Source organism: Pelobates fuscus, chromosome 10 (genome assembly GCF_036172605.1).
Source record: "Pelobates fuscus isolate aPelFus1 chromosome 10, aPelFus1.pri, whole genome shotgun sequence".
NCBI lineage: Eukaryota > Metazoa > Chordata > Amphibia > Anura > Pelobatidae > Pelobates > Pelobates fuscus.
In genome coordinates this window covers 40,419,331-40,491,419 of record NC_086326.1, presented here as the reverse complement: position 1 = coordinate 40,491,419, position 72,089 = coordinate 40,419,331, and the positions used below count along the sequence as shown (strand labels likewise).

Here is a 72,089-nt window from a genome sequence, read left to right as displayed (position 1 = left end):
AAATTCTCAAGAGGAACGAATAGATCCTCAGTCAGGTAGTCGAGAACAAGCGGAAGGTCCCAAGGAGGGGTAGTGGATCTCGAAGGTGGTCTCAACTTGAAAGCTGCCTTGTAGAACCTGGAGATCAATGGGTCTGATGACCAAGAGGTGTTGCACAAAGCTGACAGGGCCGAAGACTGAACTTTAAGAGTGCTGATGCTAAGACCCTTATCCAGACCTTCTTGCAGGAACTCCAAGATTTCAGTGTTGCGAGGGCGTATGAAGTCAACTCGCTTGGCCGAAGCCCATTCCTGAAACACATCCCAGATTCTATGGTAGCATGAAGACGTAGAAGCCTTCCTTGAGTGTAAGAGAGTATTGACCACTGCTTCTGAAAGGCCTAATTGTTGAAGTCTTTCTTTTTCAAGACCCACACCCCCAATTTGAGGCGTTCCGGATGAGGATGGGATATTGGACCCTGCGTTAACAGATCCTTCAATATAGGCAGGGGCCGAGGCTGTTCCTGGCTCAGCGTTGACAGTAGGGGAAACCACGGCCTTCGAGGCCAAATCGGGATTACGGCAATAACCGTTTTCCCTTCTGCCCAAACTTTTCTCAGGAACCTGGGTATCATGGGTAGGGGAGGGAACGCATACCCCAGATCGAACGACCAAGGAAGAGATAGAGCATCCTGGCCCAGTGCCTGACTCTCTGGGTGGAGGGAGTAGTAATTCTCCACCTGGCGATTCCTGAACGAGGCCATCAGGTCGATCTGGGGCATGCCCCACCGACGGGTGATCCAAGCAAAAACTGACTGGTGAAGTTTCCATTCTCCCGGGAGAATTTCTGATCTGCTGAGAAAATCCGCCGCTACGTTCTCCGAGCCTGGGAGATAGATAGCCTTCAGTCCCTGGAGATAGGTCATGGCCATCACCATTAGAGGAGCTAGCTCTTTTAAGAGCCGCTTGCTCCTTGTGCCTCCCTGGTTGTTTACATAAGAGGCCACCGCTCGGTTGTCCGTCTTGATCAACACCCAGGAATTCCTGATCTTTGGAAGGAACACCTGAATGGCCTTGGAAACAGCTCGCAGTTCTCTTAGGTTCGAGTGAAGCCGACTTTCTTCTCGAGTCCACCACCCCTGAGTCCATGAGGAATCGAGGTGGGCACCCCAACCAGAAGAACTGGCATCCGTCGTAATAACGGTCCACGGAGGTTCTTCCAAGGGAAAACCCTTTGCTAGGTTCTTCCCGTTCCTCCACCAGTCCAACTCTCTTCTTACTGACAGGGGCAGAGAAATTTCCTGATCCCAATCCGTTTTTTTTTCTGTCGAACTGGAGAAGAAAACAACTCTGTACAGGGCGAAACTTCCATTGGGCCCACTTCACCAAACCTATCGTAGACGTCAAAGAACCCAGGAGACTCATGACTTCCCGTGCCGAGGCCTTTTCGAGAACCTGGAGCTTCTTGACTTTGTCTTGTAACTTCATGACCCTCTCTGGAGACAAAAACACATGAGCAGAAATTGTATTTATCACCGCTCCGAGGAACACGATGGTCTGAGATGGAATCAGGGAGCTTTTTTCTATGTTGAGAAGCCACCCGTGATCTTGCAAGATGTTCATTGCCATTAATGTATGAAGCTCCACTATTCCTTGTGAAGGCCCTACGATGAGTATGTCGTCCAGGTAATGGAATATCTCGATACCTCTCATCCTTATGACGGCAATCAGAGAGACAAGGACCTTCGAGAAAGTCCTTGGCGCTAGGCTGAGACCAAACGGAAGCCCTCGGAACTGGAAATGTCTTCCTAAAGCCCAGAACCGAAGGAACTGCATGTGATTGCTATTTACAGGGATTTGGTAGTAGGCGTCTTTTAAGTCTATGGAGGTCATCCAATCTCCTGCTTTTACGCACTTTAGGATAGTCTGTAAGGATTCCATTTTGAATGTCCTTACGTCTAGAAAGGCGTTCACTCCTTTTAGGTTCAGGATGAGACGCCACTTTCCCTGGGGCTTTGGGGCCAAAAACACAGTGGAATACATCCCCTGGAATCTTTCGTGAGAAGGGACTTCCTCCAACACCTTCTGTCCCAACAGAGTGGAAATGCAAGTCCTCATGGCCCTTCGTTTGACACCTTCTGACACTTTTGATTTTCTGAAATGGGCAGCACGTGGACGAGAGGAAAATTCTATCCTGTAGCCTTCTTTTATGATTGAGGTGACCCACTCGTCTGTGACATTTGCGGCCCACACCGGGTAAAAGAACTGCAGTCTTCCACCCACCGTACCCGGATGGGCCCGAGGACCTTCAGAAGGTCTTCCCGGAGGTCCTGGCACCTCTACCTCTGGAAGCCTTATTGGAAGAGGAGTGAGAGAAGGACTTCCACGAAGAGTTCCTGGAATACTCCCTTCCGGGCTTGTAGCTTCTACTGTCCCGAAAGGACCGATCCTTAAATCGCCTGGTTTTCCAGGAGGAGGAAAAACCCTTTCTGCTGACTTGTGGAAGAAACGCTTTTTTCCCATCAGCCGCTTTCTGAATGGCATCCTCCAGGATCTTACCAAACAGGAGGTCCCCTTGGAACGGTAGACCACACAAGGACGCTTTGGAGGCATAGTCCGCCCCCCAGGAATGAAGCCATAAAGCCCTTCTGGAGGCCACCGAAAGGGCCATACCTTTGGCAATCATGCGAGTGATGTCCAGGGAGGCTTCAGAGCAAAATTCAGTAGCAAGGCTCATATCCTTGAGACTTTCCAGGAGATGTTCTCTACGGACACCCTGACCAATATCTTCCTCCAAATTAGCGAGCCAAACTCTTAAGGCCCTGGAGAGAGTGGTCAGCGCCACTGCCGGATGAAGGGCGGAGCCTAGCGCCAGATAGGCTTTAATTAGGTCACCATCCATACGCTTTTCCATAGGTTCTCTTAAGTATGCCATGGAGTCTATAGGAAGCGTGGTCTTTTTAGCCATATGGATCACTGCGGCATCAACCTTGGGAACCGAATTCCAAAGGCAGCAGTCCATGGTAGAATAAGGATAAGTCCTTGCGAACTTGTTTTTCAAGGTGGACTTCCTCTCCGGCTTATTCCACTCCTGAAGGATCATGTCCTTTATAGAGGAATGCACTGGGAACGTTGGTCTATTAGGTTTCAAATCCTCAAAGAACCTGTCAGCCTCTCCCAATTCAGACTTCTCTTCCGTGAGGCTAAGAGTGTCTCTGAGGAGGGTAATAAGCCGATCCACAGATTTAGAGTCCAGAGACCTGGAGGCATAGTCAGCCTCCTCCTCCCCCTCATCAGAGACCTCCCACAGGTCCGGATCCTCCTCAGAGCTGGAAGACTGAGGTTCCGCTCTGCGTCTCTTAGGAGGGCCGCCACATCCCGTGGTAGACTTAAAGCCCTCAGCAATTGCACGGGAAATCCAAAGCTTAAGGTCGTCCTGCGGTGAAGTCTTACTGGGGACATTAGCCGCTTCCGACAAGCATTCCCTGCAGAGGTTCCTTCCAGGTGGAGCAGGTGATGAACAATTGATGCATCTGTTGGTCTTTTCTCTGGATTTTCTCGCTGGAGAATCCAACTGTTTGCTGGGGCTGAAATAAAGCCATATATAACATATATTACAGGCTCAGCATGGCACTCTTTTAACAACCCCCCCTTGAACAAAATAAATGGCTCACCTATGTTTTCTAGAGAGGGATCTAGCAGAGGCAGAGGGAGAATCCATACTATAAAAGGAACAAAGGCAAAATCAGAAACACATTCCTAATAAGTCCAAAAGTGCAAACTGGAAAGCAAACCCAAAGCCCCCAGCAAAAACCATGGAAACAGGCAATCCTACCTCATAACGGCAGAAAACACACTCCAGGCAGCCAGGAGACAGCAAGAAGGAGAACTGGCGAAATACAGACCGAAAATCAGAAGTTCCGAACAGCTGACAGGCAAGTGTCAGTATTCCCCTGTTTAAACACCTCTGCGCCCGGTCCGCGCATGCGCAGAGCGCTGGAACGCACGCCATGCGTTCCAAGCCTCGCGGCCAGCGCGAGGCACTTCCGGGTTCGGCAATTCTGCGGCTGGAACGCACACCTCGGCAAAACAGCAACGCTGGCCGAGGAAGAGCTGAACACAGCCCCCACAGGGACAGCAACTCCCAGAAAGCCCTCAGGGGCAACCCAGGGCGTGCAGGCAAGAAACACAACTCCCAATAGAACACAACAGCACCCTTCATTAGGCAGACAGCAGTATGGATCCCCAAAGCACTGCCAGCAAGGTAAGGGGGGGATTTCAACCCCAATTACTAGGGGCACTTCCAGAACAAGGGGAAATTTTTAAGGATAACCAACCCCAGGAAGCTTAGAACAGTGTCTCCCTCAAACACTAGATATACATCCCACGCAGCAGTTCAGTACTTACTCTGAACCTGACCCAGTTAGTCCTGCTCATGCAGGCTGTTTACTGGGTCCTTCAAATGAAGAGAGGCTGAACTTCATTTGGAACGAACCCACGACAAACGCAGGAAGGTGGCCATAAAATAAAAGTAAAAAGTCCTGTAGAACTTGCTAAGGACAGGAAAAAAGACTGTGGTGTAAGGGGAGGAGGGACTCTTTATACCTATCAGTCTAATTAATTAATCTAATTAATTCCTGTCCTGTGACTGCTAAGGGAGGAGCTACCCATAAGTGATGCTGCCATGATTAGCCAGGAATTAAATGTTTAAGAGTATAAGTCCCATATACAAACTGGCACTCGCCAAACACATAAATCTCTCCCAGAGACAGAGACCACTTAAATGGATATGCAACCAATAGAAGTTGATATTAAAGTCAAGATAAGGTCTAACTCATGGGTAAATTCCCTACACACTGCTGCTTCAAGGCAGCCTATCACTGGCTGTAACGAACAGACTGTCTAGCTGGCTAAACGGAGTAGCTACTTCAAAGCAGCCTAGCACTGAAAAGTCCACACATGCTATCAGGCTGGCTGAAAAGAATAGCTCGATCTATCTCCTAATGATAAAGGCGTGTGACCGCGCCGAAACGCGCGTCGAGCGTTTGCCGGTTTTTTGGTTTTAATACTGGGGGATGCAGACGGCTACTTTATATTGGGGGACTTAGCATCGTAAGAGACTATTGAATTTAATGCTCAGGCATGTGAAATACCGGACTGCCTGCATAATAGCGATCGCAGCAGCAGCACTTAATAGTGTTAGGAGATAGATCGAGCTATTCTTTTCAGCCAGCCTGATAGCATGTTAGTATAGGTTTCAGTTTCTCTCTCTAACTTTACTATCTTTTTTGTAAATCACTTAAGTGGTCATGGTGCTTAGGGGTAACCTTTTAAATTTTGGGGTATAGATCAATGCACAAAGTGACAGTGGGATAGAAGGCATTAGGGATTGCTTTGAATTGCCTATGCATTTTCTTGTTTTTAATATTTAGAAATACATGGTAAGGTGACCGATAATTGTTTGAAACAAAAATATTTTTTTGTTGACCAGAATGGCAGTAATAAACCAATAGTATAGTCACATAAATACATGTTTGTATTACTAACACTATAGTGTTGGACTAGCAATTTGGTTTCCAGCCCCCCTCGGATTGCAATAAAAATGTTTTCAAACTTACCTTTTCTCCATTGCAGCAGCTGGCCGTATCTCCATGGCTAAGATCATCAATCTTGATGACCTCAGCCAATCCCAAGCTTTTTCCATAGGAAAACATTAGGAGGTTATTGCACAGCAAAACACAGCACTGCGCCAATCAGCATCTCCTCCTAGAGATGCATTGAATCAATGCATCTCCATGCTGAATGTAGCTGCTGCACATTGTTTATCTCTAAAGTAAGAAGCACCTCTAGTGGCCATCTGACTGCCACCAGAGGGGTTATTAGGCAGCAATGTAAACACTGCCTTTTATCTTACTCAGACACCAGAAGTGCTACATTAAGCTGCAGTGGTTCTGACAACTAGTGTGTCCCTTTAAGTCTTATCTTTTTATGACCAGTAACAGTTTGTCGTCAAGATTTTCTTTGAGGAACCGGCTACAGACTGTAATAATCCACTCTGTTAATAATGCATGGCTGTCTAGATGTGCAGAACACTTTTCAGGTTGAGGCAACATGACCTTTTACTGTGCAAAAATAAATATAAGCACAGGAGACATTGTGAATTCTTTTAAAGGAAATACATGAACATTACTTTAAGTCAGCCTCCGGATCACCAAAGCTTATCACTTAAATAAAGACTTTAGTCCTGGGTGCCTCTCACATTTGTGGAGCGTTGTTGGCAGCTGGTGGACATGAGGAAACTAATGCTCTTTGTACAGCTAACGATGTGACATAAACAGGCAATTCCAATGTACGATAAGGTCTTTAGGGACTAGGAAACAGCACAACTACAGTTCCTGGAGCGTCCTGGTACTATCACCTGCTTTAAAGTTGAACCTCTTAGAAGCAGTTTGACAGGGACTAGAGTTTTTCTCATGCCCAGAGACCACTTCCTCCATAGATTAATTGATATTGTAGATTTCTCACTTCTGTATTATCAATGTCATTTTCATCCAACCTAGAGGACAATGATTGACTATGAGTGCTAAACTGGCCCCCAGCACACTGCGCCAATAACAGCCACACGTTTTGAATGGGTGTAATGGTCATTGATAATGGACGTGATACCAGTTCTGAGCGCTCGGGAGAATTCTAGTTTTTGTCAAATCACTGCCAAACTGTTTGACATTAAAGCAGGGTGCTAAGACACTAAGCAACACAATCACAACTACTCGCTGTAGTGCTTATGTTGCTTACAGTATCATTATGGGATTTTCACAGTCAAACAAAAACAGAATATCTTTGGATAATTTAAATTGTAAAGGCTCGGTCACTCAACTTTCTTTAAATTTTTAGTTCTGCAATGACTAAATACAAAAAAAATTAAATTAAAAAAAATTAAGATTTTAATTCTCTTGTCATCCAGTATATCGTGCCTTCCGAAGTTATAAGTTGCTCCATGTGTTTGGTCACTGGTCTCGAAAAACTTGAACCAGCAGATGTACACATGGAATTAGGACATATCAGACAAGTAGTGATTCTGGTTATTTGTACTGTATCAAAAATTGAATGCATGAGCAAACAAGATGAGCACCTTCTCCTTTTATTAATTTAATTTTACAATTATTAAACCTTGTGAAACAAAAACCTGTTATACTACAAATCCCTACAAGATAGAGCATAGCTTCATCCATATCTCTACCACCTGCAGTGTCTAATCCCAATGCCCACCTAAATAACAAGATATTTATCCCAAATTCAGAGCACTCGCCAGTCTGGAGAGAGCAACAGCACTGGTCCCTTCCTAATAAATATCTGTCCAGTAAGAAATTTCCGAAGAGCTTCTATCACAATTCCTCTGTACAGAACATCTCCCATCAACAGCTCCCCCACACATCATACTAGAATTTTCAAACTATGTCCACCTTGTGGGAAGAGCATTGCATAACCCCAACCTAACCTTAACTAACCCTGCCCCCCTCCCAACTAATTTCCATTCCACCCCACATATCGGCAGAAACTCATTCTTGAGTTCATGGTTGGCATAATAATAATAATAATAATAATAATAACAATAACAATAATAATAATACTAATAGGGAAAAATTTCAACATGAGAGAAATTTAGGGGGCTGGTGGGATGACAGAGGAGGTGACGTAGAGGAGGGTTTCAGGGAAATGACAGGACATTATAAGGGTGGTCAGGGAGATGATGGCGTGGTCCCACTGGGAATATTCAGAATGTTCAGAGTTTTCTTGTTCCATTTCCTGGATCCAAATGATGAGAAGCTTTAAAAAAAAAAAAAAATACAGAATAAAGTCAGAAGCACAAAATAAGTATGCAACAAAGTACCTGTGAAGGTTAAGAGAAAGACATCTGAGCTGAAGGAAAGAATGAACAACCAAAGAATGGTAAAGCCTATAGTTTTGTCAAGATGTGTAAATATTTCCCAGCACCCAAAAGCCAACTTCATTTAGCTCAGGTCTTGGCAATTACGACAGCTTTGCTAAGACACATACAGAGTTATTCACCAAGCTCTGATGGGTAATAAACTGAAGCCCAAATTGCAAAGTTTAAGCAAAATACCCGACATGGGTAAAGGGAAAAAAATATTAAAAAAAAAAAAAAAAAATCTACATCTTGGTTATAAACTGCGTACTGAAGACTGCATTTTGCTACTTGGATTTCAATTAGAAACACTGAATGTGACGGTAGGTAAGAACCATTCGGCCCATCTGCCCAATTTTCTAAATACTTTCATTAGTCCCTGGCCTTATCTTATTGTTAGGATAGCCTTATGCCTATCCCAGGCATGCTTAAACTCCTTTACTTTGTTAACCTCTACCACTTCAGCTGGGAGGCTATTGACTACTGTTGTAAGTTTATTTATTAACCTTGATGGACTGGCTATAAAACCCAAGCTGTAGACTGTTATATACTAGCGCGGTCTTTTTACAACTGACAAAACACTGGCAGAACTAAAGGCTGTGCCTTCCTTTGACAACGTAGTGATAATGTCAAGAAGGAGACCCTGATTAATTTATGTCAAAGAAGTGTCAGGTTTGTTTACAGCAAAAATAAAATAAAATCAACAACCTATAATCAATTTACTTGCAATATAGTAAAGATTGGGATTTTAGTCAAAGGGTCCAGGGAGACAATGCTGAATGAGACTATACAATATGTTTCACATGGCCTATCCCCAGCCAACTGCACTTTTGCCATCCTAATGTGGACTTCTGGAGATTATGGGTGTTTTTCAGTAGACTCTGAATTGTAGTGAAATTAAATTCAAATGGCACAATTAAAGTGGCAATGTCTCATCACAGTCATGGGGTCTTTGACAAATTCACAAAGTCCCCAGACGGTGACCGTGCCGCTTTAGGGAAGCAACAAGATTGCAGTGTCTCTTCCAGGTGTGTTTGATGGGGGTTGTCTGCCTATAGATGCATCTGCAGGAAACAGTGTAAATGTTTCTCATTATGGAAAATGGATATCACAACAGTATCTAAATAACTTGTGAAATTACTCTTGAGTAAGTATTGTATCCCATCAATGAGATGACCTTGTAATGTCCCCATTAAGTTGTAACAAGTTTTCTGTTTAATAAAAACTACCCCTTAATTTTATGCGTTGAGCCGGTGTTCACAAATAAACAGTAACATTTATAGATCAAGATTTAACAAAAGGTTACCAAATCCACAACTTTAAATCGTTATGTTGGAAGGGAAAATAGAAACATTAAAAGCAGACTGTGAGAGGAAATTAAACGGGCCTGTGCCTCCCGGTTCTTTTCACTCACCCATTCACCAGTCGTAGCGGCGAGATGGCCTGCCTGTGCTGTCTTCCGGTGCTTGAATGGCAAGGCGCTCTTCTTGTGCCCCTCGTCTCCTGTATGTGACTCCCCTTTGACCTCTGTAGCGGGAGGTCTCTCTTTGCCACTCTTCATCAAACCCAGCAGCTTCATCTAGAAAGAAATAGGCAGTGATATTGGTGGGTGACTTGGTGTTGGCTGCTGGCATCACTAGCACAGACAAAAGAGCCATATAAGGGAAACACATAGATGAAAACTGAAAGGCAAAGAAGCACACATGAGTCTGACAAGGAAGAGAGAAATAAAAGGCAGTTGGGACAAGAGAAGAAGTAGTGAAGAACTCATACTTTCGTCCATGTTGATATACTCCTGCATTTCTTCTCTGTCGCCTGTGCGGCGGTTGTGGGAGCGTTGCATAATGTGAGCTCTCTCACGTATATGGTGCCCGATGCTCATCTGCTCCACACCACTGTCCGAGTCTCTTACCGTGCGTCGCGTCTCACGAATCTACGAAAACAAGCAAAAACACAGAGGGTTCATCACAAGTGCAACAAAAAACACAATTTATGTTTCTTAAATAAATATGTGGTACAATAGTACAAGACGGGGTACCTTGTAGAATATATACTCCTACTACACAACATAGGAAGAATGTGTAGGTTTACTTTGTGGTTGGTGAAAATTCACATTTATTGGCATATTTGTTTGAAGCATAAGTAGTGAGTATTTACAAATTTAAAGTTATAATAAGCAACATTCTTTCAATACACTCACCCATTAATACAGTATTGTACTTTAGCACATTAAACTACAAGCAGAGACATTAAAGTCCCTACGTCACTTTTCAGTATTTCATAAATACTACAAAATTGATAAAGAGAATAGAGCATTTCAGGTACGAAGAAAGCTTTAAAAAAGTAAATCTCTTTAGTTTGGAAAAAAGAGCGCCTCAGAGGGGACATAACATTATACAAAATATATTTGGGGTCAGTACAAACCATTATCTGGAAATCTATTCATAAACAGGGCTATACATAGGACACGAGGTCATGCATTTAGGCTAGAAGAAAGGAGATTTAGTCTAAGGCAAAGAAAAAGGTATTTTTTTTCACAGGGAGAACTTTAAGAATGTTGAATTCTCTGCCTGAAGAGGTGGTTTTATCAGAGTCCATACAGATGTTTAAACAGCAATTGGATAAATACTTGCAAAAACATAACATACAAGGATATAATTTTTTTATTTTTTTTAGATTTAGTTTTGCTGTGCTAAAGATGTTACAAACCAGCCTGCAATGCCACAACAGCAAAGACAGGCAATTCAAAGCTTACAATGTCATGACATGTATGTGGACTATCCTCTCCTGCGAACACCGATGTGTTGAGGAGGCTGGGGTTTTCCTCCCTGACTCCATCTCCTGGGAGGGTTCGGGCGCTCATGCTGATGGTGTGTTGGGGATTCACTGGTCTCAGTGGCCTTATTAGCAGGTGCCTGCGTCAGAATAGGGGAACCGAAACAGCGCAGCATGTCGCAGAATGCATTGCAGATGCTGTCGAAAGCCGCTAGAAAGTCCTGTCGAGGTCTCTACCGCCATCTCGGAGGTGAAGACTAGGCCCCTAGGGTTAGCTGGGCATGCACAGCTCAGTAAGAGATGGTCAAGCGTGGTTTTAGATGCCGTGATATTCCTCACCGGCCAGGGTGAAAAAAGGGTTTCCTGTCGTAGATTTCACCCGAAATATATACAAACAAAATGTGTGAACACAACCCCAGTGAAAAATAGTGACAATTGAAAACGAACCAGAACTTCCCTGTGTGAGGTGAAGTATCCAGAAAAGGGTCCCCAAAGACTTCCTCTTGTCTTCAGCATAAATACAAAATAGAATAGGGGATAATCTGCTAAATACAGATAAAATGGAAAAACATAGTGTTTAACTGTGTGAGAGTAAATGAAGATGTATAATTTACAATTGGCCACTCACAAATTGTAAGAGCTTTGAATGAAATCCTTTTCTTCAATATTTTCTATATTCATCTTCATACTCCCATCAGTAGGTTGGAATATTAACTCAAAAGAGAAAATATATGGATAAATAAAGTGCAGTTCAAGAGTAAAGTAAAAAAGAAATGTAATAACTTACATATAAGTTAAAAACAATTAGCATACCACCACTCGACGTCCTACGCGTTTCGTCCTAAGATGGGACTTCCTCAGGGACTTGGTGCATAAGTAACAGCAAAAACAAATGTGGTGGTATGCCAATTGTTTTTAACTTATATGTAAGTTATTACATTTCTTTTTTACTTTACTCTGGAACTGCACTTTATTTCTCCATATTTTCTCTTTTGAGTTAATATTCCAACCTACTGATGGGAGTATGAAGATGAATATAGAAAATATTGAAGAAAAGGATTTCATTCAAAGCTGTTTTACATCTTACAATTTGTGAGTGGCCAATTGTAAATTATACATCTTCATTTACTCTCACACAGTTAAACGCTATGTTTTTCCATTTTATCTGTATTTAGCAGATTATCCCCTATTCTATTTTGTAGATTTCACCCGGTTGGAGCTATTCTCCGATCCAGGGTGGCGTTCAGAGAATTTGGCTGGTTGGTCCGGGTATCATAAAATAGAGATCTGAAGCTCTGGGGAGATCAGCGCCCTCAAGTCCTGGGTATCCTCTGATGCCTCTTCACCTCCCTGACATCCTCTCCAAATAGCGCTATGGTTGGTGGACAGGGAACCAAGTGACACCCAATCAGTGATTCACCATATTGTGGTACAGTTCCGAACTATTAGGTCTTGACTTCTGTCAATTTTCCGATTTTGTTTCCCTGGTTGGTACTGAATAGTAAAGTTATAAAGGTAGGAAAGCCAGGCTCCACTATAGTAGTCTGGCATGGCCTCCGGCTACGCAATTTAACCAGAACAACGGGTGATATATTAGTATGGTAAAATATGTCCATACAGATAAATCTGCAGTTGAGGCATTACTTTTTAATGGCTGCATAGCAGACTTCTCAGGGCAGAAGCTTTTGACTCATGTAAGCAACTGCATACTCCTGTCCATCACCAACCTGGCTCAGGCTGGCTCCCAGTCTAAAAATAGAAGCATCTGTCTTAACAGAAACATTTTAAAGGGGTCAGAGGCAACCACAGTGGAGCGTTGGTTAAAGAAGATTTAAGCTGTTGGAAAGCTGTCTCTCATTCTGGGGAGGACAGGTCCTTTAGGGGGAAGATTCATAGGTTAAGCAATGGCGCTATAGTCTAGTAAGAAAAATCTGTAATAACCTGCTGTTCCTAGGATGACCAGTACCTGGGTTTCTTTTTGGGCATGAGGCCAATTAATTACCACCTCAACTTTTGCTGGTTCATGTCATTTCTCCCCCCCCCCTCCCCCAGTCTTCCTAAAGGTGTCCTATACAGTCCCGTATGTGGGAAGTGCTCCTCCCATGTCGAGCTGCAGATGGCTACGTCATCTAAGTAGGCAGGAGCATAGTCCTGCAGCCCAGAGAAGTCAACAACCATCTGCTGAAAAGTATTGGTGGCATTCATTATCCTGATTAATTACTCAAAATTGCTACAGGGAAAACTGGATTATAAAGGCAAACTTTAAAATGGCTTCTGGGTCCAGGGGGATTTTCCAAAAGCACTTACACAAGTTGATTGTATTCAAGTAATTCCTTCTGGCAATGCTAACAGCTCATCCACCTAGGGTATAGGGTGGGTGTCAGTCATGTAATTTAAGAGATGGTAATCTACACAGAACCGTATGGACCAATCTAGCTTAGGAACGAATACTACTTGGGATGGATAAGGACTACTGGAGGGCTCGATCACCTTTAATTTCTTCTCGCACACTACCTTGGGGATACGGTAGGCGGGTTGCCTTAGGGGTGCCTGCCTGTGTACTGAACCCAGTTTATTCAATGCTTCAATTGCTTAAGGATTTGCCCCCTTTGTCTGGGACTTAACTCTTCCCCTAGCATCATGGTCTTTATCAATCTGGAGTATTTCCCCTAAGTAGGTCAGGTAGGGAGAGGTGGTCACTGTGCTCTCTCTCTACTGCGGGAACGCAAACCACCACCACCGCCTCTTCTCCATCTAGCTATTCCTTCATAATGTTCATGTGGAAAATCTTACAGATCCTCTCATCCATACACAATGCGACCACATAGGTGGTGTCATATTTGTCCCACCATCCAATATGGTCCTTGTCAGGCTGCCTGTAATTTGTCCTGTTTGGTTTCAATACAAATACCTTCTGGCCTATTTGGAAAGTGCACAGCCCCTAGCACCCAGATCATACCTTGACCTCTGGTGGTTTGGAGCAAAACAAAGATTTCCCTGTCAGTCAGGGACTCAAATCAGTCCTACAGCTACAAAAAGCATGGGGCAATTGAGGTCCTCTAACCCATGCTCTCTTCCTCCTAGTGTTCCTGTGTGAAATTTGTGGGTCCCCTCACTTTAATTCCATGTAGCAACTCAAATGGAGAGAATCCCGTTGTACATCTAAATATGTGAAGAGGAGATGCGGCAGGAATTGTTCCCAATACCTACTGGTAGAGGCAAACGTGCAAAGCACCTGAGGTGTGTCGTTGAAGCATTCGCATTAGCTGTTGGTCTGCAAGTAGTAGGGCGAACTCAGGTTTTGCCTCACAGCTTCCAGAGCTGTTGAGTAAGATCGACCATGATTTGGGTACCCTGGTCAGAAACCTACTTGTAAGAAAATCTTCACTAGGGCATCGACCATTGTTTGTCTGAATACTGGAATGTGCTACAGCCTCTGGATTTTGGGTAGCATAGTCTCCCACTGATCACTCAGTCACCCTATTTAGCAGTTCGCCTACCACTAGCCTTACACCTTTCAGCACTCTGATCAGTCGTGGCCTTAGTCCAAAATCTGTCTAGAGTTCGATCCTCCCAGATGTCTTTTTCAAACTTTGCTGGGGTGTCCCAGGTCAGTGAGGGAATGTCAGTTGGGGCAGGAGTATTTTGTATCACCTCGTATTCCACAGAGTGTGAGGGGGTGGCTGTTCTGGTCTGGAGCCTAGTGGTAACCTGTTTTGGCAGAGGTCGGTGTGAAGCTGAAGGTGATTTCCCAGCAAAACCTCTGCAGGTAAATCCTTGATGCCCACCTCCAGGTTGCAGGCATATGTTCCCCAGTCCTGGAGTATTTGGGCAAACATCAGATGGTCCTGCCACTCTCACTGCCATGAAGAACTTACTTTAACTGGGTTGGGGACCAAATTATGCTGGAACAGGGTGAGCATAGCTCTGGTGTTTCCCAGCCTGTTAACTGCTGTTAACTGCTTGACCATTGAGGATAGCAGTCTGTCTGTGGTGCTGGTTGTCCCTTGTTGTTGTTGTTTGAACTGAATCGGTTTCATGTATGGTGGTCCACTGTTCCTACTCAAAAGTTTATCTTCTCTTGGATGTGTCCTATTTGGTTGCACTTAAAACAGCATGCTCCGTTTCTCCGTGTAGGTGCTGGGGCTGTCAAGACGACAGTGGGATTTGGTCGGATGATGCCTTGGATGGGGAATATATTATGCCTGGGTCAGTGTACCGGTCTGGATGCGTTCTTTACAATCTTTGACCATCCTGATATTAATCTTCCACAATAGTGGGTCATCTGTCCTATACCCAGTTGTGCTCCTCGGATTTCGCAAAGTTGTAAAGTTATTCTAATGGAATGAGCTCCAAGGTTTGGTAGCTCTGTAGTCTTACAAAGTCCTCAGAATCATCACCGGTAAGTCTCAGGATAATCAACATACTGAGCCAGCATTGGTTCTTTTACCTTTTCGTAGTTAGCGCTGTATCCGCAGCCCTCCCTGTTAATTTGCGGATCAGAATTGAGACCCAGTCAGTGGGATCTATGCTTTACAGATCGCACGGTCTCAAAATCCTGAAGGCTATGTAAGGCAATGTTTTCCTTCATCCAGTCGCTGATTCTTGTGAAGTAACAGCGTCCCCAACATGGTGCTGTATTTCAGCCATGCAGATCCTGTACTCCCACTCAGGCTGTAGCACATTGGTTGCCTCGGCCATCATTTGGCACACCAATTCGGAGGAGGGATTGGGAGCCAACCACACTCTTACCTTTTTCTGAAGGTCAGACTCCTTGGATCCTCCAGACGATTAGGTGCTGGTTCGGTCACTCTCCACCAGCTCAGCCACAAGGGAGGTCTTAAAATTGTTGCGAGCATGCTTTCCTCTAGGCTCATTAAGTCTTTTGAGGTTCTCCTCTTTAGGCCGTGGAACTGCTGCTTCATCCACCGAGAAGGAAGAGCCAGCTTGAAACGCTTTGTATCCTGTTTTTAGGGAGTCTATCCCTCTGCTACCATTAATTTGACTGAGCTTGATACTCAGTCTGAGTATCTCCATCAATTCTTTTTCAGCAGTATACCTTCAGTAATTACAGCAGATCACCTAGACATCAGCCGAGACTTGATGAAGGGTGAAAACAGAGTGTGTTTTATTGAACCAACTGACACATTTATACATAGCCAATGCATATAGAACCAGCAAGGGATGGTTCATACAATAAAATACAGTTCCCTACCCAGCGCCACTCTGTCCGGGGTGCTAGGAGTTAATTTGCTTTACACCCTCCACCCCCTCCCCTCAACAGACAGGGGTGCCAGGAAATCCAAGCCCCTAAATTTACCTTTCCAACATAGTATACCCACAACACAGACATCCCTAGATAGGTCACCTCCTGAACGACCTTCTTTTCAAAAAAGCTCCCGGATGTGAGATACCAAGCCCAAGCAAGAGTACTTTAAAGTTTCACCAGGTCATGGACATCCTTCGAGCCAGCACAAATTTCCATAAAGTTTTGCTGTTGCTCCCGGTTAGAGTTAAAGTAGACCAACTCCTGTATATCCACAGATGCCTTATCACTGTCCTGAGTTTGTCCCCAAAGACTAAAAATCTGAAAATCCACTCAAGTGGCAGCGTGTTGAAATTTCACTGCTGTTTTCAGATACAGTAAGGTGGTCCTGGCCTCGTAAAACAAGTTCCTAGAGTTCTGGGGAGAAGAGCACCTGCAAGTCCTGGGTATCCTCTGATGCCTCCTCACCTCCCCGATATCCTCACCTAATAGCACTGTGGTTGGTGGTCAGGGGACAGAGCGACACAGAATCACAGATTCACTGGATTGCAGTACAGTTCCAATTCGATAAAAAAAGTTCCAAAGTGATTGAGGGTATCTCCCGGTCATGCACTCTGTGCGAGAAGGTGTTCAGGCGATCCCCTGAGTTCATCCAGCTGGAAGTCAGAACAAGCACCAGCCCCCTCCCCCCACAATGACAACAGCCCTTATTTGTGGAGTTTAATGTCAGGGAGAAGGAAACCTCCATGACAGATGTATTTGTACCAGTCCTTCCAACAGATTTTACTTACTCCACCCGGTGCTAAGCGTGTCTGTGAGGTCTCCTGATACACCTTTGGAGTGGTGCTCCCTCCCATATTGGAATAGGATATAACCGTGGATGAGGAGAATGTTTGACAGTTTGACCCTGAAGAGATCTGCTCCTGTGAGAAGCAAAGATAAGATAAAATTAAAAAAACAAAGAAAAGACACAAAAACAGGTTTACAAATGGCCAGATAGTGAAGATGCATGCAAGCTTTGAATATGTGAAAGGATTGCTTAAACTCCTGTATCACAACAGCACGTAGTGTTTATGTAACCAAGTGGCCACGGGCACCATTCCAGGAGGCGCGCAGATTCCCAGGAAAGTGTCAAACCTTTTAACGACTACTAATACTTCTACTTATTGTGGGGCAGCACCAGGGAACACTTTGCACTATTAAACATGAATATGGTGGAGTGGTTATGGTGCCTAGATTGAATGTTTAAGTAGTCAGATAACATGGGCTGTATAAAAAATAAATTAAAAAAATTACAAAAGTAAAATTCAGAGTGGAGTTTGAGGAGTCGACAACTTATTAATGAACCAATTTCAATGAAATTACATACAATAAATGCTTAAAGGACCACTCTAGTGCCAGGAAAACATACTTGTGTCAAGAGCTGCGCGCGCATTCAGCCGGTCACATAGGAAAGCATTCATAATGCTTTCCTATGGACGCTTGCGTGCTCTCACTGTGATTTTCACAGTGAGAATCACGCAAGCGCCTCTAGCGGCTGTCAATGAGACAGCCACTAGAGGAAATAGGGGAAGGCTTAACCCATTCACAAACATAGCAGTTTCTCTGAAACTGCTATGTTTATGAAAAAATGGGTTAACCCTAGAAGGACCTGGCACCCAGACCACTTCATTAAGCTGAAGTGGTCTGGGTGCCTAGAGTGGTCCTTTAACGTATGGAGATTTGTTTGACTGGTACAGAAGATGACATCTTTTAAATTCGCTCCATTTGCCACCTTGCAAGTTCGGGCTCTTTCAATTACATTGTTCATAACATTAGTTGATGTTTGAGGCTAGATATTCTCCTTGTGCTGCTCAAGTGTACGCTATTTGTTAATGTACACCTACTCATTCAGATATCCCCACAGGAAGTAATGAGGAGCTGAAAGGTCTGGTAATTTCAAATTCCCAAATTAACTGGCTGCCACGTCGCCTGATTTTTTTTAGCTCCCGATTACTTCCTGTGGTGATATCTGAAGGAGCAGGTGTACATGGGAAAAACAAAAATTTAAAATAAATATCACATACAATTGAGCAGCTCAAGGAGAATATCTGGGCATAAATGAGTGCTACAGCCTCAAACATTAACTAATGTTATTAAGAACGCAATTGAAAGAGCCCAACTTCGCAAAGCGGCAAATGGAGCTCATTTAAAATCGGTCATCCTCCGTACCTAGTCAAACAAAATCTCCATACATTAAGCATTTATTGTATGTAATTTCATTGAAATTGGTTCATTAATAAAAAGGTATTGGCTCCTCAAACTCTATTCTGAATATTTTTTTTTTTATTCACTACTGATAACTATCTGTCTGGTGTTCAGTGAGGTCTTTAGCAAGTTGACCACATCATGTCCAGGCATACATAGAATAAAACCGCTCTGGAATTGCCAGCCAACGTATAGAATGTGACGGCAGATAAGAACCATTCGGCCCATCTAGTCTGCCCAATTTTCTAAATACTTTCATTAGTCTCTGGCCTTATCTTATAGTTAGGATAGCCTTATGCCTATCCCATGCATGCTTAAAACTACCTAACTGTGTTAACCTCTTCCACTTCAGCTGGAAGACTATTCCATGCATCCACTATCCTTAAAGTAAAATACTTCCAGATATAATACATTTTTAAACCTTTGCCCCTCTAGTTTAAAGGACCACTATAGTATAGGGTCTCTAGGTCCCCCCCACCCTCAGGGCCCCGTTCCCGCCGGGCTCTAGGGGTTAAATCTTATCTGTTTTCCCCCCGCGGGGAACGTTCCTCCTCCTTTTCGCCGTCATCTGCTAAATGCGAATGCGTGGCAAGAGCCGCGCGCGCATTCAGCCAGTCCATAGGAAAGCATTCCCAATGCTGGAGTCTTCTCACTGTGAAAATCACAGCGCCTCTAGTGGTTGTCAATGAGTTTCTCTGAAACTGCTATGTTTACAGCAAAAAGTGTTTATCCTAGAGATGGACCTGGCACCCAGACCACTTCATTAAGCTGAAGTGGTCTGGGTGCCTATAGTGGTCCTTTAAGACTTTAATGTCCTCTTGTTGTGGTAGTTTTTCGTCTTTTAAACATATAGTCTCCTCCTTTACTGTGTTGATTCCCTTTATGTATTTAAAATGTTTCTATCATATCCCCCTGTCTCGTCTTTCCTCCAAGCTATACATGTTAAGTTCCTTTAACCTTTCCTGGTAAGTTTTATCCTGCAATCCATGAACCAGTTTAGCAGCCCTTCTCTGAACACACACACACACACACACACACACACACACACTCTCTCTCTCTCTCTAAAGTATCAATATCCTTCTGGAGATACAGTCTCCAGTACTGCGTACAATACTCCAAGTGAGGTCTCACCGGTGTTCTGTACAATGGCACGAGCACTTCCCTCTTTCTACTGCTAATATACATGTGGAATGCAATAATCTGAAGATATAGTGCTCTGAAATAGGTGTCCCATACAGGAACTACATTTTCCTTTAAGCCTGCCTCCTTCATTCACACAAACATTATTTGCCTTTCTTACAAAGCAGATAGATTACATTGACAATTCTCCCAATGTGCCTCAAACTGTGCTTTTCACTTTATATATAGCCTGCAAAACGATGAGCTTGCCCCCGGGCTCCTGGGTCATCTTATACGGCCTGCAAGTCATGTAGCACATGAGAAGAATGTATCATGAAAGAAGCTTCTCACATGTCCTTTTCTTCCCTGCGTTAAATATGACAAATATTCATCACAGTGAACTAACCTATACAATTGTAATAGCATATACAATATGAGACGATTAATTGTTGCAGCCCTACAGAAAAAATAGAGAGAGGAGTAGCCAGGCTAGAGAGAAGGGGACAGACCGTTATGGTTGAAAGAAATCAAGAAAAATAAATAAAATAAAAAAGTGGAAAATATTACATTAAAAAAATAAATAAAATTTTTTTAAAGTACACAAGAAGAAAAACAAAGATAAAAAAAAATAAAAAAGGCATACTCACCATTCCACCCATGAGATCATTCATCATTCCGAACATGTCCATAAATCCTCCTCCCTAAATAGATTCACATGAAACAATTACAAAACTAACACCATGAATTTGTACAATATGCACACTGCATCTCATTCATCCTTTCAGGGTTCGATAACAAATAGCTATACTGTGTGCACACCAATATCCCAGAGCTCTGAGCCAATACTTTCGCTGTATGTGCAATTTGTCCCAACCCTAAGCCAAGTCAAGACTCAAATCACAACATGTACTGTGTGTCTGATTCTAACCAAAATCTGAGCTTGGATTAAATTCTTGCACAGTGTGTAAACACAGCTCATATCCTAATCCAACTCCAGGACAGTAACAGTCTATACACAGTGTGCACACCCAGCTACAGTTCTGGCATGACACAGGGTTCAGACATAATCCTTCAACAGGATGCACACCTAGCCAACATTTCTAAACCCAGGGTTCTGCAATAATCCCTATACAGTCTGCTCAACCAAAGTACTGTCCCTAATACACAGGGCACAGCAGCAACCTCTCTATTGTGCCTACACCAAGTCCTGATCCTAACCCAACTAAGCCCTATACTGGGAGTACAACCAGACTATTTCAAACTAACTCAGAGCTAGGAAAGCAATCCCTATACCAGTGTGTGCGCACTCAGTCCTGATCCTAAACTAAATCGGTAAACACCACACACATTAAATCAACATCCAGTTACAATATTAGCCTAAATTCTGGCTGAGGACTCAACCTCTTCCCACTCACAAATGACAACATATATACATATACAAAGCCTACACAATGTACACTCACCATTCCCATCATTCCAAAAGGCGTCACGGCACCGGGCTAAAACGATCAGGATCACAAAAGGACATAGAAACAGAACAGATACATCATGACAAAGTAATCAAGATAGGATATTCACAGTGCACGTTATTAGAACAGATAATTGTGCTGTTTTAACGTCTAGTGTAGATGGGGATGGAGGAACATTATCAGGATAGGGTAGACTAATGTACGGACATTCGACTACATTTAATGAAGAAAGGGTTTTTTCCTCTGCAATAACATTGGCCGTTCACTAGTAAAGTTTTAACATATACACAACAGATGTATTTCAGCATCACCCAGAGTACAACTATTTATGATATCCAAGTGCAAATTGTCACTATGTGTACAGATGATGCTCGCTCTGGATCTTATGTGAGGAATCTGACAGCACATTTACAGGACATAGGTTTGTATTAAACATACAGGAATATTGCTGCCTACCTGTATGCTACGGGGATGTGCAGGTCGGGGAAGGCCTGAAACACTCCCATCTGTAATTCCTAGGAATGGGGACATCCCAAAATTTCCAGAAAACATGCGTCTCATGTGCTGGCGATGCAAAGCAAAGGGGTCCCTGTAGAAAGAATATGCCAGATTCTAAACATTAGCCATAATTCCATGGGAACAAGTTACAAGAGACCAAAATATGCACTCACATCATAAACATGGCTGGGTCTTGAGGCTCGGTGTCTCTCATAAAGCGAAACATGATGGTTTTCACAGTGTTTCCCTCTGCGTTAACGTTGCTTGTTCACTAGTAAAGTCTTAACAGATAAACAACAGATGTATTTATCAGCATCAGACCAAGTAAAACTATTATTTTACTTCCATAAAGCTTGACAAAGCGAATATTTCCAGACATTATACAGTTTTTGGATATAGGGCTGTCAAAGTCCTTGTCACACTGCATACCCAAAATTGCCCATCTTCTGCTATTCCTGCACACCCAGAACAGGTACTGTACACCTTCTGCTTTTCTTGCACAACCAGCACAAGCCATGCACACATTTTGTTACTCCTGCACACCCAAGTCTAGGGTATACACACATTCAGCTATTCCTGCACACCCGGTCTTGGTCACATTCTGCTGTATCGACAATTCTTCCAGCGCACGCAACCCACCTCTTACATTTTCTATGCTACTACAACACACACAGCCCTGTATATTCATCTTTACCTGCACACACAGCCAGGTACCTCCCCTGCTATTCCTGCACACGCAGCCATGCACCACCCTGCTATTCATGCACACGCAGCCCTGCACCACCCTGCTATTCATGCACACGCAGCCCTGCACCACCCTGCTATTCATGCACACGCAGCCCTGCACCACCCTGCTATTCATGCACACGCAGCCCTGCACCACCCTGCTATTCATGCACACGCAGCCCTGCACCACCCTGCTATTCATGCACACGCAGCCCTGCACCACCCTGCTATTCATGCACACGCAGCCCTGCACCACCCTGCTATTCATGCACACGCAGCCCTGCACCACCCTGCTATTCATGCACACGCAGCCCTGCACCACCCTGCTATTCATGCACACGCAGCCCTGCACCACCCTGCTATTCATGCACACGCAGCCCTGCACCACCCTGCTATTCATGCACACGCAGCCCTGCACCACCCTGCTATTCATGCACACGCAGCCCTGCACCACCCTGCTATTCATGCACACGCAGCCCTGCACCACCCTGCTATTCATGCACACGCAGCCCTGCACCACCCTGCTATACATGCACACGCAGCCCTGCACCACCCTGCTATACATGCACACGCAGCCCTGCACCACCCTGCTATACATGCACACGCAGCCCTGCACCACCCTGCTATACATGCACACGCAGCCCTGCACCACCCTGCTATACATGCACACGCAGCCCTGCACCACCCTGCTATACATGCACACGCAGCCCTGTACCACCCTGCTATACATGCACACGCAGCCCTGTACCACCCTGCTATACATGCACACGCAGCCCTGTACCACCCTGCTATACATGCACACGCAGCTCTGTACCACCCTGCTATACATGCACACACACAGACCTGTACCACCCTGCTTTTCCTGCACACACAGCCCTGTATCACCCTGCTGTTCCTGCACACATAGATATTCATCTTTTCCTGCACACATATCCAGGTACCACTCCTGCACATCCCCTGCACACACCGCCCCGTACCACTCCGCTAATCCTGCACACACCGCACCGTACCACTCCGCTAATCCTGCACACACCGCACCGTACCACTCCGCTAATCCTGCACACACCGCACCGTACCACTCCGCTAATCCTGCACACACGGACCCGTACCACTCCGCTAATCCTGCACACACGGACCCGTACCACTCCGCTAATCCTGCACACACGGACCCGTACCACTCCGCTAATCCTGCACACACGGACCCGTACCACTCCGCTAATCCTGCACACACGGACCCGTACCACTCCGCTAATCCTGCACACACGGACCCGTACCACTCCGCTAATCCTGCACACACGGACCCGTACCACTCCGCTAATCCTGCACACACGGACCCGTACCACTCCGCTAATCCTGCACACACGGACCCGTACCACTCCGCTAATCCTGCACACACGGACCCGTACCACTCCGCTAATCCTGCACACACGGACCCGTACCACTCCGCTAATCCTGCACACACGGACCCGTACCACTCCGCTAATCCTGCACACACGGACCCGTACCACTCCGCTAATCCTGCACTCACGGACCCGTACCACTCCGCTAATCCTGCACACACGGACCCGTACCACTCCGCTAATCCTGCACACACGGACCCGTACCACTCCGCTAATCCTGCACACACGGACCCGTACCACTCCGCTAATCCTGCACACACGGACCCGTACCACTCCGCTAATCCTGCACACACGGACCCGTACCACTCCGCTAATCCTGCACACACGAACCCGTACCACTCCGCTAATCCTGCACAAACGGACCCGTACCACTCCGCTAATCCTGCACAAACGGACCCGTACCACTCCGCTAATCCTGCACACACGGACCCGTACCACTCCGCTAATCCTGCACACACGGACCCGTACCACTCCGCTAATCCTGCACACACGGACCCGTACCACTCCGCTAATCCTGCACACACGGACCCGTACCACCTTGCTATTCCAGGACACAAAGCCCTGTACCCCACACCCAGATATTCTGCACATAAAGTCCTGTACTACCCCCCCCCCCCCCTTGATATTTCTGCACAGACAGCCGTATACCCCCCGGTATTGCAGCATACAGAGCCCTGTATCCCCTGATTTTCCTGCACATAAAGCACTGTAACCCTTGATATTCGTGCACACAAAATCCTGTACCCCCTCTATTCCTGCACACAAAACCCTGTAACCCTTTATATACCTATACATATACATAAATGCACACATCCCCTTACCCGACTATTCCTATACATATAGCCCTGTACCCCCCCTCCTATGTTAGCACACACAGCCCTGTACCCATTGATATTCCTGCACGCAAAGCCCTGTACCCTCTCCGCTATTGCTGCACACACAGCCCTGTACCCCCCTAAGCCCTGCACCCCCCTAAGCCCTGCACACACATCCCTGTACCCCCCTAAGCCCTGCACACACAGCCCTGTACCCCCCTAAGCCCTGCACACACAGCCCTGTACCCCCCTAAGCCCTGCACACACAGCCCTGTACCCCCCTAAGCCCTGCACACACAGCCCTGTACCCCACGGCTATTGCTGCCCACGCAGCCCTGTACCCCCCGGCTATTGCTGCCCACGCAGCCCTGTACCCCCCGGCTATTGCTGCCCACGCAGCCCTGTACCCCCCGGCTATTGCTGCCCACGCAGCCCTGTACCCCCCGGCTATTGCTGCCCACGCAGCCCTGTACCCCCCGGCTATTGCTGCCCACGCAGCCCTGTACCCCCCGGCTATTGCTGCCCACGCAGCCCTGTACCCCCCGGCTATTGCTGCCCACGCAGCCCTGTACCCCCCGGCTATTGCTGCCCACGCAGCCCCCGGCTATTGCTGCACACACAGCCCTGTACCCCCCGGCTATTGCTGCACACACAGCCCTGTACCCCCCGGCTATTGCTTCCCACACAGCCCTGTACCCCCCGGCTATTGCTGCCCACACAGCCCTGTACCCCCCGGCTATTGCTGCCCACACAGCCCTGTACCCCCCTAATCTCTGCACAACCCAGCCCTGTACCCCCTGCTATTGCTGCCCACACAGCCCTGTACCCCCCTAATCCCTGCAAAACCCAGCCCTGTACCCCCTGCTATTGCTGCACACACAGCCCTGTACCCCACTAATCCCTGCCCACACAGCCCTGTACCTACGGCTATTGCTGCCCACACAGCCCTGTCCCCCCCGGCTATTGCTGCCCACACAGCCCTGTACCCCCCCCCCCGGCTATTGCTGCCCACACAGCCCTGTACCCCCCGGCTATTGCTGCCCACACAGCCCTGTACCCCCCCTAATCCCTGCACAACCCAGCCCTGTACCCCCCGCTATTGCTGCACACACAGCCCTGTACCCCACTAATCCCTGCCCACACAGCCCTGTACCCCCCCCGACTATTGCTGCCCACACAGCCCTGTACCCCCCGGCTATTGCTGCCCACACAGCCCTGTACCCCCCGGCTATTGCTGCCCACACAGCCCTGTACCCCCCCGGCTATTGCTGCCCTCACAGCCCTGTACCCCCCCGGCTATTGCTGCCCACACAGCCCTGTACCCCCCCGGCTATTGCTGCCCTCACAGCCCTGTACCCCCCCGGCTATTGCTGCCCACACAGCCCTGTACCCCCCCGGCTATTGCTGCCCACACAGCCCTGTACCCCCCCGGCTATTGCTGCCCACACAGCCCTGTACCCCCCCCGGCTATTGCTGCACACACAGCCCTGTACCCCCCCCGGCTATTGCTGCACACACAGCCCTGTACCCCCCGGCTATTGCTGCACACACAGCCCTGTACCCCCCGGCTATTGCTGCACACACAGCCCTGTACCCCCCGGCTATTGCTGCCCACACAGCCCTGTACCCCCCCGGCTATTGCTGCCCACACAGCCCTGTACCCCCCCGGCTATTGCTGCCCACACAGCCCTGTACCCCCCCGGCTATTGCTGCCCACACAGCCCTGTACCCCCCCCGGCTATTGCTGCCCACACAGCCCTGTACCCCCCGGCTATTGCTGCACACACAGCCCTGTACCCCCCGGCTATTGCTGCACACACAGCCCTGTACCCCCCGGCTATTGCTGCACACACAGCCCTGTACCCCCCGGCTATTGCTGCCCACACAGCCCTGTACCCCCCCGGCTAGTGCTGCACACACAGCCCTGTACCCCCCCGGCTAGTGCTGCACACACAGCCCTGTACCCCCCGGCTAGTGCTGCACACACAGCCCTGTACCCCCCCGGCTAGTGCTGCACACACAGCCCTGTACCCCCCCGGCTAGTGCTGCACACACAGCCCTGTACCCCCCCGGCTAGTGCTGCACACACAGCCCTGTACCCCCCCGGCTAGTGCTGCACACACAGCCCTGTACCCCCCCGGCTAGTGCTGCACACACAGCCCTGTACCCCCCCGGCTAGTGCTGCACACACAGCCCTGTACCCCCCCGGCTAGTGCTGCACACACAGCCCTGTACCCCCCCGGCTAGTGCTGCACACACAGCCCTGTACCCCCCCGGCTAGTGCTGCACACACAGCCCTGTACCCCCCGGCTAGTGCTGCACACACAGCCCTGTACCCCCCGGCTAGTGCTGCACACACAGCCCTGTACCCCCCAGCTAGTGCTGCACACACAGCCCTGTACCCCCCGGCTAGTGCTGCACACACAGCCCTGTACCCCCCGGCTAGTGCTGCACACACAGCCCTGTACCCCCCGGCTAGTGCTGCACACACAGCCCTGTACCCCCCGGCTAGTGCTGCACACACAGCCCTGTACCCCCCGGCTAGTGCTGCACACACAGCCCTGTACCCCCCGGCTAGTGCTGCACACACAGCCCTGTACCCCCCGGCTAGTGCTGCACACACAGCCCTGTACCCCCCGGCTAGTGCTGCACACACAGCCCTGTACCCCCCGGCTAGTGCTGCACACACAGCCCTGTACCCCCCGGCTAGTGCTGCACACACAGCCCTGTACCCCCCGGCTAGTGCTGCACACACAGCCCTGTACCTGTATTCTCTCCGCTATTCCTGGACACACAGCTCTGGGCCTGCGCTTTCCCCGTTATTCCTGCACATAACTTTATCAATACCCCTCAGTAAGCAGGCCGCACAGGCAGCACAGCATAACAATAACACTGCCCAACACCGGAAGTGACGCCACTGCTGGCCCTGCGCGAGGCCTCCTCTTACCGGAAAAGCCCTGGGCTGCGGTGACGTCACTCCCGCAGCTGGTTGGGGGGGGCAGTGAGGCGGCGGTCTGTCTGTCTGTCTCTGGGATACAGAACAACGGCCGGTGGGGTCCGGGGACCCGCTGGGCTGCAGGAAAGGGTCGCCTTTACTTGTGTCTCTAATGCTTAGAGCTCTCCGCCAGAGTGCTAAACAGCAGAGACTCTTCCTTGTCAGCGGTCTCCGGAGTAATGGCGGCTGCCAGAGCTGACTTTGTTGTTTAGAACTTGGGACAAGGCTTGTAGCACAGAGGGGGAGATCCATTATTATTATGTTATTATTCTTGTTATGGTTTGAAAATTGCTGCAAAAAAACAAAAAGGGAGCAGTTGCCAATGGAATGCATCCTTGGGGTCCACTGGTTTCCATGCTGATTGCTCCACTTTTAAAGTGAATCTGGCCCTTTTCAGTATTTCATCAATATATATTCTTATTTGAATACTAATCAAGACTGCGTTGGAATATAATTTCCTTGAAATGCCAACGCAATCCAAAGGGACTACTTTGTCTTATGGTAAAAGTCTGAGGTTTACAAAGGGCGAAGCTTTGCAGCCAACGTTTCTGCAACGCCTGCAACCAAATGACGGCTGTGGGATTTAGACTCTGTCTATGCAGGTTCTCGCTGGATCCCCCATAGACCTCAGTGTTGTAATATCGCACGTGTGCAGGAGTATAGCACTGAATTGGTTCCTGTTTACTTAAGCATCAGGACTACAGCACTAACACATGGGGACCTCTACTGTCAGAACAAAGACCTGGGAAACTTTAGTGTCAGAATTTAGACCTGGGAATCTGTACCCTTCCTATTGTGTTTTTATACCCCACCTCCTCTAGATTGTAAGCTCGTTTGAGCAGGGTCCTCAACTACCTATTGTTCCTGTTACATTTTGTTATTGTCTCATTTGGTAAATTCCCCTCTTATTGTAAAGCGCTGCGGAATAAGCTGGCGATATATAAATAATAACCAATAATAATAATAATACTGTCAGAGCGAAGACCTGGGAACCTCTACTGTCAAAATGTAGATCTGGGGACCTCTACTGTCAGAACACAGACCTTAGAACCTCTACTGTCAGAACGTAGCACTGGGAACATCAACTGTCAGAACATAGACCTGGGAACCTGTACTGTCAGAACAAAGACCTTAGCTTAGAACCTCTACTGTCAGAACGTAGACCTGGGAACCTGTACTGTCAGAACACAGACCTTAGAACCTCTACTGTCAGAACGTAGCACTGGCAACATCAACTGTCAGAACATAGACCTGGGAACCTTTACTGTCAGAACGTAAACCTGGGAACCTCTACTGTCAGAACGTAAACCTGGGAACCTGTAGTGTCAGAACGTAGACCTGGGAACCTGTACTGTCAGAACAAAGACCTTAGAACCTCTACTGTCAGAACGTAGAACTGGGATGCTCTACTGTCAGAATGAAGACCTGGGAACATCAACTGTCAGAACGTAGACCTGGAAACCTCTACTGTCAGAACATAGATCTGGCAACCTCTACTGTGAGAAAAAAAGTGATGGGAACCTCTACTTTTGGAATAGGGACCTGAGAAGGAGAGTGGGAACCTAGTCTGTCAGAATGGGGACCTAAGAAGAGGAATTTGGTCCTCTAAAGTCAACACAACACCAGGGAAGGGGTGATGGGGACCTCTAATGGTGGAATCAGTATCATAAAGAGTGAAAAGGGCACTTTAAAAGAGCTATATGAACCTGTAATGGGGGATAGGAACAAGGGCAGGTGAATAGGGACATGTAATGATGGGGACCTACATAGGTGGAATGAGGTCCTTTAATGGGGAAACAGAATCGGAGAATGGAGGATGGAAATGTCTGTTACATGGTAAGGGGGTTGAAAATACAGAGAAACATAATGGGGGAAATTTGGCATGGCAAGGGGAATTCAACAACTATACCATGGGTCGTCAACCTGGTCCCTACCGCCCACCAGTGGGCGTTTTAGGATTCCAGGTGGGCAGTAGCAGAATCCTCCCTCCAAAAAGGAGAAAGAAGGAACAGAGTAATTGTAGAATATGAGAAAGAAGGAGCAGATTACTTGTAGAAAAGGAGAAAGAAGAAGCAGAGTACTTGTAAAAAGGAGAAAGAATGAGCAGAGTACTTGTAGAATAGGAGAAAGAAGGAGCAGATTACTTGTAAAAAAGGAGAAAGAAGAAGCAGAGTACGTGTACAATAGGAGAAATAAGGAGCAAAGTTCTTGTAAAAAAGGAGAAAGAAGGAGCAGAGTACTTGTAGAATAGGAGAAAGAATGAGCAGATTACTTGTAAAAAAGGAGAAAGGAGCAGAGTACTTGTAAAATAGGAGAAAGAAGGAGCAGAGTACTTGTAAAAAATGAGAGAAAGAAGGAGCAGAGTACTTGTAGAATAGGAGAAAGAAGGAAAATAAAAAATATAAAATGGAAAAGGAGAGAATTGTTGTTGGCTAATAATAATAAGTGGGCTACCTAGCTCAGCCTTCTTGCTGGTCATTACTATAAGGTAAACAAATAGAAAAAAAGAGGGGGGCAAAAATTGCCCTGCGGTCTACCCATGTGTCTCATTCCCCCCCCCCAGCTTATTCATTTGTCTCATCTCCCAATGTGTCTCACCCACACCAGCTCCTTCATGTATCTCATCCTACCTCCCTGCTCCTCCATGCTTCTCATTTTCTCTCCCAGCTCCTCCATTTGTCTCATTCTTCTTCCCAGCTCATCCATGTGTCTGATTCTCCCACCAGCTCCTCCATGTGTCTCATTCTCCCCTAGCTACTCCATTTGTTTCATCCCCTTATGTGTCTCATTCTTGCCTATGCTCCTCCATGTGTCTCATCCCCTCATGTGTCTGTCATTCCCCCCCCCCCCCCTATCTTATCCATGTGTCTCATCCTCCCAGCTCATCCATGTGTCTCATTCCCCCCTCCTGTACCTGCTGACTCCACGTAGCGTGGCACTTGGCCATGCTACATGCAATAACTGGCAGGAGCCTGCTGTGTTCTCCCCTCCTGCTGGTCATCAGTTGAACGGTGGCCACACATTGATTCTGAAGTTATGCACGCACACCAGTCACAGGGGTTGAGAGGCCATCAGTCATAGGCCTGCAACCGTGCTAGTTACGCCACTGTTTACATACCTTGTCAGTCATCTACATACACACATACTTTTTATGTGACCTGTATATAGTATCCAACATACAGTATTACACAAAGAGTACCAGTGTCCCACTTACAGGGGCTTATTCAAAAAGCACCAAATTGATGTGGATTAAAATATGAATTGCAAACTATAGGCTAGAATTGCCAGACTCTTAAGTTGGAGAATTTTTTGCTGTGTATAATCCAAATAAGTACTTCAGTATTTAGGTGATGTGCTCCACCTCTGGAATACTAAAGTGCAGTACTAAGTAAATATATATATATATATATAAATGAGAATGCTTCCCCCCGATTTCTATATATATTTACTTAGCACTGTGCTTGCACTTTAGTGTTCGGGAAGTGGGGCATATCACCTAAACACTTAAGTACTTATTGGGATTTTACTTTTTGGTTGTGTGATACAAAGAGTATCCACAGAGAGCCACAGCTGCTATGCAATAAATGTTATTTTGTTGGTTTACTTGCACAATGTAACGGACCGTTTCGCTCAGAAGGGAATAAAAATCGTTTAGGCGATAATCCCCTTTTCCATAGACCAGCAGCTACTGCAAGCACCAATCTTCCGAACTGCAAACTGTACGAATTCACCAACTCCCGAACTGGAAATACACGAACCCTGGAATCAGCCGAACAGGAAAAGCATACAATCCGCTTACACTCCTGGCAGTCAGCATACAATCCAATTCCCCCAAAAATGAGAAGACACATCGGTTTGAGGGTCAAGCAGAATCTGTTTTACTGAGGGCTACCTGCCCAGTATTTATGCAGGTCTCCCTCTTGGTGGACACTCCCCTAAGGGAGCAAATGGGAGACTGAAACAGCAGACAGACATGCATCACTTTAGTACATACAGCCACAATACTTTCCCACAATGCATCCTGGCTTCCTCCTATCTGTCCTGGAGATAATTGGAGAAGTAATTCAATTATCTCCCAGGACAAAGGCAAAACTCCATTACACACGTGGGGACACAACACAGACTATCACTTTAAAATACATAAAGACACATTTTATACATAAAACACAGACATGTAACATATCCCCAGATAGCTCAGTGTAGCGAAAGCCACTTCGCCACTGTGTTTTGGAGGGGGCTGCTTGCCCGCCTCTTACCCTGTGACTACGGTCCCTGGGCGATTTGGCCCTTTATGCACGGTATTTGGGCATACTGTGGGATATTGGGCTGCCCCAGGATTATGGGCCCTCTCATCAGCCCATACGAAACTTAAACCCCATGGCGTTTGAACTGTGTTTGTGGCATCTGAGCGCTGTTTGGATATGTTGAGCGCTCAGATCCAAGCCATCTGGGGATGGGTTGAATGTGGGGGTTCTGTTTAGTATAACAGGAGTTATGTATTTTTATGTCTTTTGGTGGTTGCTGGTAACATGTGCTTAATGGAGGCTGTGTTTGTCCCTGGATATAATTAAATCAGCTTCTCCATTGTCTCCAGGATAGAGGATTCTGGGGAACTAGTTTGAGCTGGAAAAACCATGCTTCCAGAAGGTCAAATGCACATTTGTACTAACTTTTGAACCCCTGGTCCAATTCGTATGATTTTTGAGTATGTTGTTCCCCTGAATGGATTGATTGTGAATATGTATTTTTTATGCGAATGTGATGTATATTTTGGGAGTTATGAATGTTGTGTAAAAACTGTATTTTCCCTACCTATGATAATTGTATTTTCCTGTGTGTACAGATAATTCGTTTACAGGTAGAGGGGAGGGCTATGTGTGGGATGTAACTATTGTGTGATTGGTTAATGTACGTTACTGTGTGTGTCCCTCCCCTTCATGGGAGCACCTAATAAAAAGGGCTGCAAGCTAGCAGCCAGGGAGTTCTATTTTTACCCTCAACTTGAGTCCTGTCTCTTATTGGGGGAATCTGCTACAAGGGATTGCTATGCTAGGCATATTCCCTTGCTATAATCACTGAGCTCTTGTAAGAGCTTGTTCCTGCTTCGTTCTGAAGGGAGATAGCTGCAGCCTGCGGTGCTTATGGTGTCTGGTGGAGTGCTTGGAGTCCTCTGGAAGCGCTAGGAGCATCTTTCAACGGAGGTACCCAGTCGGGGTGCCAGTTGATCCGTTACACTCAGGTCTGAGTGCACATTATTAGGTGAATGGCACTCGACCACACGAATACAGTTTAATTGCCATGGAGCTAAAGTCTTTAATTATACGAACAGGCTCCATGGCTGTGCTATCTGGGTTAAAACATTAACATAAAACAAACTACCGAATTTCCATGCATTCGCCCAATCCATACGAATAGAACCAGGAGTTGGAGGTTCAGCGGTGCCTGCACGTAAAAGTGTCCGGGTTTGGTGCATGAAAGCCGGGCAGACAAGCGCTGGCTGCCCGGGGAGCTCCGGAACACCGCCATCGTGTGGCGGCTAAGTGTAACCGCGACCACCCAGTAACAATCAATTAAGCTGCGGTGGTCAATTGCCGGCACACGCTTGTTAAGCCGCGGTTAGCCGCAGCTTCAGGGAGGCAAATGGAGGGCACACTCCAGCTTCTGGGTGGCCCATTAACAGCGCCGGACGGCTTCCCACGGCTCTGGGGAAGCTGATAAACGGCTGATTGTTCGGTAGATAGAATCTACCGAACGGCTGTGCAGAGAGGGAGAAATAAATCCTCCTGCACAGCAAAATTAATTAAAATTAAATTAACCCTTTAGCTGCCGGTCCATAATCTAAAGGCAGCAGGTGGGCAACCAGGCTCCTCCAGTTCACAGTGGCGAGGTTGGCTTCGCCACACACAAGAAGCCCTGTTTTATTCACACGTATTGTTATACTGTTTTTTCTTTGGCTGTGTGTGTTTCTTTTGCCTAAACTTTTCAGTTTGACTTTCAATTCGCTACGATTTATGTTTATTGAATATTTAAATCCCACAGTGTGATAATGTCCTACATACCGCGTCAGCGCCCTACATACAATGTCAGCATCCTACATACACTGTTACACATTTATTGTGCAGTTCTCTGGAGGAAACTGTAATATTGTGGTTTTTAATAAGTGCAGCAGTAGCTGAGCCTGGGACCTTATGGTTATGACTTATACGATGCTAAGTGTTCCACTAGCGCAAGTCTTATGTTTTCTATGAAAGTTTCTATTTCATGTTTGCTAAAACAGTGTTGGTAGATCATTTGTAGTTGAGGAACGTATTATCTGTTCTATACGGGAATTTGTGTTTACAACTTTCTAGAAGTTCTGCTTGACTTGTCCCAATCTAAATTTCTCCATTTTGCTCAGTTTTTGTGGTTTACTACTATGGTCTCTATTGTTGGTTGCACAGTTAAAATACCCTTCAGTTAACCATTTAAAATATTTTTTTCTCAACCATTTAAAATATTGTTTTCTCCACCACTATCTCCTCATTAGAGATATCTTTGCCAGAAGCTCAAGGAAGCAAGGTGAATAGTCAGTGAATGACCTACCTAAGAGGTTTGCCTTGATGTGGCAGGTGGGCATTCCTTCTAGGCATGTGCATGGGAAAAACTTTTGTTTCGGTTCGGCATTCCGAAATTCGGGACTTCGACATTTCGGGACTTCGGCACTTCGACACTTTGGAACTTCGGCAACTTCGACCCTTCGGAACTTCGGGACCTCGGCAATTCGGCACTTCGGCATTTTGGAACTTCGGCAACTTCGGCACTTTGGGTCTTCAGAACGTCTCTTGGAGCCGCTTGGTAGATAACTACCTAATTCCCACGGTATTAGGGAGTTATCTACCAAAAGGCTGAAAGACCTAAATTGGTCTTTCAGACAAATTTACTAATACTAAGTAAAAATTACTTAGTATTAGTAAATTGGGCCCCTACTTGCTATACCGCGAGTAGGGGCATGTCTATTAAACAGTGAGCAGCCAGTGGTCTGGGTGCCAACTCCCACTACTCCTAACCCTGCAAGTGTAATTATTGCAGTTTTCTATAAACTGCAATAATTACCTTGCAGGGTTAACTCCACCTCTAGTGTCTGTCTACTAGACAGCCACTAGAGGTCACTTCCTACTTCATAGCACAGGAAACCTGTGCTAGAGCGTCGCTGGACGTCCTCACGCTGTGTGAGGACCTCCAGCATCGCTCATTTCCCCATAGGAAAGCATTGAAATTATTTTTCAATGCTTTTCTATGGGGAGACGTAATGCGCATGCGCGGCATTGCCGCGCATGTGCATTAGGTCTCCTCGGCCGGTGGGCGGGATCAGTCTCGCCCACCGGCCGACACAATACAGAGGAGAAGCGGCGCGGAGGAGGAGACAGCGGCGAGGGACATCGCCGCTCCCTCAGGTAAGTGACTGAAGGGCTTTTCACCCCTTTAGTAACTGGGGATTGGGGGGTTGGAGGAAGAGGGACCCTCCAGTGGCAGGAAAACGGATTGTTTTCCTGGCACTGGAGTTTCCCTTTAAAAACTGGGTCCCCCCTCCCGAGCCCCCACCTTTTAAACTAAAGGGGGGGCATTTCTTCCCACCCCCCAATAACCTGATATTTTGTTAACCTGGGAGATTGTACAACATTGTGCATCAATTTACTACTTCATTTACACTGACCCTTCTACTCCCATGTTCATCCATCTTCCATCCATCTTTCATCCAACCATCCATCCAACCACTCAACCATCCATCTTCCATCTAACCACTCAACCATCCATCTTCGATCCATCCAACCACTCATCCATCCATCTTCCATCCAACCACTCAACCATCCATCTTCCATCCAACCACTCAACTATCCATCTTCAATCTAACCACTCAACCATCCATCTTCGATCCATCCAACCACTCAACCATCCATCTTCCATCTAACCACTCAACCAACCATCTTCCATCTAACCACTCAACCATCCATCTTCGATCCATCCAACCACGCATCCATCCATCTTCCATCCAACCACTCAACCATCCATCTTCGATCCATCCAACCACTCATCCATCCATCTTCCATCCAACCACTCAACCATCCATCTTCCACCCAACCACTCAACCATCCACCTTCGATCCATCCAACTTTTCTACCATCCACCCATCCATCCCCACTATTCATCCACTCCTTTACTTATTCTCATCATTCTACTCCCTTCCTTGATGTTGAGAAAGCGTCCAGTAGACATGAAATTCATTCTGTTTAGTTTCATTTATTTGACCGCCAGAGCAGAGATACGTTAGTTACAACTCCTATCACTGCTGCTTATTATGGTGGGCATGCCATGTTCACAATATTGTAATAAATCTGCACTTTTGTATATTCCCCAAAAGAAAAAAAGGCAGAAATAAATGCATGCATATTTTGATTGGAGTATATCCACTAAATAGTGATTTCTTTCAGGTTATTCCAATGAAGTGCTCCTTTAAAATGCAAAACTTTAGGAACGAATGGAGATAACTTTATAATGCAGAACTGCAAAATCCTGAATGTGTCAATTTATTTATCTTTTTTTTCCAGCCATTAGTATTAGCAGTATTAGGGAAGTGCTCATGCCATTGTACAGAACACTGGAGTATTGTACGCAGTACTGGAGACCGTATCTCCAGAGGGATATTGATACTTAAGAGAGAGTTCAGAGAAGGGCTGCTAAACTGGTTCATGGATTGCTGGATAAAATTTGCCAGGAAAGGTTAAAGGATCTTGTATAGTTTGGAGGAAAGACGAGACAGGGGGAATATGATAGAAACATTTAAATACATAAAGGGAATCAACACAGTAAAGGAGGAGGCTATATTTACAAGAAGAAAAACTACCACAACAAGAGCACATACTGAGGGGGTAGTGGATGCATGGAATATCCTTCCAGCTGAAGTGGTAGAGGTTAACACAGTGAAGGAGTTTAAACATGCGTGGAATAGGCATAAGCCTATCCTAGATAAAAGAGACTAATGCAAGTATTTATAAAATGACGAATGGCCCTTATCTGCTGTCACATTCTATGTTTTTTTATTACTGCTTTTCCAGATAGACACTGGGACGGAGGTGGCACCCAAATATTACCTGAGTGACAAGGTAATGTAATGCTTGTCTAATTATGATTAAACTGTAACAGTAGCCAAATCTCACAAACATTGTCAATACATCTATTAATCATACATATATTCTATATATTAGTTAGTGTGTTTTATTTGTTCACATTCCGCAAAAAATGAAACCTTGTTGGAGGGTAATATTTTATTAGAACATAAAATAGACTGAAGTGTTACAGAGTGTACTGTGTCACCCATGTAGTGTAATGTTCGGTTTAATACAGGGCTGTACATATCTCTGCAGTAAACAGACTCTTCATATTTTCCAGCCCAGGAGACTGTCTCATTCAGAGACAGCGAGAGAGAGAGAGATGCACATTTTCCAGAGAGAGTCACTTCTCAGCTATGGGTATCAGGGCTGGGAAGAAAGTCAGCAAATTCTGTATGTGACGTGTGAGAGGGCGAGAGATAAACAGATATAGAGAGAGGGCGAGAGAGTGTGATAGAAGAACAGGCAAAGTAAGAGAGAGAGAGAGATGAAGGTGTCACTGGGCTTGATCTGCATCCTGTGTCTTTCAGCACTCTGTTCAGGTAAGGGAGCGCTAGATAGAGTGCAGAGCAGTGAGTGACTTTAGATCTGACAGTGTGCAAGTCAATGAGCTGTGACGATCTTGCTGTGCATAGAGCGTTATGTACTGCTGTATAAATGTGCAGAGCGTAGTGCATAAACAGAGTAAGCCATACTACTATGCATTGATGTGTATGTGTGTCACAGAGCTCCACAAAATTAAACCTCACACAGGGTTATTCACTAACGTGAGAATTGTCGGGAAATTAAATTGAATAGAAAGTGAATTTCAAATTTAAGAACAAAATAGCCAAACAGGAACAATTCTCCAATTCTAATATGCTTGTAGTTTGGCTACTTTGGCATAAATTTGAAATCCACTTTGAATTCCTAAGAATTCTCATTTTAGTAAATAACACGGACAGTATTGTGTAATTGTATCACAGAGCTCTACAGCAATAAAACTCACAATAATATACAGTGTGTATGAGTGTATCACAGAGCTCCACAGCAATAAAACTCACAGTAATGTGCAGTGTGTCTGAGTGTATCACAGAGCTCCACAGCAATAAAACTCACTGTAATGTGCGGTGTGTGTGAGTGTATGGCAGAACAATAAAACTCAAGAATAAATATGTAGAACAATTACGTAGCATAATTATTGTGTAGTCCATAGTAAATGTTTAGTTATTGGTTTGTGTTAATAAATAATTTATGCTCCTCTAAGTGCTTTTATTGCATAAGTAGTTGTCTAGAGTTTATGAAGGCATCTAATATTTTCATAATAAATTTTTTTTTGTTCCCCTCAAGGGTCTCATGTGGTGGTGACTGGTGTCATTGGTGGCAGGGTTACCTTGCCATGTCTGATGTCCCCAGAGCAGCTAAAACAGAAAAGTAACTCAAAATATCCCGCAGTATCCCTGCATTGGCGCAGGATAAATAGGTAAATAGAAATATTACTGAATTTCTATCTGTCTTTATAGATGGCTATCTGCCACTGTACAGCTCACACCACACGTGTCTTTGACACTGCCCCGTCATCTGTAACTGCTTAGTTATCTGTCTCTCTTATTGTCTGTGTTACTGCATAGCTATTTGTAATTCTATGGTTACCACACACTGCATGGCTGTCACACACTGCTTGGCTATCACACACTGTATGGCTATCACACACTGCATGGCTATCATACACTGCATGGCTGTCACACACTGCATGGCTACCACACACTGTATGACTATCATACCCTGCATGACTGTCACACACTGCATGGCTATCATACACTGTGTAGTTATCACATACTGCATGGCTATTATATACTGTATGGCTATTGCTATCACACACTGCGTGGCTGTCACACATACTGCGTGGCTGTCAGCGTGGTTATCATACACTGCTTTGCTATCAGCTTGGCTATCACCCACTGCGTGGCTATCACCCACTGCATGGCTATCATGCACAGCATGGCTATGATGCACTATATGGCTATCACGCACTGCGTGGTTATCACACACTGCGTGGCTGTCATACACTGCGTGGCTATCATACACTGCGTGGCTATCATACACTGCATGGCTGTCACACACTGCATGGCTATCACACACTACGTGGTTATCATACACTGCATGGCTATCACACACTGCGTGGTTATCGTACACTGCGTGGTTGTCACACACTGCATGGCTATCACACACTGCGTGGTTATCATACACTGCATGGCTATCACAAACTGCGTGGTTATCATACACTGCGTGGCTGTCACACACTGCATGGCTGTCACACACTGCATGGCTGTCACACACTGCATGGCTATCACACACTACGTGGTTATCATACACTGCATGGCTATCACACACTGCGTGGTTATCATACACTGCGTGGCTGTCACACACTGCATGGCTATCTCACACTGCGTGGTTATCATACACTGCATGGCTATCACAAACTGCGTGGTTATCATACACTGCGTGGCTGTCACACACTGCATGGCTATCACACACTGCGCGGTTATCATACACTGCGCGGTTATCATACACTGCGTGGCTGTCACACACTGCATGGCTATCACACACTACGTGGCTATCACACACTACGTGGCTATCACACACTGCGTGGTTATCATACACTGCGTGGCTGTCACACACTGCATGGCTATCACACACTGCATGGCTATCACACACTACGTGGTTATCATACACTGCATGGCTATCACACACTGCGTGGTTATCATACACTGCATGGCTATCACAAACTGCGTGGTTATCATACACTGCATGGCTGTCACACACTGCATGGCTATCACACACTGCGCGGTTATCATACACTGCGTGGCTGTCACACACTGCATGGCTATCACACACTACGTGGCTATCACACACTACGTGGCTATCACACACTACGTGGCTATCACACACTGCGTGGTTATCATACACTGCATGGTTATCTGTTATGGTTTTAAGTCTATCACTGTATTGGTATCTGCCATATTGTAGCAATTTGTCACCATATGGCTGGATGTTATTATATAACTGTCTCAACTCACAGCTGTTTGTCCATAAGTACATTTTATTTCTGTCACTGAATTGGCTGTTTTACAAGTAAATGTCTATGGTTTAAAATCAAACTGGCACCTAGAGTAGCAAGAAAAGAGAAAATGCCCAAATATGGCTATAATGCTAATAAAGTAATATTATTGGGCAAATAAAAAACAAAACAATAATAATAATAAAAATAGGAAGAAGATACAATTAAAGAATACTTAATAACAATTATTACCATTTCTGATCTGTAAACAGTGATAGAATATATTAAGCCATATTGTAATGCCCCAGTAGTTCTTTATTTAGACTAAAACTGGAATTGGGAAGAACTGACAAGGCAATTGCAATTGTTAGGAGAAAATAAGAACTGGAAATGAGAATCTCCAACTCCAATTTGGGATTTCCTGCTCAATTCTCAGTAATTGCAGGTTTAGTGATAAACTCGAACTGTGTTTGTAGGATTCGGCTCTTGTCCATAAATTCCATTAATAGAGTTTATTATCACAAAACAGCTGAAAACAGAAAGTGTTTTTTTTCCTTTCAATCTTTTTATTTGGAATATAGACAGGACTAAACAAAGGCAAAATCCCAGTATTACAGCCACAGAAACTTCACAAAACATATTTCTAGTTTTCATCATATATATTTTGAGAACAATTTATTATAAAATCTGCAGAACAGAGCGCAATGAACAAACACAACAGTCATTTAAACATACCGAGTAAAATAGCATTATGGGATAGTGATGTGGAACATGTACAGTGAGATTGTCACTTCGATTCTTTTCAAACAATTACCAAGAAAGTAGAATTTATGCAGATTTATTTATTCTGCCCACATTATTTATTCTAATAATCCTGGCATATTAGGTATGGCAATTAGCATGGAGTTACGTCATCATTTTAGGAAGAAATGAAAAGTGGTTACTTTACCTGAATCTAAGATTTGATTAACACTGGCCCCTTTCACCATATGGAGATGTAGAGCTCTACTTCCGTAATGTTCCATATCTATTGCGCAAAAATCCTATTCTTCTGTCGCTGGTAACTCATGGTCCTAGAGATCGACCAAGAGGATGCGATACGTCGCCTGAAAACATTGTAGCTACAGCTTGCTTTGTGACCCACAGAGCTTCCCAAATATTTAACCCTGATGACTTTGTTATGACAACAAAGTCCGACTTTAGGAGTTAAAATACCACAAATTACACACAGTTGGAAACACCTGCTACATTGCTAAAGCTTTTACAAAAAACACTGTGTTTCCTGTTAAATTGGCACATTACGGTTTAATAAAACGAATGAATGTATATTCCTTAGCACATACATGACAAAATAGCACGGAGTCACTACATGTTTCTATGTTGGAGTGCCGTTACATAGCCATACCTAAATGGATCCGATTTTTACTGAAAATTGAGATGTCCATTGAGGTCATTTTAAAATATTACTTTAATCGAACATTAATATTAATATTCACATCCTTCTCTCTTATGTGCACAAAAATAAATAAATAAAAAGAAACAAAAAATAATTAAGCCTAAGCAAAAATATTAAAATATATACCCAGTTTGTAACTTAAAAGATGGAATAAAATATACTTGCTAGATTTTCATGTTGGACTGATCACAAAATTAATAATTTTATGTTTGTTATTAAACTTTTTTTATACACATAAGTGAGCAAAAATACATATTTTAATATCAATATTTAATAAAAGTTACTTTTTCAAATCTTCTCACTGCATGGCTGTGTAAACTAGTGCACGGCTATATGTATTATTAGAGTTTTCACTGAAAGGCTATCTATCACTGCCTGACTGTCAGTGTAATTCATGGCAATCTGTCATTGCCAATCTTGGTGTCTGACACAGCACTGCATAGAACCACAAACCTCTATCAAACCAGTCAGAACCTTTGCTTCCCCCTGCTTGAGTTTTGAAAATCTTAAACCCAGGGGGATGTTCAAACTAACCTATGTACACCTTATTCTTTATTATTATTATTATTATTATTTTATTATTTATATTGCGCCATCAGATTCCATAGCACCGTACAATGGGTGGAGTAACAGACATGTAATTGTAACCAGACAACTGGACGTACAGGAACAGAGAGGTGGAGGGTCTTGCTCAATGAGCTTACATGACAACATCAACATAAGCACACGCGTAAATGTTCTAGGAGATTAATTGCATGATTTTGCTATTACATGACGAAAAGTCATGATTTTATTAAAGACACGGAGGCGAGTATTGCATAACCCTTTCTTTACTGTCCACCAATAGCAGCAAAGAATACAAATATAATGAAAAAATGAAGAACATACATTAACATAGGCCCCTCCCCGCTCAGGTCCCGGTATATTAGGCAGCACTTCCCTTCCATATCCCTCTTTCTGAAGATGCGACCTTGTAACAATGTCCGAACAAGAACAAGAACAGAGTCCAATAGTCCAAATAAGAGAGTCTCACAACAGGGAAGCACGACCAGAGGAGCTGTAGGACCAGAGATTATCAGCGGGAAGAGTCCATTCAACTTGGATAACAGCATGCCATCTTGCTGGATTAGGCTGTGAAAACATAAAGAGACAGGAGCCGAGAGGTTAAGATCGATAATTGCAACTATTGTCAGGTACCAACTGAGGAGAAAATTCCAAATGAATACAAACCCACATCCTAGGGTGATTAGTAAGCCTATCATAACATAAACCTATCCTTGAGACATGGCCCCACTTACCGTACCCAAATATTCCATGTGACTCGTTGCAACCTACGAAAAAAGGGTGGGGAGACATGAATAATAAACATGGGTGGGACAATACTCGCCTCCGTGTCTTTAATAAAACCATGACTTTTCGTCATGTAATAGCAAAATCATGCAATTTTATAACAAGACACGGAGGCTCATATTGCAAGTTTAAAGCTGATTAACTACGGCCGTAAAAGAATGTGGGGCCGGGCGAAAGTAAAATTCACGGAAGGTAGATTCCCTAGACCAGTCGGCTGTCCTCATAATATCTTCCAGACGAGCCCCTGCAGTCATCATCGAGGATGCTGAGGCCCCCCGGACCGAATGGGCGCCGAAGATCGTGGTATCGATGCCTGCCTGATCCAATAACCATCGCACCCAGAGTGACAATGTGGTGCTAGAGACTGGTCGGAAGGGTGGTCGAAAGGACAGGAACAGCTGTGGGGATACATGTGAACGATGACATCTGGTACGATCTTCGTATTCGCGAAGGCAAGTCACGGGACATAATGCTGGAGAGGTAGGAAAAGCGGGATAGGACACCGACTTGATAGAGGTTTTTGTCCGGCGACTGATGTTGAACGTGACCCCGTCCGGGGTGTATGACTTGGCATCGAAGTCCAGGGCTCTAACGTCCGAAACCCTCTTGCAGGATACGAGGCAGAGCAGGCAAACCAATTTGGCAGAAAGTTGCTTCAGGGAGAGCGCTGAGTTAGCGGGCCACGACGAGATAAAGGATAGTACAATGGACACATCCCATGACGTGGAGTAGCGAGGCCTGGGTGGTCGGGAGAATCGTGAGCCCCGGAGGAGCCGGCACACCAAGTGATGTTGACCCGCCGGGCATCCATCGAAACCTTGATGAATTGCCGAGATGGCTGACCTGTAAAGGTTGATAGTCCTGTAAGCCTTCCCCGCCTCGAAGAGGGACGTCAAAAATTGCAGGACCATGGTTACAGGGGCCGAAACGGGATCCGCGTCCCTAGCCATGCACCAGCCAGTCCAAGCTCGCCAAGCTGACCTATAAGCTCGTCTAGTTCCTGGGGCCCATGCTTCCGCCAACAGGCGTCTAGTTGTGTCCGAAACTCCTTGGATTTCCCAGGGTCCCCGGAGATCCGCCATGCCAGGAGTGGGAGGGAGCCGTCCAACCGGAGCGGGTGACACCGTCCCATCGGGTCTAGCAGCAGATTGTGGCGTGACTGTAGCAGCCGTGGGTAGTCCATCGTCATCTCGAGAATCTGGGGGAACCAAGACTGGGTTTCCCAGAATGGGGTCACCATGACTAATTCTGCCTCGTGTCTGCGGGTCTGAAGGAGGGAGCGTGGAATCATGGAAAACGGTGGAAAGGCATATAGGAGGTCCCCGTTCCAGTCTTGCAGGAAGGCGTCTACTGCCTCCGCCATCGGGTCTGGTCTCCAGCTGAAGAATCGAGATAGCTGGGTGTTGAGTCGGGAAGCGAAGAGGTCGATAGAAAAGGGATCCCAGAGAGATGATAAACTGGAGAACGCCTCCGTGTCCAACTTCCAGTCGCTGGAGTCTGAGAGATAACGTGACCCCCAGTCTGCTTGGACGTTGTGCAGACCAGGTAGATACTCCGCGTGAACCATCAGGTTCCGTTCCAGGCAGAATTCCCAAAAGTCCTTCGCCAGGGTGGCCAACACTGCTGATTGTGTACCCCCCAGGTGGTTGACATATCTCACCGCCGAGACGTTGTCCATTCGTAGACGGATGCAGGTTAGGGCTCTGTCCCTCGCGAAGCTGCGGATGGCGAAGGAGCCTGCCAGAAGTTCCAGTGCGTTGATGTGTAGCCGTGACTCGGCTGCCGACCAACGACCTCCTGTAGATATCCCGTCGCAATGGGCCCCCCATCCGTGGAGGCTTGCATCGGAATCGATTGTGAATTCCGGTTGCGGGCCGAAGATCGCCTTGCCGTTCCATGCGGACAGGTTGAGAATCCACCAACGCAGTTCATCTTTCGTTTCGGTGTCCAGTGACACCTGGTCTGCGTAAGACGCACCGGTTCTCAGGTGTGCGATCTTCAGGCGCTGCAGTGCCCGGTAGTGGAGTGGGCCCGGGAACACTGCCTGTATAGATGAGGCCAGTAGGCCAATGAGCCATGCCAGCTGTCGCAGGGTGAGTTGGGGCCGTACTAGGGCTCTGCGTAACTCCTTGCGAATGGCGAGAATCTTGGACCTTGGCAGGCTCAGAGTCGCCTCCCTTGAGTCCACGAGGAATCCTAGGAATTCCATTCGCGTGGCGGGGGTTAGGCATGACTTTTCCCAATTGATAACGAAGCCCAAGCGGGAAAGGAGGTCTATGGCCAGCCGTAGGTGGGCAAGGAGAGTGGAGCGATCTTGAGCCATAAGGAGTATGTCGTCTAAGTATACGATTAGACGAACTCCCCGGCTGCGTAGCCATGCCATGACAGGACGGAGTAGCTTTGTGAAGCACCACGGTGCTGAGGAGAGGCCGAAGGGTAGGCATGTAAACCGCCAAGTCTCGCGTTGCCATTGGAAGCGTAGGAGGTCTCGGGAGTCCGAGGCAATCGGCACCGTCAAGTATGCATCCTTGAGGTCCAGCTTTGCTAGCCAGTCTCCGCGAAGGAGAAGGTCCCGTAATAGGTGAATACCTTCCATTTTGAAATGGCGGTATCGGACTATGGCATTGAGGGGGCGCAGATTTATGACAGGCCTCAATTGTCCGCCTTTCTTTTCCACTAGGAAAATATTGCTTATGACCCCTGAGGGTTCGGGAGGTGCTTTTTCTATAGCCCCTTTGGTAAGAAGGGTGGAAAGCTCCATGTCGATCCGTCTGCGATCCTGGAGTGAAAAGCAGATCGGTCGAGGAGGGGGAATGTGTACGATGTTGTCTATCAGTTCTATGTGAAACCCTCGAATGGTAGTCAGTACCCAGGGGTCTGAGGTAATTTGTGACCAAGCTGGCAAAAAATGTCGGAGTCTGCCCCCTACATAAACATGAGAAAAAACATGAGGCTTGAGGTAACTCATCGTAGGGTCGTCTCGAACCAGGTTGTCCTCGGAAGCCTCTAGATCGCCACGGGCGTCCTCGAGATGGGAAGAAGGAGGGGTGGGTGTTAGCCTCCTGGTATTGAGAGCATTGGTGAAAGGAGCCTCGTCCAGTGCCACGGGATTGGAAATAGTTCCGGCTGGACAGACGGCTCCTGGATCTGCCGGCCCTGGTAGAGACCCGTCCCTGGAAAACTCGCCTCATAGAGGATTGAGCCTTATCCAGGGCAGTAAATGCCCCAACAAAATGCCCCAGGTCTTTTATAAAGGAATCGCCGAAGAGGAGGCCTTGGGCGTCCTTACCGGCTTCCGTTAGGGCGAGGTTAGCCAATTTGGGTTCTATCTTAAATAAGATAGCCTTACGTCTCTCAATAGATAATGAGGTGTTAACGTTCCCTGCAATACAGATTGCTCTCTGGACCCAACCACGGAGGTCTTCAGGGTCAACCATGCGGTTTTCCGCTCTGGCGTCTTCCGCCAAATCAAAAAGTTTAGCCAATGGGCCAAATATGTCCAGGTGCTTATCCTGGCAGGATTTTAAGGCGGATTTGAGCCCTTTACGGGGATTCCAGCCTAGCTTTGTAAGGAATTGGGTCATCTTGGGGTCTACCTCGGGAGTGTCGCAAACTTTGTTAGGCACAACAGGCCTTGGACACTCTGCCCTCAATTTGTTGCGTGCCGCTTTACTAAGTGGGTGTCGCACCCACTTCTCTAAATATGTGGCAACATGGTCGTCCGGGAGCCACTCTGCCGATCTCGGATGGTGTAAATCATCCGGGTCGAAGAGTGGAACGCCCGACGGATCCACAAGGGCGGACTCCGCGGTCGCGGAGTGCCTAGTCCCTGGTTCGCCTCCGGACGTCTCTGCCTGGGCAGAGGGAAGGAGGTCAAAACCTGAATGAGCGGCATCCGCTTCAGAGCCACTGTCGGACTCAATCCTAGCCTCCTCACTTGACCCGATTTCTGAGTCGGAGTCGCTCTCTACCTGTGCTCTGGCACATTTCCATAGCCGCGCCCGTTCTGCCTGGCGCGGAAAGGCTCTCTTGCGTGGTTGTGACACGCTTTCAGGGGCGACCGAAGGTACTGGAGGCAGAGGGACATCTATATTTGTGGGTAGCTTTCCTGGGTATGAATACAAGGTGAGTATAGGACAAAATGCAAAACTGCCGAATGGGCCGTTTGCAAGAAAACAGGCAAACGCGGCAAAACAGCCGAATGGCCCGAACTGCTGAACGGTGAGCGGTGTGTGTGCACTACGAAAAAGACAGCTTGAGAAAAACATGCACAAAATGGCGCCGATGCGGGAAAAAGCAATGAAGAAAGTAAAACGGAGAGTAAGAGAAAATAAAGGGGGTCTGGACCCTGGGCACAATAGCAACTACCAAGTATTGCAGAGAGGAAAAACAATAAAAGCAAGAAGATAAATCAGAATAGAATAATGATAATACAATATTAATAAAATACTAATAAAAAAATAATAATAACAATAATAATAATATAACAACGATAGCTAAAGGTTATACAGAGTAAACAACTAATACTGAGAATAAATTTAAAACAGTATTGAAAGAAGTGACATGTACTTATCTTTGATCGGAGCAGCAAAGAAAGAGGGATATGGAAGGGAAGTGCTGCCTAATATACCGGGACCTGAGCGGGGAGGGGCCTATGTTAATGTATGTTCTTCATTTTTTCATTATATTTGTATTCTTTGCTGCTATTGGTGGACAGTAAAGAAAGGGTTATGCAATATGAGCTTCCGTGTCTTGTTATAAAATTTGCATTTGCAATTTTATTACAAGGAACCAGATGAGAACAAGCTCCCCCCCCCCCCCAAAATATCCAAAATCGCCTCTTTTTATAACCCAAATATTATCCCTCCTTGCCTCTCAACTATCTAAGCCTCATTGCATTCTTCCCATCTTCATTTAAATCTCTCTCTCCATTTTATTCCCCTTTTACCCCATTTCATTTTGTCTTACTCGTCATCTCCTCTTTGCTAAGTCTTTTCTCTCTAACCCGTGTCTTTAGGGAACCTGTGAATGTGGTCTCAGTGTACCCCAGTGGGATTACGTACACCAACCTGCCCCTAATCTCACGTGCCTCGGTCAGGAAGCCCATGCTTGATTCAGGAGACTTCTCTCTGCACCTGCTAAATGTTAGGAAAACCGATGCTGGGAATTACACAGGACTGGCAGTGTACGGGCGAGTGAAGAAGAACTGCAGGGTAGAACTGCGTACCATAGAAGGTGGGTGAATGATAAAGTACACATATGGCACAAACACAATGAGTATACATTGTAATTCTGAGTATAATAGTGAACCTGTGGCATGGGTGCTAGATAAGTGTTTTGTATTAAAGGGACACTCCTAGCACCATAACCACTGCAGCTTATTCTAATGGTTTTGGTGCTAAGAAGCTTTCACTGATAACATGACTTTTAAATCCTTGCCATTCCAGCTTTTGTTACTTTTGTCTTTAGCACCAGGGCTTCACCCCCTTCCCATTACCATCATACGGAGAAGACTAGCTTTCTTATTAAGCTGTACAAGCATTTGTCTGGTGTGAGCACACAGCCTGGAGATACCATTCGGCTAGGCAGGGTACTGTGCTGTGTACTGTGATCATGCCATACAAATATCTGGATGGGTGGCTAAATGGGTAAAGTACACTTCCTCAGATGATGTAAGTGGAAAGGGGTCAAGAGTCTGAGCCATGAATATCAATGTAAAAATCACTTGAATGGAAGTAAATTATCAGGGGAAGCTCCCTAAACATTGCAACAAGCTCTAGTGGTTATGGTGCTTGGAGTGTCCCTTTAAGACACAAGATGCATTACTCAGTTATCTAAATACACCCAGCTGATATAGCATTGCTTATAAACTACTTTGTGTGTACAGAAACCAGCAGCAAATACATAGCAAGAACCCCACTTGAGAGCGCAATCTAAACACACATTAATTTTTAAAAAAAGCAATGTCAGTAAATACATTGCATGGAGTTTTACAATTATGGACCTGCTAAGCTGCTGCTGTCTGTGGATTAGAAAACACAGAGTAACAATCAGAAAAACTGTGGCTTAAATCTTAACTATTTTATTCTGCCTTTTACAAAGTCACTTGATAAGTCAAGGTAACTGTTAAAAGGCATTATTTGGACTCATTTAAATTAGAGTGATGACTGGAAAATAAGAATTCATTTTGTGGGTTATATTTGCATTTCGTATGAAATGTTTTTACGACTTATGTAGCAGACAGGGTACACAGACAAAAACAATGTACACAAACAATATACGCTTACAGATAGTATACATCAATAGACTGACAATAAAATCTATCCAAGGACAGACAATATACATGGACAGACGATACACAATATAGACTTATAGTATACATCAATATAAATAAAATGTATACATGGACAGACAGTATACATTGACAGACAGTACATAATACAGACATATAGTATACATCAATAGACAGACAATAGAAAGATAATGTATACATGGACAGACAGTATACATAGACAGACAGTGCATAATACAGACATATAGTATACATCAATAGACAGTCAATAGAAATATAATGTATACATGGACAGACAGTATACATTGACAAACAGTACATAATACAAACATATAGTATACATCAATAGACAGACAATGGAAATATAATGTATACATGGACAGACAGACAGTATACATAGACAGACAGTACAGAATACAGACATATAGTATACATCAATAGACAGACAATGGAAATATAATGTATACATGGACAGACAGACAGTATACATAGACAGACAGTACAGAATACAAACATATAGTATACATCAATAGACAGACAATAGAAAAATAATGTATACATGGACAGACAGTATACATAAACAGACAGTACAGAATACAGACATATAGTATACATCAATAGACAGACAATAGAAATATAATGTATACATGGACAGACAGTATACATTGACAGACAGTACATAATACAAACATATAGTATACATCAATAGACAGACAATGGAAATATAAAGTATACATGGACAGACAGACAGTATACATAGACAGACAGTACAGAATACAGACATATAGTATACATCAATAGACAGACAATAGAAATATAATGTATACATGGACAGACAGTATACATAGACAGACAGTACAGAATACAGACATATAGTATACATCAATAGACAGACAATAGAAATATAATGTATACATGGACAGACAGTATACATAGACAGACAGTACAGAATACAGACATATAGTATACATCAATAGACAGACAATAGAAATATAATGTATACATGGACAGACAGTATACATAGACAGACAGTACAGAATACAGACATATAGTATACATCAATAGACAGACAATAGAAATATAATGTATACATGGACAGACAGTATACATAGACAGACAGTACAGAATACAGACATATAGTATACATCAATAGACAGACAATAGAAATATAATGTATACATGGACAGACAGTATACATAGACAGACAGTACAGAATACAGACATATAGTATACATCAATAGACAGACAATAGAAATATAATGTATACATGGACAGACAGTATACATAGACAGACAGTGCATAATACAAACATATAGTATACATCAATAGACAGACAATAGAAATATAATGTATACATGGACAGACAGTATACATAAACAGACAGTACAGAATACAGACATATAGTATACATCAATAGACAGACAATAGAAATATAATGTATACATGGACAGACAGTATACATAGACAGACAGTACATAATACAAACATATAGTATACATAAATAGACTGACAATAAAATCTTGACATTTGCACAGACGTTATTCGGCATGTGCTAAACTTTTATATAAACCTTTGTACAGACGATATTCGTATGTACTATAACCTTAAACTGAATAAGACACGGACACAGTTAATTCTGTTGGAGTATAAAGTCCACAGCTTTTATTAATTAAATTATTAATTAAATTATCATAAATTAACATAATTTGGGGTCATTGTCCAACTATACATTAACTTACTATACCCCCCACACAGTACCCCTGACAATGACCCCACCAATTGAACAATATATAACAAATAACAATTCACTTGAAACACGGCCTACCAAAGAGGCCCCACATCATATTGTTAACTGTAGGGGTGTACCTCAGACACCCCTACACCCACAGGTTCGTCGCCACCGAAGAGCTAGAACCAACCAGTCCTTAATTCCATCAGGCCTACACCTCGGCCTGTCCAGTCCAAACTCTACGCCAAATTCCAATTTCTACTATGCCCTGTTCCGCCGCTGTGACTGAAACGGAACTGCTAAACCGAGGGAGGGTGGGTGGGACAATTTACAGGTAAGAAAGGCTCTGGTTAAAATGGCCCCTATTCTAAAATGGCTGCTCTTTATACTCCCTGTCTCCGCCCCCAAGCTCCATTAAACTAAGCCAACCCCCAAACACTAGCACCTGCCCACTTCCTGGCTCTGTCAAGGCCCACTCCTCCTACTGCGTTGTTCCATGGGCTTCATGACATTTGCACAGACGTTATTCGGCATGTGCTAAACTTTTATATAAACCTTTGTACAGACGATATTCGTATGTACTATAACCTTAAACTGAATAAGACACGGACACAGTTAATTCTGTTGGAGTATAAAGTCCACAGCTTTTATTAATTAAATTATTAATTAAATTATCATAAATTAACATAATTTGGGGTCATTGTCCAACTATACATTAACTTACTATACCCCCCCACACAGTACCCCTGACAATGACCCCACCAATTGAACAATATATAACAAATAACAATTCACTTGAAACACGGCCTACCAAAGAGGCCCCACATCATATTGTTAACTGTAGGGGTGTACCTCAGACACCCCTACACCCACAGGTTCGTCGCCACCGAAGAGCTAGAACCAACCAGTCCTTAATTCCATCAGGCCTACACCTCGGCCTGTCCAGTCCAAACTCTACGCCAAATTCCAATTTCTACTATGCCCTGTTCCGCCACAGCACATGGCTTGACCTCCTTAAGCGCATGTGCGACCCCCACCACACCTAAACAGGGCCTGCTCAATACCTTCGTGGAACCCAAGGTTCAACAAATCGTTCCCCACATCTGACAGGTGTACACCGTCCCTCCTGAAATACCCAGGTAACATGCCCTCCAACTCTCTGTGACGCACCACTACGCCCCCAGAACGTCTAATGAAAACTGACATCATCTTATTCACCTTACCCCTCGATCGAGCTATTGCAGCCGGGTCCCTGGCGTGCCGCCACGCAAAACGTGGCACCATTTCAGACCACACCACCACCACGCCAGGAACCAGCTCCCTCAGCCGATCTACATCCCTTTTCATCCTTCTCACCAATTCCCTTTGTGGAATCCCACCTAGGTCGTTCCCTCCTCCATGAATCAATACCACATCCGGGACCGACCCTCCAACCACTTTCTGAAACAAGAAATTACACAAACTCTGCCAACTTGCCCCCCTGAAACCAAACCAACATAGAGTCACTCGTTCCAAAGGAAAGCCCAGCTGTGATCCGCTTCTGCGAACTGCGGCCCTCTTCTCCGCCCAGTACACATACGAGTGGCCCAGCAACCAAACTTTCAAACCTGAAAAGAGACAAAGTTAGTGGCAGAAAAAGGCAACGTCCCCATCCCCAGATACTTGCACCCTAGCAATTACACCAACATATCAGGCCTTACATACGAGCGGAATCGCACGGACTCCCACCTCCCAATTTGCTTGATCTTCTCGTCCCCCAGACCTAAACGCGCAGCTTCCGTCGCTGCCCCAATGCGAAAGGAGTGCGTCCCAAATTGACTCGGCTCTAAACCCATTCTCTGCAGACCCATTCGAAAAATCCGCAGAAACTGAAATCTCGACAACGCTGAACCATCGGCGTGTAAAAAGAAACAACTCTTACCTTCTGGCCGCACCTCACAGTACCTTTTGCCACAAGCCACCGGGCAAGCCTCTGATCCTGGCAACTCATACAGTACCACCGCACGGCCCTTGCCGTACACGTCCGTTTTAGACCGGCGCAGCCATATCTGCACCTGATCAATACCCACGACCACGTCCTTGAACATTAAACCGCCGTTCCCCAACTTGTTGGCACTCACCAGCTCACTAATGCGAAAAGCCCCAAAAAACGCCCAGACAAACGCCCCGGAAAATAGTGTCACTTCGAAAGGGGAATTACACAAATCAATCAACACACTTAACAGGTTTTGCAAAACCGAAAACGACACCGGTCGCCTCGGGTCTGCGAGCTTCTTACCCTTCTTAAAGCCCTTCAAAGCCTGGCGTATTAGAAAATTCTTCGTAATGTCCTCCCACCCGTTGAACTTGAACAAAAACGCCATGGCGGACATGCACCTATCTATCATGGCCGGCGACGCTTGTTTAGCAAACAAGCGACACAGTACCCACAACAGCACGTCCACCCTCTGCCCTTGCGAACTGTCACCCCCTACCTGCTGTACCGCCTCGTCCCATTCTTTCCACACCTTGACATAGCCAGACCACGTGCTCGGCGCAAGAGAATTCTTTATACACTCCCCAAGCATGCGGTCCCGAACTGCCACATCTCGCCAGGGCAAGCCTGCCCCTGTGCCAAAGCTTCCGGCGCCGCTTCCCGAAATCGTTCCCACTGAAAACGAGAAAGCGCATCAGCTACCACATTCAACATACCAGGGATGTGCCTAGCCCTAAACACCAAATTAGAAGACATACAAAGAAGGACAAAACGCCGCAGCAAACACAAAACAGGGGGGGACGACGCCGACAAACTATTGATCGCCTGTACGACCGCCATGTTATCTGAGTGAAATATAATATGCTTGTTGGATAACACCCGTCCCCACAAACTCACCGCTACCACTACCGGGAATAGCTCCAGAAACGCCAGATTTTTAATCAGCGAGCTTTGCCTCCAGGCCTCCGGCCATGGCTCAGCGCACCAGTGACCCCCCAGGTAAGCCCCAAAGCCTACGCTGCCAGAAGCGTCGGTGTATAAACCAACAACCTCCCCCGATGCCGCCGGCTCTCGAAAAATCACCGTTCCGTTAAAATCCTGCAAGAACCGGTCCCACACCATTAAATCTGCCTTCATATCCGCCGAAACCCTAATGTAATGCGACGGCAGCCGCACCTTACTCGTAGCTTGCGCGAGGCGCCTACAGAAAACCCTCCCCATGGGTATGACCCGGCACGCGAAATTAAGGCTCCCCACCAGCGATTGGAGCCCTCGCAGTGTCACTTTCTTGGCCCTCCCTACCGTGGCCACTAGCTCCCGCAGCCGTGACAATTTGTCCCCCGGTAACCTGCATTCCCATTTACAGGAGTCAATTTCTAAGCCCAAAAAACTAAGGCACGTCGTAGGCCCCACCGTCTTGTCCTCCGCCAAGGGGACCCCTACTTTATGCGCCACCCACTGAAACACGTCCAATATCTGTTTACAGCGGTCCGAATCCCTCGGGCCCACGCAAAGAAAATCATCTAGGTAATGCACCACCGCACCCTCTGCCGATTCCGTCCGCACAACCCACTCCAAGAAGGTACTAAACTTCTCGAAATAGGCGCACGAGATCGAACACCCCATAGGCAGGCACAGATCAACAAAATATTCCCCTTCAAAACAACACCCGAGCAGATGATGGCAGTCCGGGTGTATCGGGAGCAGTCGAAATGCCGCTTCCACATCCACCTTTGCCATCAGTGCACCATGCCCCAGCCTCCGAACCAACTCGACTGCCTTGTCAAATGACGTATAAGAGACGGAGCTAAGAGCCGTGTCGATGTCATCATTCACCGAAGCCCCTTTTGGGTACGATAAATGGTGAATCAACCTGAATTTGCCTGCCTCCTTCTTGGGGACCACGCCCAACGGGGATATTCGCAAATCGGGCAATGGCGGTGCCGAGAACGGCCCCGCCATCCTCCCCAGTTGCACTTCCTTACTTAGCTTGTCCCTCACCACCTCTGGGTGTTCCCGCACTGACTTAAGATTCCCACATAACGTACCAGGTCCCCTAACTACGTAGGGAATAAAGAACCCTTCCCGAAAACCCCGCCACAAGAAAATAGCATCTTCCTTGTTAACGTATCGCCTTAGCCAAGGCAACATCGCGTCTATTTTCACCGGAGACGCTCCCAACGGGAGCTGCGGTGGCTGTCGCCCCTGCGGGCCCGCTTCCCCCGCCAGACTTACCCTTTTTGAAACAACGGTTGACACCGTGGGACCCCCCGCAGCCTGAGCATTCGTGCCGGAACCTGCAATTATTTCCCCATTTGCAATGTCCTTCGTTGAACATCCAACAGAAACCTTTCTTTTGCCCAGCCGACCCGGCCCCTGAGGCCGTGCCGGCTGCCCCAGGAAAGGGCGCCGCCTTCTGGGCCATCATAAGGCGCATCCATAACGGCAGGTCCATTTGGTCCCACCGCATGCTCGCATTCGCTGCCAGCCGCTGACGAAATTGTTCGTCGTACCTCCACCAAGCCAAACCTCCGTAGGTTCGGTACGCGTCACCTATCCCGTCCAAATAACAAAATAGTTCTGAGCAACGCCCCGGCGCCTTCTCCCCGATTACGCTAGCTAGAATGCAGAAGGCCCTCAACCAATTCCCAAAGGTCTTAGGTATCTTGCGATACCTCCGCCTTTTCTCCTCTTCCTCCTTTTTAGCATCCTTCTTATCCTCCTCCTTCAAGTCTAAAAACTCCTCTAGGGGAAGGAGGGAAAATATCTCCACAAACTCACCTTTCCATATCTTCTCCTTCACTTCTATTTTTAAATGACATCCGAGGGGGCCCGCGAAGGACACGTGCACATTCTGCCGCGCCGCATCCGGGACATCACCTACCTCCCGCTCTTCGCCCCCTCCTTCCAACCCAGACAAATCAGCCCCAGCTCCGGACTCACCTCCGCCATGCACGGACAGCTGTGTAACCCCGAGCCCTGTAGCTATGTCCCGGCTACTCTCACGTGCCCACACCTTCCCGAACTGCGCAGGCGACCCCTCTTTCCCAGACCAAGAATCTAAGAATGTTCTTAAATCATTTAACAACTGTCCTGGGTGTCGTGTGTGTGAGAACTCACCACTCGAACCTCTGGCCGTAACTGGCTGCAGAGGCGCTGTCCTTCCGTCCACCTTTTCAGGCACCGGAGAATCCCGTTGTTGCCGACTCCCATCTGCCTGGACTCGCCTCGAGACCGTAGGGGTATTGCTCCGAGACCTGTAGGGAGAAGGAAATCTGGGTAGTCTGTCCTGAACCTTCCTCACCCGCCTTTCCTCCCTACGTTCCTCCCAATCCTCCTCCGCAACGCTGCGTCTCGCAGGGCGACTGCCCTCACGAGATGATCCCCTCCACCGATCACTGAGCCTCTCTCCCGGCGAACCCGATCTTCTCCGCCGACTCCTCCTCATGCTATCCCTGGAATCACGCCTCCTGCAACATGAGCCTGCTAAGCTGCACCCGCTCCGCGCAGGTGATCCTTCCCTGCTCCCTGAACTCCTTGCTCTGCTCTTCGAAACGCTGCGCCTGACGCCAGAGAAGCGTCGTTCTGCTCTCCCCTCACTCCCTGAGGCCTCCCTGTCATGAAGCTGACCCTGGGAGCGGCCAGACGGGCCCTCCCGCCTACCGCTGACATCCCTAACCAGCTTAACAGTTTGAGCACCCTGTCCCTCAACTGTCAGTGCCGAGCCTGGCCTCTCCTCGGCCGTCTGCCCCATGTCCGATTCATCTCCGCTATCCTGGCAGCCTGCCGTGTGCCCAGACCTACTCGCTTCTTGTGAGGTCCCCTTGTCCCTGCCTCTGTCTCCCTGACCTGCCTCAGCCTGAGACGTCCCTGCCCTCACACTGCTGTCCTGGCCTCCCCCCACAGCTTGAGGGGCCGTCATACATCCGCCATCACCATCACACCCCTGCCCTCCAGCATTCGCACTAGTGGCTGACTCACCGGGACGTGTCCGCTTTGTGCCGCCGCTCACATGTCTCCCAGCCAGCCTGGCCTCCGTCCCGGCCGTCTTCCGAGATCCGCCCGTACCGTTCCTCCTGCCAGCCGCGGAACCGCGTGGCTTAGATCCATCCGCCACCATGCGCTGCGCGGCCGTCCTCGCCAGGCCGCTGCCGCGCCCACCGGAGCGAGCCGTGCGCCTGCCTGGCTCTGTTGACCGGGGCTCACCCGGACCGTCGGTCACCCCACTTCCCGCTGAAGGGCTCCTCCGCCGCCGCGCTGCAGGCCCAGCGCCCGGGCTCAAACGCTGAGGTGGTCTCGTCCTCCTTGCCGGTCGACGGGCCGGTACCGCAGGAGCAGGCCCGGCAGTCCCCAACTGCTGATGAAGCCAATCCAGTCCTCTGTCCTTCACCGCTGCCCGAACACCATCCAGAATCTCATCTAGCGACGCCATAATCCTGCAGAAACGACAAAGAAAAAGAACCTCGCCGACCTGACACAATTTACAGGTAAGAAAGGCTCTGGTTAAAATGGCCCCTATTCTAAAATGGCTGCTCTTTATACTCCCTGTCTCCGCCCCCAAGCTCCATTAAACTAAGCCAACCCCCAAACACTAGCACCTGCCCACTTCCTGGCTCTGTCAAGGCCCACTCCTCCTACTGCGTTGTTCCATGGGCTTCAATACAATGATAGACAATATACATAGCCACTTTTTCACTTTGGTCAAAACTTTGTAACTATGCTAGCTTTAAGTTTATTCAAGATGGAAATATATTTCATAGCTCTCAATTTTGTTTTTTGTAAAATACACGTAAGAGTTTATTCACTAAATTGTGAATTGTGATGGATTGAAAACCATTTTTGTGAAATCTAGGCTATAAACAATAAAGTTGGAAACACATTTATGTTAGAAATTTTATTTCTCACTGTCATGTTTTGATCTAAATGCTGCCTATATTTGTCTATTAATTCACTCTCATCTTTAGTGAATAAAATGCACATTTTATAGTGGAAGGCGTATCACAAGAGCTTAAATATTATTGTTGTTTTCTTTATAATTCAATCGCCCAAACATTTTCAGAGCTGTGCAAAAGATCATGGCTTCAGTTTAACATTGTTGGATAAGCCTTTTAAAATTATTTAATATTATGAAAAATACTTAAATTTTTAAATGTTTTGTTATTTTTTTATATATTGAGATCTCTTTTTATGTATGATAATTTTTTTTATATATTTCTATACATTTTTTATATTTATTTTTAATATTTTAATATTTTGAATGTAATAATATTGAATTGTTTAAAAAGATTATCCAGCAATATAAGGTCTGCATTTCATATTTCTTGCAAAGTAAGCTATAGTTTTAGAACACATATTTAAAAGCATCACAGCTATGGCTTAAGTATTGTAAAACCAGATCTATTGGTATAATTCACATGTAATATTAACTATTTTTATTATGCATTTAAAGGGACACTATGTACCATAATCACTTTATCTTATTATAGTGGTTATTCCTGCAGACCTAAATTTGACAGATTTGTTACACAAGCAAATTATGACTTGAAAACCTAGCTTGTACCTCATTTGCATGAAGAGACTATTAGGTATTGTCCCCTGGAGTAAGCTTTTGCAAATCCAAAGTTTGCCCCGTGTGCCTCTGATGATTGGTTCTGTACGCAGCCATGTTCGTTCAGCACCAATTATCACACAAACTGGGGAAATCTTTTAACTTATTCCCGGGAAACAGCACCTGCAAATCCGCCCTTTATGATTGACAGGACTTGTGGGCAGAGCTCTGAGCTCCACATTAAAGCCCTAATTTGCCAGTCTAATAAATAAAATGTGTCAAATGTAAAACTGCAGAGATATGCTCTGCACCATACACTAAAGTGATTATGGTGTCTAGAACATCCCTTTAAAGCTGCAAAGTGTTAATATTCAATATCTTCACTGTTTTCAATATTTTAATAATTTAATGCAAATAAGATCCTCGCATGGTGTATAGTTCTTGCAGGTTGTTATATTTCTGTATATTGATGACGTTAAACCATAGGATTAAATTAGAAAACAGAAAAAAATAACATAAATATTGTCTATAACCGAAGCAGTGACTATAACCCTTGAAATAAAAGCACACATCAGAATGCATGTCACTTTCCTTCATGACGCTGGCACTCGGCTTTTACCCCCTACACACACATCCTGTTTTGCTTCTCAGTACCAGGGGGCTTCTTTGAGTCACACAGGAGGGGGCGGGGGGATTCAGGAAACCCAATCTAAGATGGAATATTTTGTTATGGGGGTCCCTCGCAGGGGGGGATGTTGAAGTTCACAATTTCCATTAAACAAAAATATTAAGATGTCATGTATAAAAATACACTGAAAGAGAGAGTAGAAATGACATGGGTGGGGGAGAGAAACACAATGAGGCAGACAGGCTGAAGGAAATATTGAGGAAGAAAGATGTAGAGGGAGGGAGAGATTGATGTTCACGTTTTAGGAGGGCGAGAACGAGCGAGATAGACAATGATTTGATATATCCAATTGTACAGCGCTGTGGAATTTGTTGGCGCTATATAAATAATAATAATAATAATAATAATAATAATAATAATAATATACAATGAGAGGTAGCAGTGCAGGAGAAATGTGGCAATTTGTAGGGAAAATAGACATGCTATAATTAGGGGAATAGGAAAGGTCAGAATTAGAGGGAGAGATAGATGGTAAGGATTAAGTGGAGTAATATTGTAAAGGTTAAGGGGTGAAAAGTGCTGGGGTTCTTGGGAGTGAAAGTGATGGGGAAGATTGTGGAAATAGAGTGAATATGGGTGATTTGTAGGGAGATGGGGAGAACCGAAGGGAAGACTTAAAAGGTTATTAAAGTGAATTTTAAATTTAAGGTAAAAAAAAATAAAACTGGAAACATTCTCTAAGTCAACTTTCAGTTCGGCTACTCTGGCCTTATATGTAAGATTCACCTTCATTTCTCACTTTAGTAGATAACCCTGTTAGTAAGGGAGAGACATGGTGAGAACTGGGGTTAGTGGCTAGGATCAGGGGAAAAAGTTTGGTTAAGGGAAATAAAATGATGGTGATGAGTAGGGGAAAGAGAGAGTGTGAGAATTAAAGAAAAAGATGGATTGGGAGAAAGGATGAGTGTAGTCAGTAGTTGCTTGCTCAATCTAAAGCTGCAAGTCTAAATTAATCAAATAAACCACATTCTTCAATATTGGCTTATGTAGATCTTCAGTTATGGAATTTCAACTCTTGTGATACTTTGCCAGCCGCAAACATTTTCATTTTGTATTAGAATAGTTGCTAAGCCTTGTGGGAATTGCAGTATTGCCATAGCAGGAGTGCTGCCTTCTGATTTCCCCAGATGTACAAATAAATGTTCTGCAGTAAGTGTGGCCTGCACTTGTTGAGCCCAAATTAAACGTCCTTCCTTCCTTTAATCTCTTGCAGTCACCCAGTCCCCTGCAGGTCTTGTTCCTGAAAACAGCTCGGTCACCCTGAATTGTTCTACAGAAAGTCCAAACATGAAAACTATCCGCTGGTTTCACAGAGGAATTCCTATCAATCCCACAAGTAGATATGTACAAAGCGGCCACACACTTCGTCTGATTGGCCTCACTCAAGCTGAACGGGGGAACTGGAGCTGTGAGGTGAAAGGTGTGAGGGCCACACTGACACTCCAAGTACTAGGTGAGTCAAAGTATCCCCTTCCCACTCACACATATCTCTGAACCGCACGCTGCATCCTCTTGTGTGGTACTGGAGATAGTATCAGTGTTTCCTAAGGCTTCAAAAACTCTTAATATACAACAGATTTTTTATTTGTTGCCCTCCTGTGATCTGTGTTATTGATCATGTTACACAGTGATGCCTTCATGTGTTTCACATAGAACGTTTGTCCCTTTGGAAGGTTCTAGGTATTGATAGGTTATAAAAATACCAATATTTTCTCTCTTTCAGGAATTTTGGGATCTACGTCCCTCACCGTGTACGCAGGTGTTTCGTCCCGTGCTGAGTTACCCTGTGCTGTGACAAATACTCCAAAAGATGAACACCTGGCTGTTCATTGGCTCAAAGTCCCCAACACGAACATCAGGGATGCTCAGGGCCAGACGCTCGTCCTCAATTATGTGAGCACATGGAATGCTGGGAAATACAGATGTGATGTCACCTACAAAGGGAATACGTTGAGCAGATGGATTGATCTGAAAGTCATTCAAGTCATTCGAGGTCAGTGAATTTTATCTAACGCTGTCCTATTCATGTAAAGGGCAACCGTCCGTTTAACCACTTACTACTCCGTCTTCATCTCATTTTAAATCTATTTATTTATACTCACCCTCGCTGTACTATCTCAATATTTTTCTCTCTCTCTTTCTGGGGTGGGGGACAGGGGATGACAGAGCCGCTTTAATCTTCTGCATTTCTCTGTCATTAGCGTTCAGTGCAACATATGCATTGACAAACAATCTAGGTGTGTCTATATATATAAATTTAAATGCAAGGAAGGAATGGGCACTCGTAGGACTTTTAGTTAGAAAAAAGTAAAAAGGATTTTAATTGTGACGCTGCACAATTAAAATCTTTTTTCCTTTTTTCCTTTGTGGCATTATAACCTATGGATTTACATTTTTTATACATCTGGATAAAAGTGAGTGCCTTCATATCTCCACCTGGTATATATATATATATATATATATATATATATATATATATATATATATATATATATATATATATATATATATATATATATATATATATATATATATATAATATATATATATTTATTATTATACACAATGATCATACAAAACATGCAAACATGTTTACTGTTTAATTAATTTTGTTATAGTTATACAATGTATCATTAGATTGATAGATAATTTGCCAGATGTGCAATTCATTGGTAACTTACTTAATAATTATGTAAATTATATGACATACAGAGTTATTCACTAATGTAGGAATTCAAATTGAATTTCACATTTAAGATTGACGAATAGTAGAAATTCTCATTTAGTTATGGTTTCAGTTTGGCTCCTTAGTCCTTGAATTTGAAGTTCACTTTGAATCCTCACGTTAGTGAATCACCCTAATAGTTTCTGTTTAGTGAGAAAATGTTATAGATTTAGTGCAGACATGAGATTGTGTGAGTAGGTTGCTGTGGGAAGAAGAAATTACTCAGTTGATAATTTCCATAAGTAAGTGGGTTTCGGATTTTTTAAAGGACTCAAAACTGGGAGTAAATCTAATTAGGACAGGACAAAAAAAAACCCCCAAAACAATAGAATGAAGGAGACCTGAAATATATCCACGTTAGAGATAAAGTTGCAAGGGGAGTTGAAGGCCACTAGCTGTGCAGAACAATACAAATCAGCTGTAATTATCTAGTAAACATAATATGTAGTTTGGGGTAGAACTGTTAAAAACTTCACAAGTGAGAGTACATCAAATTCTAAAATATACAGGAAACAAGTGCGAGAACAATGAATAAAACTAGTTAGTAAATGTAACCTGAAAGGGTAACTTGTAAAATTCCGAGTAAGGAAATACAGGACAGGTTTAGCACAAATAAGAACATATTTTTCTGATTTTAGGATTCTGTAACAAGCAGGTATTGGTATTATGGTGAGTGGGATAGAGGGGAGAAATCCAGAGTTAAACAGCGAGATGCAAAATTAAAAACACAGGTGATGCTATCGCTGTAAGATCATGGAAATATGCTCTAAAATCTCTGCAAAATGTTTTGGAGAGAGGTCAGGCAGTGAAGACACCGTTTTGAAAGAATAAAGGAAGTGGATGTGTAGAGAGTCATAGTGTGACTGTTTTGGTAGAAAGGGGTGTATGTTGATTGATGGCTGTCTTCATTCGGAAGTACAAAATCCAGTGTGGAATTGAGTGCACAGTGAATGATGGGTGTATGCAGATATAATAATTCAATGAGGAATTGGGTGTGTGTGATGGGTAATGGGTGACAGTGCATAGCAGTATGGCATTCAGTGTGGATGTGTGTATGGTGACGGATGGGCGACTCTTTAGCAATTTAGTATACGGTGAGGACATGTGTTTGTGGTGTCTGTTTATTATCTAAAAAGGAAATGGTGAAGTGTGGCTTAAAAAAAATCTGTCTGATTATTTTCTCTCTCTCTCTTCCTCTTTCTGTTTTTGCGTTTTGTGTTATCTCATTTTATCTTTCTTGTTCTACTTCTCAGTGTTACCATCAGACTCTCGATTCGTTAGGGAAGGCTCCAACCTGCAGATAGAGTGTAAAGTCCACGAATCCCAGCTTGAAGAACAGTATGAGTGGACAGGACCTTCCACAGACAGTGGTCATAGAGAGGTGCAGCGTGGAGCAGTGCTAAACCTGCCCAGTGTGCAAACAGAAGATGCTGGTGTTTGGAATTGTACCGTCTATGGAAAGAAAGGAATTGTGGGAAAATCGCAGTATATGCTTTACGTCCACGGTAACTATCCATTTACAAATTGATAATTTTATAGAGGTATTTATGTGTGTGTATGCATTTGTGCATGTGTGATCAAGTCTTTAGAGAAAATAATTGAGCATTCCACTGCCTACAGCAGATATTAGTACAATTTTTTATAGTACATCTTTGAAGGGCTTTCTATTCCTTAGAGTAGGTGATTTTTTTTTTTTTAATTCTTTATTTTTCCGTGCAGAGAAAATACAATACGGTTCACAGTGCCACGACAGCAGAGCCAACCAATATATACATGCAGTTGTACAGTGTCATGTCACATAAAAGAAATGCACATTTGAATTTTTTTTTTTAAACTCGCTTTTACATGGTAGTTACGTGGCTACCCTGCCCAATGCTAGTGATCAGCTTGGTTACAAGTGAATCTTGAAGCAGGGGGGTGTGTGGTTATTCAGGCTAACGTTTCATTATGGGTTTGTTTAAGACCTAGGTTTCATTAGGCACAAACATATTTTTATGAGACGAGCTAGCTTTGTTAGTAATGTTCCATCCCTAACGCAGCGGCAACGACAATTAAGACTTCAGAACAAGGCTTGCCGCTTTACAATATCAGGTTAATGACTTAAGGATAGAGATGTAGCTTTTGTCCGAGCATAGGAGTTAGATTAGCGAGAGGAGAATGCAGCAGGGTGTCAGTTAAGAGTGTGAAAACAATGAGCAATAAACATACTGCTGCGCACTCATCTTGAGGCCCCAGTCCTAGCTGCGTGTTGCTAAGGTCGTAAGGCACTAGCTAGGGAGTCCTTTATTGTCCAGGAATGTCTCTTGGTATTTTGCTGGGTTGCAGGCCTGCTTCAGTACAAGCCGGGTTACCAGCGCCTTGCTCCCGGCGTGTCTGTGGTCCTGGGTGCCTCTGCAAGGTATAGGTTGCTTGGTGTGTCGCGTGTGCCAGGCCACATGGTGCGTGTATGCTGCAGTGGATACTCCAATCTGGTTCCTGCTCTCTCGATCTCCGCCATCTTGGGTTGGGCCCTGGGCCTGTTCGGTGATCGGGCAAAGCTTCCAAGTATGGCTTTGTGGCAAGGACCGGGATCACCCCCCCGGTCCAGAGGGGGGGGATCAGGACCCCCCTGCGGCCGCTCAGCTCGGCGGCCCGGCCCCGCCCCCAGAGTAGGTGATTGTTAAGTCTTAAGAGTAGGCGATCATAAGGTTCCCTTGTCTTTGCAGCCAGTGATTGGAGCTTCCCATGTTTTTAGAGCATTTGCTTCAAAGGATGCCCCATGCCTTTGGTGTTGGATAAAACCATTAAAGGGTTACCCTATCTGGGTGATTGTGAGTCCTCATATATTTAGGGTACCTATTTGAGGATTTATATGTCCGTTGAGTAAGCAACAGGATTCTCACATCTTTTTTATAGGAGAAATACAGTTCTTGTGTTTTTATAGCAGGTGTCCAAATGCTCCTGATGTCTGTATAGTTGATGCTTGGAGGGTTCTTGTGTCTTAGAGCCAGTCAATGTACATTTCTCATGTCTTGAAACTTGGTGATCTGAAAGTCTCCAATTCTTTAGAGCACGTGATTGGAGATTCCCAGGTCTTAAGAGCATTTCATCATGGGGTTTCTTTAGTCTTTAGTTCAGGTGACCAGACATTTACCATGACAGGTGGCCACAGTAGATAATAATATATTTTACACATTCATAGGCATATCTTGAACTGGTTCTATAGTCTTAGGATATAAGTATTGAAATCTAGAAAAGTATATGATTATTATGTTCCTGGAATGGGTTATGGAAAAATGTTAGTGTTTTTGAAAAGAAGATGGGAAATTTCCTTAGTCTTCTAATCAGAATTCAGGAAGATGTCCTTAGCTTTTTGAGAATATGATAGAAAAGCCTTTGAAGTGTCTGACAGATGATTAGTTTGTTCCTGAGACTATGACTAGATAGAAAGCTCACAAATGTTTTCACCTGCTCTATTAAATAATTTATTAAAATCGATCTGATTACATATCCTTGTTCCCACCTTCAGCTGCCCAGACAGGGATTCGCACAGCCTCATCATGGCAAATGTATGTCATTCTCCTGCTGTCTTTTCTACTGGTGCTGGGAATAGCTACAATCGCTGGATTGTCTGTCCAAAATAGAAGGGTTAGTATTACAAATATTTAAAGATATCCTTCAACTTTTCTAAATTAAATGTCTATGTCACCCTTTGGTTTCCCTTTCCTCATTACCTATCCCTCTGCATCTTTTCTATCTATCTTACTTTCTCTGTAGCTTAACTGCCCAGCTCCTTATTTGTTTTTAACGTTCGCTCTCTGCATACTTACTTACCACCTTTCTCCTCATGTCACATCTATATCCTCCACCTTACAGGAGCACTTCGGGCACCATAACAACTTTATCGGGATGAAGATATTATGGTGCGAGTAGGACCTTAGGTGCCAGCTTATCTTAAGTGGCTAAAGCGTTAACAAATGAAGTCTTGAATCCGGTACCTACCAGCTCTGCCCAGCTAATTACATTTCAGTCCCAGGCTTGAATCATGAAGCCTTGGACTGGGATTCATCCCATTAACAAATCAAAACACTCTCAGCCCATAAAAGGCTTCTAGTTCCAGGATTCTGATAAAAGCTTCAAACTGCAGTGGAAGTAGCTGGGCAGAGCTGATCGGTGCCAGATTCAAGACTTGGGGTTAAACCATTCGCCATGGCTTAATTCCTTGAAGTAATATGGCATCCAGGGACCTCCTCACACCATATCAGGTTAATTCTGAATAAGTTGTTATTTTGCCCGGATTGTCGCTTTAACTTACCCTTGTCTCCAACTAACCATCTCCACGCCTTTCCATTATATTTGAATTCTTCTGCATCTCTTCTGTCCATCTTATCTCTGCATCCTTACTTTCAGCTTGCCTTCTCTGTGTCTCTACTAGCCACCTACCTCTCTCTGTGTCTGTATCTTTCAACATACAATTTGTGTTTCTGCTTTCCAAATGATCTTATCCACATATTTACTCTCCACCTTAACCTTTCCCCAACTTCATTCGTTCCCATTACTCTTTTTATTACCCATTCTTGTCTTTGACTCATTTTCTCTAAATCTCTACCATCTTTCTTTATCTTTAGAGGCGGCTCTTGAACCTAGCTGCTCTTACATCAATGGATCGCCCCTGCGTGCCTGCCAAAAAAAGTCTCAGCTTGTGATATGACGTCATCCACTGCTCTGGGCTTTGTCATGCCACCCGAATATGCCTGCCAATAAATTAATGTGTAAAAGAGAATCATCCCCTGCTAATGCCCATCAATAAATGCCTGAGTGTATGAGATAGCATTATCCTGGACTTAGCTATGCTCAGTCAATTGTATTCTGATGTGTGTTTTATCAGTGCAGTTAGGTGCCGAAGCCACAGCATTGATTTAGATGTGGGTCAGTGTATCCATGCTAAAAGGGCCCAAGATACTGGTCATAAACAGATTTATTGGGTTATTATAATGCTACCTGTTCTATATTAAATTTTGTATATATTGTGTATTAATATTGTTTTTGTATTTTATTGTACCCTATTGTTTTGTGGACCCATGACATACTTGAAAATGAGAGAAATCTCAATGTATCTTTCCTGGTAAAATATTTTATAAATAAATAAATAATGCTACCTGCAGAAGCTGTGCAATGGGAATGGACAGGATACAGAACCAAGTTGATAGAAGGGCTCAATTCAGTGAGAACAATAAAGATTTGGGAATCACTGCATAGAGAGAAGTAACCTATAAGGGAGTGTTTCCGTTGCATTAAAGTGCAGTAGTTGGCTGCATTGTGGTCATTTGAGCTCTTTAGAAGACATTGAGTATCCTCAATCACAGAGACTTCCGTTTGGCCCTTGGTTTAAAGTGAGTATACTCAATGGTGGAGGACTTGTATCCATGGGATCTCCTTAGTATAAAGATGAATGTCTTCAGCCATGGAGTCCACCTTTATAGTCCTATCCTGTGAGACCCATAGTGTACGGTGAATGATCTTCATGTAGATCTCTGTTTAATCCAAGCTAGTTTTTATAGGTGCCTTTTAAAAAAGTCGCAAAAAAGGAAGTTTGTCATCTTTGTGTGGAAATATACTGAAAACCGTATAAAAATAAAAACACATGTACCTTCCATACCTATATTCTGTCACCTTACACATGTTCATTTCATGAAGTCTACATCAGCTGTCCAAGTTCTACCATAATGTCAGGAATTGGTTCTACAGCTTTTTTCCCCCTTAAGGGCAAACATTGATCACTTTTTTTTCAATCCATTTTTTCAATCTGTATTAAAAAACACAATGCAAGAGAAAAATCAAACAAACATTAATTATGTAAATTAGGAGAAACCAAACTTTCTTAAAAAAAAGGGCATTGTGCAACATACAATGATGGGGATTTGGGGATTGGACACCTGGCACAGTACTCATGATATACAGTATAAGGATTTATACCCAGGGCAGCACATAGCTATGGATTAGGACATCATACATACATTGGCCAGTGTTACTACAGGGAAAGTCGTTAGATATAGCTCAAGGGACATATGTTCCACACTTTGCCTGTGTTAAAGGTATTTGATTTCTCTGATAGAATTACAGGTATTATAGTGGTTTCCACTTATGACCTATTGCTAGTTTGGCTGTGGGGGAAATGTGTTAAAGTAGATTTCAATCCATACAATGATAAATCGTGGCTATATAAAGCATAACTGCCAGGATACAGGGCATGTTAACGGAGGTAACATTGTTTGCTAGAGGAAAGATTTTTTTAGGTGGTCCTTAGCCCCGTTAAAAGTTATAAAACTCACCTTATTTCCAGCACCGCGCGGGTCCGCTGGCCCTGCCCCTCGGTAACATAATCAGAATTGCCGATTTTTAGCCAATCCAATGCTTTCCACTAGGGATTCTATGTCTACCCATCTGCGTTGGTCTATTGGGCAGTGCCAGTGTGCTATTTGGGCCAGTTGTGCTGCTACATAGTAGTTGTGTAAGTGGGGCAACCCTAGTCCTCCCCGTGGTTTAGGGTTGTATAGTATGGCTCGGGCTATTCTAGGTTTTTTCCTCTGCCATATGAAAGCGTCGATAGCCTTCTGGATGTCTGCCAGATCTTTTCTGGTGACCCTGATCGGTAGTGCTTGAAAAAGGAATGAGTCTGGGCATGAAGTTCATTTTCACTGAGTGGAGGCGCCCTAGCCATGTAATGAGTTTGTCTGTCCATTTGTCTAAGACGTTTTTTATGGTGTGCAATAGGGGTGTGTAGTTGTGTTTGTATAGTGCAGTGGGGTCAGCTGTAAGTTGTATTCCAAGATATGTTAGCGATTCATGGTTTATCCTTAGTTGGTGTTCATGCTTGATATATGTTTCTTGGTCTTGCAGGTGGAAGGGCATGGCTGTCGATTTGGTGAGGTTGACCTTGTATCCGGAGACTTCTCCGTATTGTAGTAGGAGTGTGTCTAGTCGGTCCATGGATCGTATTGGGTCAGACAGTGTTACTAGTACGTCATCGACGTATGCCGCTTCTTTGAATTGTTTGTTTCCTATTTGTATGCCCTGTATCTGCGGGTCTGTTCTAATGGATTGTAGTAGGGGTTCCAGAACTAGCGTGAACAGAAGGGGCGACAAGGGACACCCCTGTCGTGTCCCGTTTCGCACCGGGAAGGGGGTCCTGGGGGCTCCAGGTATGATTGTTTGTGCTTGTAGGTCTGTATATAGGGCCTTAATTGCGCTTAGGAATGTTTCTGGGAAGCCTTGGGATTCTAGTAGCTGGAATAGAAAAGGCCATTGGACTCTGTCAAAAGCCTTTTCGGTGTCTAGGGAGAGGGCGAGGGCGTTGGAGTTGGACATGTACCAGATCAGGTCTGCCCCACGGCGGGTGTTTTCATATAGCTGTCGTCCTGGCATGAAGCCGACCTGATCCGGATGAACTAGTTTGGTCAAGAGAGGTGTGACTCTTAGAGATAAGAGTGCAAATGCAAATATTTTCAAGTCCGAATTGATTAGGGAGATTGGCCTGTAGTTCGCAGCTAGGGTAGGGTCTTTATTCGGTTTCGGTAGTAGTATTACGTTGGCGGTAGCCAGGTCTCGGTCTGGGGTCCCTCCCTGTAGGAAGTGGTTATATAATTTGGTTAGGAGGGGTACTATTTCTTCTTTGAATTTTTTGTAATATGTCATGTCGTATCCGTCAGGTGCATGCGCCTTATTGACTTGTAGTGTAGAGATTGCCGCTGTCACTTCTTCTTGGGTTATGGGCTCTTGTAGGGTGTCTGCCTCCTCTGTTGTTAGCCTTGGTAGGTCTGTGTGTGTCAAGAAGTCGTTGATACTTGTGAGTAGTTGGGCATGTGCTATCTCGCTTCGTGGGGTATGGTCGTACAGTCTGTGAAAGTATTCTGTGAATGCTAGGTTGATGTCTCTTGGTGTGTTAACTGCTGCGTTAGAGGAGTTACGGATCATGGTGATGGGTTTGGATTCTTGTCGGGGCCTGAGCGTCCGGGCTAATAGTGTGTCCATCTTATTCTCGTAGAAGAGGCGTCGGGATCGTAGGATAGAGTGTGCTACATCTGCTATTGATAGTTCTCTGATGGAATGTCTTAGTGCCTGGAGTTCGTTAAATTTGGCTGTGGTGGGGTTGTGTTTGTGTTGGTGTTCTATTCTCCGTAGTGCAGTTTGGAGTTCTAAGAGGCGTTTTGTTTTTGCTTTTTTGTTATGGGTGAGCTGCCCATATGATCGTCGGGTTTACGTCGCCCGTGTCATTGTTGCTAAAATAGTCTGTGATTGTTGCCCGGGTGGCGAGGAGTATCTCCTCGTCATTGATCAGGTTAGCGTTGGGAAATCACATTTGTAATGTCCAGACAAGAACCCTTAGAAGAGACTGGTGCCTGTACACAGCTGCCTAACCGGCTTGCTGGCAAAATCTTGCCATGGCGTGCACGGTACAAAGTAACTGAAATACGTATTCAAAGGGCAATACATATATAAAGAGCAATAAGAAAAGAAGAAATAATATAAACAGCCAAACAACAGCTTTTAATCATTGATTTCAACGGTTAACAAATAGATTGAAGAAGATGGGATATATCTATTTGAAGCTCTCTCTCCTGCACCAACACATTATCATTAAACTCAATCATTAACTCTTGGGAAATTAAGCTTAGTGTTCGACAGGGGGTCTGTGCAATTAAATGGCATCCATTATGCATCGGGCTACAATATACCTTTTTCTATCATCCAGTGATTGTTGGGAAATGGCAAGATGGGGCAGTAGAAATTTATCATTTGCCATATTCTGCCAAAAATCGCACATATTTCCTACTAACTTTTCATATGTTTTAATTTTGTTGAAATTCCAGTGAAATTCCAACATGAATATAATTTTTCATAAAGATTCAGACCTCAATGAAATATTTTATTTATTTGAAACTTTTACAATTTTTTTTAAATATAAAAATATATTTAAAAAATCAATATTTAAAAAAAAAAAAAACAATCAAAATATTACAATATTTCTCAAAAAGTAAATATTTTTAAAGAGTTTATACAAAAATATTAAACATGGTGTGTTCAATAAAAACATGGCAACATTTCATTCTTTGTGTGTTATTAGTTTAAGCAGACTGTGATTGTCTATTGTTGTGACTTAGATGATGATCAGATCACATTTTATGACCAATTTGTGCAGAAATCCATATCATTCCAAAGGGTTCACATACTTTTTCTTGCAACTGTATGATTTTGTGTTTTAGAAAACATCAACTCTACACACTTAGCCATGGGGTACTTGCTTCTCACATTCGGATGTCTGGGATACAAATATAGCCCATTATAGACACAATTCCTGACCTCCAGACAGCTGTTATCACTAAATTCATGAAACGTGGTTCACCTGATCATATCCATCAACACATAACAGTGATCATAAAAACCTGATCGTCAAATCTGTTAAACATGTCCCTCTGTTGTGAAAATGGGGACAAAATTATTGAACCATTGGGAAGACAAATTTATAGGAATCACGTATCACGTGCATGTGTTATACTGCTACGTATATAATATGTTTTATTAATAAGATGATTTTATTAAGACCTTTAATCAAAACAACCTGTTATGGAACTCATGAAGATATATTTAACTCTCTCTTTTTATTTGCATAGGGAATAGTTAAAGCTCTATAGAAATCTATTATATACCTGTGAATGCCCTGCTTCCACCGCTTTACGTTTCTTTTAATATCATGATCTTGTCTTTTGAGTTTATTCAGCCATATATTTCTCCCTGCTCTCTGCTGGATATTAGAAAAGTAATTACATGTATCTGCGAGCAATTTCACCATTACTTTCATTTTCTATAAACGTTCTAGCCTGCTCTAGCCAATCATACATCATATTTACTGTATTTTTCTTACAGAATAATTAGGATTAGCGGCTGCCTGTCAATTTAAGCTTCATATCACATTTTTGCAAACACTACAATTTTCTGTTTGACATCTCTGCGTATTTGAACTATTTTCTCTTTTAGAATTTAGAACTAATTTTCATTCATGTCTTATATGTGCCCTTTCCTTCTTCTGTCCTCACAAGCACATTAGCAGACAGTAATGGAATTGATACAATTTCAAGGCTTGCCGGCTTACTACCAAGCTGATAGATACTGGATGGCATGCCTGGCCCATTACTACATACACTAATCAGCCACAACATTAAACCATGTGCCTAATATCGTGTAGATCCCCTTGTGCTGTCTAAACAGTTCTGCATCGAGGCCTGGACTCCACAGGACCTCTGAATTTGGCCTGTGGTGTCTGGCACCAAGATATTAGCAATAGATCCTACGAGATCTGCAAGTTGCGAGGTCAGATGGATCAGATGTGTTGTTCCAGTACATCCCACAGATGCTCAATCAGATTGAGATCTGGCAAATTTGGAGGCCAAAGTAACAAATTTTTTTTGCAGTGTGGGAAGGTGCATTATATTGCTGAAAAAGGTCACTGCCAAAAAGGGAACACCATTGCCATGAAGGAGTGTATGTGGTCTGCAACAACCTCCTGGTAGGTGGTACATTTCAAAGAAAAATCTGCATGAATGCCAGTACCCAAGGTTTCCCAGCAGAACACTGCCCGAAGCATATCACTGCCTCTGCTGGTCTCTCTTCTTCCCATAGTGCATTTTTCTTCCATGTCTTCCCCATGTAAATGACGCACATGCACTTGGCAATCCACCTGATCTAAAAGAAAACATGATTCATCAGACCAGGCTTCTTTCTTCCATTAAACAACAAACAAATAAAGGATTTCTAGCACTAATGAAAGTATTAGTAGGCAGCTAAAACAAACCAAACCAGAGTTTCTTCCTTCTGATAAAAAAAAGTAGAGTTTGGATGGAAATGAGGGAGCCGCGCCACATCCATAGGCAGGGAATGTACCGCCCAGG

At 44.9% G+C, this 72,089-nt stretch overlaps 2 protein-coding genes across 4 annotated transcripts; one reads left to right on the top strand and one right to left on the bottom strand.

Moving 5' to 3' along the window:
• Nucleotides 1-7,102: 7,102 nt before the first annotated feature.
• On the bottom strand, nucleotides 7,103-27,297 carry MLF2 (myeloid leukemia factor 2). 3 transcript variants are annotated; one of them, XM_063435036.1, is made up of 10 exons: nucleotides 27,168-27,297; nucleotides 21,453-21,560; nucleotides 21,238-21,370; nucleotides 20,776-20,811; nucleotides 19,960-20,013; nucleotides 19,664-19,678; nucleotides 16,738-16,869; nucleotides 9,679-9,838; nucleotides 9,320-9,484; nucleotides 7,103-7,805 (listed from the first exon to the last, which is right to left on the bottom strand). In XM_063435036.1, the coding sequence occupies exons 2-9, from the start codon at nucleotides 21,503-21,505 to the stop codon at nucleotides 9,324-9,326; spliced, it is 744 nt and encodes a 247-aa protein (XP_063291106.1). In that variant the 5' UTR covers nucleotides 21,506-21,560; nucleotides 27,168-27,297; the 3' UTR covers nucleotides 7,103-7,805; nucleotides 9,320-9,323. The 3 variants fall into 3 exon arrangements, with proteins under 3 accessions (XP_063291106.1, XP_063291105.1, XP_063291107.1); XM_063435035.1 differs by lacking the exon at nucleotides 27,168-27,297 and adding an exon at nucleotides 26,986-27,150; XM_063435037.1 differs by lacking the exons at nucleotides 19,664-19,678; nucleotides 27,168-27,297 and adding an exon at nucleotides 26,986-27,149.
• Nucleotides 27,298-36,758: 9,461 nt separating this feature from the next.
• Nucleotides 36,759-66,135, top strand: LAG3 (lymphocyte activating 3). Its single transcript, XM_063433943.1, has 8 exons — nucleotides 36,759-36,903; nucleotides 37,691-37,823; nucleotides 47,225-47,442; nucleotides 59,653-59,892; nucleotides 60,163-60,432; nucleotides 62,418-62,669; nucleotides 64,673-64,791; nucleotides 65,772-66,135. The coding sequence occupies exons 1-8, from the start codon at nucleotides 36,849-36,851 to the stop codon at nucleotides 65,847-65,849; spliced, it is 1,365 nt and encodes a 454-aa protein (XP_063290013.1). The 5' UTR covers nucleotides 36,759-36,848; the 3' UTR covers nucleotides 65,850-66,135.
• The last annotated feature ends 5,954 nt before the right edge of the window (nucleotides 66,136-72,089 follow it).

Excerpts from the sequence above, each read along its gene's own strand:
- MLF2 (XM_063435036.1), bottom strand. The coding sequence starts at position 21,505 with ATGTTTCGCTTTATGAGAGACACCGAGCCTCAAGACCCAGCCATGTTT. Across the intron at positions 21,371-21,452 it reads GACCCAGCCATGTTTATGAT|GGACCCCTTTGCTTTGCATC; the intron begins GTGAGTGCATAT and ends TTCTTTCTACAG. Across the intron at positions 9,839-16,737 it reads CACGCTTAGCACCGGGTGGA|ATTCGTGAGACGCGACGCAC; the intron begins GTAAGTAAAATC and ends TTGTTTTCGTAG.
- LAG3 (XM_063433943.1), top strand. The coding sequence starts at position 36,849 with ATGAAGGTGTCACTGGGCTTGATCTGCATCCTGTGTCTTTCAGCACTC. Across the intron at positions 59,893-60,162 it reads ACTGACACTCCAAGTACTAG|GAATTTTGGGATCTACGTCC; the intron begins GTGAGTCAAAGT and ends TCTCTCTTTCAG. Across the intron at positions 64,792-65,771 it reads TGTCTGTCCAAAATAGAAGG|AGGCGGCTCTTGAACCTAGC; the intron begins GTTAGTATTACA and ends CTTTATCTTTAG.